Below are 71276 nucleotides of genomic sequence, written 5' to 3' on the forward strand. Positions count from 1 at the left end.
ATATTTTCCTTTTTTAGAGTCAAATGATAAGAATTTTGATTAATATTTTACGATGTCTTTTTCATCATATGAATATGCAAAAAAGTGTAGTTTATAGTACTTTTCATATAGTTTTTTCATGAATATCCAATTTTTTAGTTTAAAATATCGACTTAATATAATCTAATTTAACTTTAAAAATTAATCAAATTGACTTTCAAAAAATATAACCTGATAACTAAAAAGAGACGGAGTAACAAATCTATATATGTTGCATCAAGTCCGACAGCTTCATGCATTTAATTAAAGTGCATTGCTATAATCAAGCATTGCATTTGTCTCCCATTAATTAAACATTATACAAAGTTGTTGTTGACTTAAAGCTCACCGAAAAAGATAGCTCATCTGCTATTTTGATCCGTTCATATTTACTCCCTCCGTCCACAATTAATTGTCATGGTTTCTTTTTTTAGAGTCAAACAATAAGAACTTTGACCAACATTTTACGATGTATATTTTCATCATATTGATATGCAAAAAATTGCAACTTATATTACTTTTCGTATAGTTTTTGAATATCTAATTTTTTTAAAAAAAATATCGAATTAACGTAATCTAATTTAACTTTAAAAATTAGTCAAATTGACTTTCGAAAAGCGCAACATGACAAATAAAAGTGGACAGAGGGAGTATTTATTTGTTCATATATTTAACTCGATGTAAATATAATAAATTAAAAGATAAAAATTAAAATATGTCATTAAAATTTTGAGAACAGACTTATCTATATCATCTGTTTAAAATTTAACTCATCTATGATATTACCATTTGAAAAAGGACTCATCCATGACATTATTTATTAACTGGATTAATAATCCGAGAAATAAATAATATACTAAATTACTAAAGGTAAAATAAATATAAAATGATAAAAATAAATATGTTTAGTATAATGAACAAGTAAAAGTGAAAGAAGCGACTATTTAATTTTGTGTCCCAAATTTTTTGATTCATTAAAATTTTGAGAAGATGTTTTACCTAAAGATGTAAAACGTTAGCTTTCAATTAATTTGACTTGTCTAAAGACATGACTCTATTTTAACAACTTTAGTACTTGACAAAATTTTTTTGAATTGGTTCTATTAGTCTATACTCTATTCTGTCCTTTGAACTAGTAGTTTTGAGTACAAGTCTAGACGTGTGGTTTATGTACCATACTAAACCGACAGGTCAGTTACATACCAACACATCCGATTCGTAGAAAAATTATATTATGTATATCGAAAACAATATTATATATATAGGTTAAACTATCAGCAATTTTTTTGACTACGCTACTGAATAAAACATGTGGTTCAATCGACTCAAGATGGTTGGATATCGATTATGAATGCTAAGAATTTTTGGTAACATAACATGTTTGAAATTATTTTACTTATTAGAAATAAATATTTTTTAAGTGTAGCGTCGAAACTAAATACATCATTTATTTTAAAACGTAAAAAATAGTTTTCATATTTTGTATGAAAGTACAAACGACATCTGCAAATATTAAAAAAGTTAATTAAAGCTTATGATGATGATGACTGTCTATATGTGTATCTGTTATAAAGGGATTAGGTACTGTTGTTAAAGACAATTGTTGTCATTAATGGTTAAGAGATCCATGCTTATAGTACAAAAACGTGTCGATATTTTGTTTGTTTGATTTCCTACTTTGGGTTTTCACAGTGTGTTCTTTCCCTAACCTCTTTTTTTTTTTTTTTTTTTAACATTGGTAAGCAGTAATTACACTTTCTCACGAAAAGAGTAAAATTAGGTTTTGGGCCTAACTTACACACTTAAGCTTTATAAGGAGTTTACCTATTTTATTAATCATTAATATGAGACTTTTATAATTGTTTAATATCCCACATCACACTACGTGCTGACCTAATATTGGTTGAGATGTGTCCTGTTCTGATACCATGTAAAATTAGATCTTGTGTCTAACTCAGACCCCAAAAGTTAGGTCAAAGAAGGAGGATTGTTCAAGCCTAAGAAGTCCAACCATCTTATTAACTATCCAATTTTAATTCTGGGGGACTCACATTGGGTGAGATGGATCTTGTTGGTGATAAGAATGTGATCATTATTGTGGTTATTGTGGTGTAACTCTTATAACCACTATTGTCATGATCTACCACTAATTCCACTCATTATTCTATACTTGATTATACCTTGTAACTTATGTAACATTTGAGCTATTCATTTACCCAATTTACTACCTCATAATCTTCCTATTCATTACAAGGAAAAATTCATCACCTATAAATAGTGTGGTTTTATTTTGTATTGGGAGAAGAGAAATAATGTAAGAAAAGAAAAGAAGTTTATATTGAGATTAGTGTAGTGAAAGAAGGAGTTGAAACAAAGAAAAATATTCTAAGTCTTCAACTATATATATTCACTATATAAAAGAGAGTAATTATATGTTGCAGAAGGTATTCTGTTTGTGGAGCTTTGAATTCTTTAATTAAGCCGAAGTTGCTTGAGTTGTACGACGTTGTTGAGTTGTTGTATGTATCCTGGAGGGGACAGACCAAGAGTTATACTGTTGGGTCGGTGTAGATTATGAAGATCCTTAAAGAGAGCGAGATATCGCGCCTAAGCCTAAAAATTTGTTTATTCATTTTAGTCGTTTTATTTTCAACTGTAATATATTGTATTTGTGGTATAGTACACCAACAGATCATGCTATGATATCATGTAAAATTAGGTCTTTTGTCGAACTCTGACCAAAAGCTAGATCAAAGGAAAAAGGATTGTCTAAGCTTTATAAGGAGTCCAACAATCTTATTAACCACCAATTTGGGACTTTTATCAAACAAAAACAAATAGCACTCCATTTGATTGAGTAGGGTGATAAGGACCACTAATTATTAGGATCTTCATGGATTTACAATTTACTCAAGGAAAGGAAAAAAAAAAACATACACAATTAAGTTGGCGGGGGGCAGAGAATTTATTCAAAAAGGAGTCATTTATATTATTTGCTTAGTTTGTATTTTGATGATGTAAGAAAAAGTCGAAAGAAATCATATTTATTGCTAATTAATTGATGTAGTGAGATAGAATGAGAACCAACAAAAACATAAATATTCTTTAACTATCCCAAAGGTAACTAAGATACTGTGAATAAAAATAACATCTTTCAAAAGCAAGTTATTCTTTATTAAAACCATCTATAGTACTTATTCTTAAAATACTTTTTCATTATATTGAAATATATTGCCAATTTTGGATTATTTTTACTAAAATTATTAGTCTGCGCAAAAGTACCATATATACAATGCAAAACAAGAACTTTATAATTTTGGTCAATTTACCTTCTTCACAAATTGAAAAAAAAAATTATATATATATTTACTTGTCATTTCTTATTTCAAGATGCAATTGTAGATTCTCGACCAAAAAGAAATAAGAGAATAGAATAATCCAATATTACCTACTCCATCTTTTTAGCAGAGAATATACCCAACTCCAAAAGAATGGACAATATGAATTTCACCCAAAAATAAATAAATAAATAAAATAAAATAATATATATATATATATATATATAAAATATGGAAAATGTGAAAAGAGTCTTACCCTTTTTTGTGAATAACTTTGGCACTAGGCCAGGGCTGGATTTTATTTAGGGAAACTTGTTTCTATTATTTGAGTTATGAAGTAATGTTTTTATATGTCATATTTGTATGGAATATAATGTGTATAATGACTATGAAAATTAATATAAATTGGTATTTATCGAATTTTATATTTTATTTAATTATGAAATGATTGTACTAACTGATATCTATAAATTGTATATTCAATTTACGGAATATTCCTTAGATTTTATATATATACTGAGTGGAATCGATTTGTAAAGTGATTTCTTATATATATGTCGTATTTCTATGGAATGTTTATAATGATTGTGGAATTTAGTTTATATATACAAACATGTTTTAGTTTATGTAGTGTATGATGACTCCAGTAATTGATATGAAAATTGGTGCTCAACAAATTTTATGTATTTTATTAATTGCTTAAGTTTATGAAATGATTGTACAAATTGATATCTAAGATCTGTGGTATTTAATGTATGAAATGTGATCACCAAATTTTATAAGTATGTTATTAATTATTTGTGTATGAAATAGATATATAAATCGGTATCTATGAATTGTGATATTCAATTTAGATGATACCAGTTAATTTGTATATCAATTCCCATACACTATGTGCTTTATTTTTTTAATCAAAATTTTCTCTCATTTATCTCCGTGTTGAATCAAGATTGAATGATTACATTAACGTATATAGTTTATGTAATCACAAATCTTGATTTTAAATATTTCAATTGAAGTGAAATATTGTTTGATATGTATGGAGTAACACGACATATTCTTAGGTATCTAATATCAAAATATCCAACTCATGTAACAGAAACATGTGGTATGTCCCCAAAAGATGCATAAGGGGGAGTGTGCTATGTCTTGTTTAAGGAAAAACAAACAATATTTAAGGTTGTTATACATTTAATTAGCACCAAAAATTCTTGTACCCCTTGACTGCTAAATACTTTTTGAGTTTCAATTATATGTATGGACAGTGTAAAAAATATTTACACAATTAGATGTTTATTTGTTTAATAATTATTGATAAATTCTGATTGATAATCTAGTAAAAATATACTTACCTATACTATATATGGTGTAAAAAGATATTTATATTGCCTAGTGTGTATATAATTTTGTGAAGAGTCTCATTTCGGTGGTTTAAGAAATGGTATTTACTTTAATATGATCTGAACAATCTTTTCCTTATAATTAAGTTCGCTTTTAGATTTGAGTTAGACACAAAATTATTTCCTTACATGATATTAATGCACGGTTCATTCCATTTCCATATTAAAATTGTCCACGCACTATATGTCCAGTCCTAGCTAGGAGAAATGTGTGATCTCTATAGTACTTATATAGTTTGAACATTTTTTTAAGTCATGAGCTAACTTTTGAATTTTGTAGACATAATATTTCCAATATAAGGGGCTAATAATGTATATCCATATAAAGGTCTTTTAAAACACTCCCCAATCCCAGTAAAGGATATAAATACCTACAACCTTTCATAATATGTCTCACAGTTTCCATTAAAATGGAAATGTGGGACTTGATTAAAATCTCTTTGATCAGTGCGAAAAATCTTTATTTCTAGTAGTGTGTGAAATTATGTGAATTTGGAACTTTCTAATAAAATGTAATTACAAATATTTATTTATAAATAAAATACGAAGATATGTTATTGATTCATTATATTTCGATACCTTATTTATGAATTATGATTTATTCATTTAAAAAATTGTACTAAGAATACATAATTAAAAATTTCGTAATATTTTAATAGAATTTTCAACGAATTATGTGGTTTTCGATAAAATAATATTACTTTTGAAATCCAATTTACATTTTCAAATTAAATTTAATTTTAATTTTAATTTCAAATCAATCTGACTTCAAATCACGACCAAAAACTCATAGCTAGCCAAAAAGGGCCTAAAAAGATACCATTGTTGAGAACTTCAAATCAAATTGGGGCATATTTGCTCAAAACAAGAGTACATGCCCACTCCTCAGTGCTCTACACCTCAACTTGCTTAAAAATCTAAAGTTTGGGTTAGACTTGACAGCCACCAATCAAATTCTAGAGATAACATAAAGATATTAGTAAAAGTATTATCGATAAAGACTGTGATGAGATAAATATGATTTTTTTATTTTTAATTAGAGTTTTGAATTCTTACTTGGTATGGATAAACATTTGTTATAGAGTGTTTCCCATTTAAACGAGTCACACATGACTAGAATTGAAATTAGTCGAGGCCCTAATACAAATATTAAAAGGGTTATTCGCACGATTGCCCCATTTTGGGGTGGTTTTAAATTTTTGACTCTTAAGTTGGTGATCTTTAACTTTTGTCCTTTAAGTAATAAAAAAAAAGTGACTTAAAATACCCCTAGCATCAAAAAAAATTTAAAACAAATTCTACAAGGAAAAAAATTAATATTTATATCATAATATAACACATGTTCTGTGTTACAAGGCATACCAAATTATGCCCGCTTAATTCCTACAGAACCGAATAAGGCAAAAAATCTTTTAACTTAAGTCTTCCCATCAAACTAGATACTACACAACTTATATGGAAAAAAAAATTCTAAAACTTATGTCTCCTTTGATTTAATATGTAATTTGATACAAATTAAATACCACCCCCAAATAGGGGCAAAAACTTGATATTAAAAGGTTAGTTGGTGAGAAACCAAAAATAATAATACTAAATAGTATTGACTTGTCCTTTTTTTTTGCCCTAAACACCAAAACATATTTTACTTATATATTAATTATAGAGAGACAAGGGACACAAGCAGAAGAAATAACAAAAGCAGTTTCCAGCATTACCAAAAATGCAATATTTACAATGTTTAAAGTGATATTTATAAGGATTGTTTGGTCGTGAATAAATTATTTTAGAATTAATTATCTTAGAATAAATCATTTCATGAATAAGTTATTATTTCACTATATATATGAGATAATGTATTTCATCACTAAAACACAAATGGTAAGAGTAATAATCTAAGAATTACTACATAATACCTCCAACTAATCATACGATAAAATAACTCTGCATTTTATCCTGAAAAATAATAATACTAAATAGTATTGACTTGTCTTTTTTTTTTTTTTGCCCTAAACACCAAAACATATTTTACTTATATACTCCTCCTGTCCCTATTTACTTGCCCTTTTTTCCTTTTTGTAGTTGTTCCTAATTATTTGTCCATTTTGACAAATCAAGAAAGGACAAAAAAATTTCCTATTATACCCTCAATTAATTACTTTGAAAAAGGTAAAGCTTTTTGAAAATATTAAATTTTTAATTCATCCACTTCATAATTAATAAGGATAAAATGATAAACTCACTATGTCAATAAGTGTTTTCTTAATAGGTGTGTCAATCCAAAAATGAACAAGTAATTAGAGACGGAGGGAGTGTTAATTATAGAGAGACAAGGGACACAAGCAGAAGAAATAACAAAAGCAGTTTGCAGTATTACCAAAAATGCATTATTTACAATGTTTAAAGTGATATTTATAAGGGTAGTTTGGCCGTGAATAAATTATTTTAGAATTAATTATCTTAGAATAAATTATTTCAGAATAAGTTATTATTTCACTATGTATATGAAATGACATATTCCGTCACTAAAATATAAATTGTAGGAGAAATAATCTAAAAATTACTACATAATTCCTCCAACTAAACACACGATAAAATAACTCTGCATTTTATCTTGAAATTATTATACCTTATACATCACATATCACATCAAACGAAATAATATAAGCAATATAGATACAATGTTGTAATATTAGGAAACCCCATGACCCCACAAAGCTATTTACTATTACCCTAAGAATAAAAAGACAGAAAAAAGAAGAACCAAAACCATAACTACACTATCAATATCCTACTATACATAGGCTTTTATAAAAAAAAACACACACATGACTAGTTTTTGAGATTAAAATATTAGATTTTGAAACTATATTTTATAATATTATAATGGGAAGAGGTAAGGTAGAATTGAAGAGAATAGAAAACAAGATAAACAGGCAAGTTACTTTTGCTAAGAGAAGAAATGGATTACTCAAAAAAGCTTATGAGCTTTCTATTTTGTGTGAAGCTGAAGTTGCTCTTATCATTTTCTCTAATCGTGGCAAGCTCTATGAATTTTGCAGTACCTCTAGGTAATATTTATATGTTTTTAATGTCGATCGATATCGCTCCATTTAAGCTTCACGTTTATGTTTTATAGATTTTTGAAAAATTGTATATGTTTAACCACGAAATTTAATCTTTAAATATCTTAAATTTCATTTCCACTTGCAAAACTTTAAATTAGTTCCAAATATTACAACTTTGAGTTTCAATTGCAAAATCTATGGTCAAACGGATGTTTATGTGCATTATGATTTTGTTATCTTTTTTTAAAAAAATTGTTGTTGATTTTTATTTGTTTTTGAGTATTGATGTTTATAGATCTGAGTGAGAATAGAGTTTTTAGTACATTTATTAAGGGTGAATAATCAAATTTTCATTTGATTAGATCTAGGTTTTCTTGTACATTAAAATTGTTAAAACAAAGTTCATTTTATGATCTAACTTTTGTTATGATTTGATGTTCCACCTTCATTTTTTCTTCTTTTTATTTTAAACAAACAAATAAATAAATTTAAAATAAAATATCCTCACTTTATATGTTCTTCAAGTACAGACACATGAAACAAAAAGAAGTTTTATAATATGAATTGAATTAAAGCTGCTTGAATTCTTATCTTAGTTTTTGAAAACAACAAAAAACTTTGAAAAAGAATTTGATTTGATTATATATGGCAACAAATAACACTAACTTTATATCAAGTCGGAATTGACAATATGAATCCTCAACTTTTCATTTAAGCTCAATTCATATAGAAAATTCTGTATTGCGGATTGGAGTAGTTTTTGCAGTTGATCATTTTTGTTTGAATAATCACTCAATTAATAGTTATTATCCAAGAAAATTATATTGAAATCAAGAAATAATGTTAATTTTTCATATAACAATCCTATTAATTGAATGACCATCTAAATCGTCTTTTTCTTAAAGTTAAGGACTTGCCTTTCATCTAATTTTGACACTAATGTTCTTGAACTGACAAATTTATCATTTACTCTTCATTTTCTGCATACTCCTTTTGTTTCAATTTATGTGACTCGAGTATTCTAAGTTATAATAACTAACAATTTTAAAAAACATAATCAAGATCAAATAACATAGTAGAAATAATATTGGTTTATGTAACCTCTAGGCATTAATAATATAGTTTTTTTACACTATCAAGTTATTTATTAGATAATTATAATAAATAACGTTGAGACTTATAACTAATTATCTGTTCTAATACCATATTAAAGTAAAAAGAAGGCAACCGTGGACTAAAGTACTTATAAGGCAATATGTAATAATAGAGAAAACCAAGCATGCATTAAGCATTATGCTCTACCTATGGTCCTAGTTAAGAGTTAGATAAAGCACCTATATATATATATTTTATGGTTGTGCATTAGTTTTCCTTTGTAGTTTTATTATTTGGGTTTTATAACTTGTAAGGTGATTAGATATGACATGATATATTACTGATTCTAGATTTTAAAAAAAAACACATGGAAGTACATAGTTCTAATTATCATCAATATCATTATTATTATTATCTCTTTGTTTATTGTATTATTACTGTTGTTTCTTTTACTTGGGTTGTTTGTACTATTTTTACTTCATGGACTTTCTTGTCTATCGTATTTTCACCATAGTTTTTACTCTTGTATTGGCTAAACCTAGTTTTGAAATCACTTTTCATAAGCTGAAAGAGTCTATCGAAAACAACCTCTAGATTACCTCTCACAAGGTAGGTATAAGGTTTACGTACACCCCATCCTCCTCAAACCCCACTTATGAGATCACACTGATAAGTTACTAGTATTGTTGTACTTGTAACATGATTAAAAAAACTAGTAATAATTACAATTCTTGTCAAAGAGTAAATAAAGTATGATCCTTTAATAAGTTGAAGATTCCTCTAAATCAAATTGTCACTTTTGTGCAACTTGTCTTTTTTTCCTAGTATGTCTGATACACTGGAGAGATACCATAGATGCAGCTATGGTGACCTTGAAACTGGCCAGTCTTCAATGGATTCACAGGTTCCTTCATCTTCCTCAGAATCGCAATTTACTTCGTACTTAAATGATAAATTTAACTTATATACTCTGACAGTATCAATGTAATTTAACCTTTTTATAACAGGTTATCTGTCTTATTTTCTTCGTAAATAATTAATTAGTTGATATTGATAACTAATGCCAAGCACTCTATATTCATTCTAACTTATTAGTGTTATTATGGAATAGAATAACTACCAAGAGTATATGAAGCTGAAAGCAAGAGTTGAAGTGCTACAACAGTCTCAAAGGTGATACATTATTTGTTTGAAAGGCACTTTTACTTGTCCCATTTTGATTAACGGTCCATTTTTACTTCGTGGGGTTTCATCTAAACACCTGAACCGGTTTAGAACTAGTATTTTGAACATGCATGGACATGTTCAATCATGCGTTTGTTTGAACAGGTTCAGGATGTTTAGATAAAATCCCGTGAAATAAATTAAAGGACGGCTTGTCAATATGTTATTTGTGTCTTCAATATATTATTCTTCTACCCTAATTCTTAATAACATTGGATTTACTTATTCTTAATCTTTAAGGCATATACTTGGAGAGGACTTAAGTCAATTAAACACAAAAGATTTGGAACAGCTTGAGCGTCAGCTGGATTCATCTTTGAGGCAAATAAGATCAAGAAGGGTATGTTCTATGCACCTTATAGGTTATAATGTATTTGTCAATTTTAGGCTTTCAGATATTCATAAGTCTTGCTCCTAATGTTCGATGACAATTCAGTGGTGGAATTAGAAATTTCTGCAAAGAAAATTCAAGCAATATTATATTATAGAATGTCAGACTTGAAATTTGAACTTGAGACGTTAAACCCTCTTTGCAAGTACACTAATATCTAACCTCGTGTTAACGGGTTCAACAATTTATATATAAACAAAATACACTTGTTTTTGCCCTATTTGGTGTAATATATATAATTTTATGAAAGGTATGTTGGAAAATGATAAAACCTACCTATAAATAATATTCATGTTAAATAGTAATAAAAAGAGAGTAATAACAAACAAGATCTTTAGATGATCCTTTCTGTACCGTATGTCCTGTCTTGAAGAACGTCTTCCCCGATCCGAGACAGGTCAAAATCGTGAAAGGCCCATGGTCGAGTAACAACAATATTAAATTTTTTAATGGGATAAAATATAATATCCAAATGGAGTAATATAACAATTACTTATTATAACTTGATAGTGTCAAAAAAACTACTAAACCTTAAAATACTTTCTTTTATTTCACACAACTCATTATAATGTTACTCACGAATTATAAATAATCCGTGAATTACTCTCTCTAAGCTCTGGTATATTTGAATTGAACAAACAAAGCTCCTATTTATAGGAGTTAATGATTGCTTCAACAACTTGCAAATTACATGTGTAAACATGTTATGGCCTCTTGCAATTTGTTATGGCAACTTGTTGCCAACTATTTTCTTTATTGATCCCACAAATCTTCTCCTTAATTTTAATTTTTCTTCTTCATTTTAACTCGAGTTCAATCTTTGAAAATTTTCAATTTTTAGGATCTTTGTAAAGGTATCTGCAAGTTGATCTTAAGATTTTACATACTTGAATTCTATTTTCTTTTTGACAATGCATTCTTTGATGAAAGTACCTTATGTTTATATTGCTTTGATCATGATACATTCAATTCTTGACAAGTGTTTGAGCGAGTTTTTGTTGTTAACACAACTTGATATGGCTTCAATTTGTGGCAAAATAAACTTACTCAATAATCTTCTCAATCAAATAGCATGACACACGTATATTACTATTCTACTTCACAAGTTGAGAGAGTAACAATGAATTGTTCCATTGAACTCCAAGAAATAACTTAATCATCCAAAAAATCACAAAATAGATGTCTTCCACTAGGCTAAGAATAATTTTTTTCTAAGATAGAAAAATACTTCTTCTTGTTTCTAGATACTTCTACTATCAAGAAGTATTTCAGTTGTCTCAAGTTTTTAAATGAAACTTAGTATGTAAGAAAGACTTGATAAAAGAGATTCCTACAAAATCATTTTTTGTAATGATAATGTTATCGACATTTACAACAAGGACAATAGTTCCACCCACAAATTGCCTGCAGAAGATTGAATGATCATATTTGTGTTCTTTTTAGTCCAAACTCCTGAATTACGTACCTTACTAAAATTTTCAAACTAAGCACGAGGACTTTGTTTCAAGCCATACAAGAACTACTTCAAGTGACAAACTTTTTCATACTCCCCCTGAGCAACAACATTAGGTGGTTGTTTCTTATTAACCTCTCCGTAGAGACCGCCATGAAGGAATGCATTTTTAATGTTTAACTGATGCAAAGGAGAATTCTCATAAACAACTAGAGAAATGAACAAGCAAACAGTAGTGAGTTTGACAACCGGGAAGAAGATGTTTGAGTAAGCCATCCCTTAAGTCTAAGCATATTCATTGGCAACAAGTCTAGCCTTAAGTCTTGTCACAGGACCTTCTAAAACAACTTTGACCACGAAGACCCACTTCTTTCTTTCCACTAGGGAGAAATTTTACTACGTGTGGTTATCCTCTAACACATGTATTTCCTCAAGCATTGCTTCAAACCATTTAGAATGATCAAAGCCTCCTTAACATTTTTGGGTACAGACATAGAGTCTAGAGATGCAATCAAAGATCTAGATGCATGAGATAACTGATCATAGGAAACAATAGGAAGGTCAAGATTTTTTGAAACTGAAAATATTTTTTCGAAACTGAAGGAAGGTCAAAATTTCCAAGTGCATGTATCATTGTAACTTGTGTATTATTCAATAGGTAAATATGTGTAAATACAGTAACATTACAAGCTAACTAAGGAACGACTTGAAGAGGAAATCCTAAAGATCTGATATTTATCTATATCTTTGTACACTATCAAGAACATACATATATATCTATCTTGTAACAAGATCTTACCTTTTCCTACCTTCTCTCTTTTACAACTTATATGCTAATTATAAATAATTAAATAATAATTTTTAAAAAGGGTAAATAGTTGCCTGCATGATTTGCTAAAGAAGTTTTTAACCAACTCCTTGAACATGTTTCAGACACAAAACATGCTTGATCAACTTTCTGATCTTCAACAAAAGGTATGTATTTGTATAATCCCCTAAGTTGACAATTAAATGAATTGCTCATGTGACATTGTATGTGTTCTTTTTTGCTTTTTCTATAGGAACAATCTCTTCTTGAAATCAACAGATCCTTGAAGACAAAGGTACAAATCCAGAAAGCACTCATTTTGGTTGATCTAAATTTTGGGAAAATATCTTTTCTATGAAAGTAAGTTCTTTTAAAATGAGAAAAATGACTTTGCCAGTGAAAGTAGGAAAATAAGTTCCACAAGTGACAACATTTCACATTGATGGTATCCTTCTGATCCTTCAACACACCTCATCTTCACTCCACCTTTGTAGTCCCCATCCCATCCCCACCACCCCACACCCCTACCCACCATCACCACCTCTTATAGTATTTGCTTAGATTATGTAAAAATGTTTTAAGAATAATATTTTTTGTTTATGTACATAATATAAGAAAACAAGTAAAAACCTACTTATTTTTTCTAAAAAATATTTTCCAAGAACATTTTTCATGGAAAATATTTTTTTTTATACCGAACACACCCTTAATCTTTGTTTTATGGTATCTGACTCATTTGTTCTCCATTTTGGATTTTGAGATTCATATGTGGTTTTCTTTGATGTCATATGTTTATATGTATTTTAAATATTTTAAATTGTCAATTGTTATAACTTATCGTACTTTTTACATAGTTTTCTGGATTCGATTGACAGTTATTAATTTCTTTATGAAATGCTTATGATAGTTGGAAGAAAACTCTGTAGCCCACCAAGCACATTGGCATACTACTGGAGAGCAAAATATACAATTCAGACAACAACCTGCTCAGTCAGAGGGGTTCTTTCAGCCTTTACAATGCAATGCTAATATAGTGCCAAACAGGTAATTTATAATTTTATGTTTTTTTTTCTTTAAATAGCACATTTTTTGCAACATTTTAAATTGAACCATTGAATTGAGACGCTGAGAGGCGAATTCAGAATCTAAAGTAATAGATACATTCAAATTAATTTCTTTGTATATTAATCGAAGTGAGTCATGTCGTAAGTCTAGAGATGAATTCAGAATCTAAAGTAATAGATACGTTCAAATTAATTTCTTTTGTGTGTTTATTGAAGTGAGTCATATTGTTAGTCTAGAGGCGAATTCAGAATCTAAAGTAATAACTAATAGATACATTCAAATTAATTTCTTTGTGTATATTGAAGTGAGTCATGTTGTAAGTCTAGAGGCAAATTCATAATCTAAAGTAATAGATGCATTCAAATTAATATCTTTCTTTGTGTATTTATCAAAGTGAGTCATGTAAGTTCTACAGGCGAACTAAAGTAATAGATACATCCAAATCAATTTCTTTGTGTATTTTGAAGTGAGTCATGTTGTAAGTGAGATGAATTCAGAACCTAAAGTAATACATACATTCAAAATTATTTCTTTGTGTGTCTATTAAAGTGAGTCATGTTGGAAGTCCATAGGCGAATTCAGAATCTGAAGTAATAGATACATTCAAATCAATTTTTTTTGTATATTTATTGAAGTGAGTTATGTGGTAAGTTTAGAGGCGCTTTTAGAACCTGAAGTAATAGATACATTCCAATTAATTTCTTTGTGTATTTATTGAAGTGATGAGCCATCTTGTAAGTTGTAGAGGCGAATTCAGAATCTGAAGTTACAGGTACAATCTGGCTCCATTGGATAATATAGAACCATCAACTCAGAATGCTACTGGAATTTTACCTGGATGGATGCTTTGAATGAGAAACAAGTTCTCTTACCTTTTACAAGCAATTAAGTTGATGAAAGTTTGAGATTGGAAAGAACCAATAAATGTTATTTCTTTCATACATACAAGTTGAGTTTTTAGTGTTTCAAAAGACTAATTAGCTTGCATGTTTAGTAAACTATTGTGTATGCAAACTATAATGATATATATGTCATGTAATAAGTCAAACATACATTTTCTATTTTGGACCATTTCTCGACTTGTGCGTGACATACTAATCTTCTCTATATCGTTTCAATTTTATTTGATGTCACTGAACGGATCGGACTACATTATCTATTTTATTTCTTGTTTTAGTACTTAAATTCTTATGGAATTAATGCAAGTAGATGCACTTACTAACCTTATTGTGACCATAGTTTATAGCTTGAGCCTCTACTACATTATTGTTGATGCAACAACCAAAAAATTCAAAGGTCATGTTTAATTGACCATATATGGTTGTTTACCCTTAAATCAGTACGGTTGAATTTATATGTGGTTCTAGGATATAAAGATTGAGATAACCAAAATAAGAAGATAGTTTTGTGCTTATTTTTCTTTGATAATAATTCATCTGAGTGATTATTGTTTCAACATAAAAGAACGAACTAGATCATAGGGGGAAAAAAACGTTGTGGTGGACTGATCGATCATAACTGTTTTATTCTTAATCAGAGGTTTCAAGTTCGAGTCTTGGGGTATGGGCAAAATGTTGTTTGAAGTGCCACTCTTGAATGGACTCTGCATCACGATTCAGATTTAATTAGCGCTTCAATATGGACTCCAGACACCAAATGAGAAGAAAGAACTAGACTTTGTCAAGAAACTAAAAGAAAGAATTAGATCAACATGAGTTGTGGTGAGTGGTGAAACTACTTCATTCTTAATTAAAGGTCTCGAGTTCGATCCCTAAATATGGAGAAAATTCCGTTAGGAATATCATAGGAAAAAAAGAACTAGACTTTGTCAAGAGAGAATATGAAAATATAATAATGATGTCCATAGCCCTGGAAAAGTTAAAGGCACAAATTAAAGATGTATAAAGAGTAGATATTTGAGTGAGCTAACTAGAGTTAACATATTGTACTAAAACTTGTGTAATAACTGTTAGGGTTCATAGTATATCCAACATGTATTAAAGGAAATAGTTGTGTAGCCAATCAATACTAGACAACAAATCCTTAAACACATAACATTAGTTATATATTGTGGTTATCATTGTCACCTCCCATATCATGTCTTATCCTTTTATTATCATGTACTTGCTTTTTCAGACAACCTCTCATTTTCTTTCTTAACCTAATATTCCTCTCCATTTTCATGTCACTCTTTGTTCACTAATTTATTATTTTATGTAACTTGCTAATGACAAGGATGGACTTATCTCTAATAGATTAATAATTAGGCCATTTACGTATAATAAGTTAGCCTGTTTTAGTAACCTTGTGATAATTACTAGCTCGTCTAGGGAGAATATATATTTTAGCTAACTCATGTGTAACTCATTAACATATTTATATACACTTAAAAACCTTTTTATTAAGTGTTATTCGTTTAATTTCTAATAATTAGATTGCTTATATAATAATTAGACGTGATAAAATTAGTGTTTTTTTTTAAGCAGAGTGTCAAGTCAAACATGAATAAGTACTGAGTGGTAGTTTGTTCTTTTACATTTCACAAAAATGGGTTTTTGTTCATTTTTTGTTGTAATAGAAAAGAAGGTGGTACCAAGGGTTAATTCCTTTGTGTGAGGTAAACAACAAGTTCAGGGTTTCTATTTTTAGGTAAATTATTAAAAATTAAAGAAGAGTTGGTTTAATTTGGTGAAGAAAGCTCAAGAAATCTATGTGTTTTGTGATGCTGAAGTTCCTTTGATTACTTTCTCACACAATGCTGAAGTTTCTTTTTAATCTGTCTAATGACTTACTTTTCTGTGTAGTCATCGGTATAAAAAAAATGGCACATTTCTATGTTAAGTAGTAATTTAACTTTAAAATATTTATTTTACCCTTAATGAAATGATTTATAGTCACACAAATATTTATCACTTAGTTTAGATCACATGTTTCACAAGTCTTTCTTTCTTAAACTCCGTGTTGAGTCAAACTAACTCAAATAAAATGGGACGGAGGAAGTAGTTAGTCTTTGACAAAAGACATATTTTCATATTTAGTACTCTCCGTTTAAAAAAGAATGACCTAGTTTGACTTGACACGAAATTTAAGAAAATAAAGAAGATTTTTCAATCTTGTAATCTTGAATTAAAGTTATGTCAAAAGTACTAAAATGTTCTTTAATCTTGTGGCGTTAACATGCATGTCACGTGGAAAATTAAAATTATAGTATTGTCAAAAAAGGAAAGGTTTCATTGTATTTTAAACAGGCGAAAAAGAAAAGTAGATCATTCTTTTTTATACGGAGGGAGTAACAATTTCACTTAACTGTTTATTTTACTCTTAATGAGATACTACAGTCACATATTTTAATAGTCTTTTTTTCTTAAATTTCATTCTAAACAACATCGAATAAATTAGAACGGAGAGAGTATCTTCTGTTTTTCCCTAAGAAATTGTTTCTTGTAGGGTTTATTCTACTTGCTCATTTATACAGTATTTATTTATTTGTTTTGCTATATAGACTTGCTTGTCTTAGTAGTTCTAGCTTCTAGATATGAATGATGAGTAGTGACTTTTCCTGTTAGATTTTTTTTAAAATCTATGTATAGCTTCGTTTCATATTACTTGATTTATGTTGATTTGACACAATTAATCTTTAACAAAGCTTTTATTAAGAGTGTATTTACTAAGTTAATTTTATTAATTTGAAACTATAAATTTGATTACATTACTATTACTATCATTACTAGAAAATATGGAATTAGTTCAGAAATTTGTCGATAATTCCCAACTAATTCATTGCTAAATAGCCCCTAGTTAATTGAATTTTATTTGGGTAATTTATAGCTAATCTGTAGCTAAATAAGAGAAGCATGATATTTTTGTTTTTTAGCTATGGAAATTTATGGTCGCTATTTTCTTTCTTCTTTCTGATTTTGCATATTATTACTACTTATTACATTTCCAAGATAAATGTACAGCTACTTAGGGATAGCTATGAAACCTAGCCACAATATAACAGTTTAATTACATTCCCAACAAATCTTCCTTTTTCTTTTGGGTTAAAGGCTAAGAATTTATTATTTATACTCACTCCATTCATGCTCATGAAGTATATGTTTTACTATACCATGCATATTAATTGATATATAATTTCAAAGAAATGATTAAGAGAATTATGTTTATCTTGATATGCTAAAGTGAATATGTAAAAATCAATATATGTTTTTTTCTTCAAAATTTGAATTTCAAGTATCCAATTGAAACACTTTATTAGGAGGTGTTAAATTGAAATAAGACCTAGTTCAAGTGTCTAAAGGGAATAATATCCTAACAAGTTTATGGGGTTGCCTCTTCACTTGAACCGAGGGTAGTTTATCTACCTCCACGAAACAGTGACAAGGTCTGTGTACATTCTACCTTAACCAAACTCCACTTGTGAAGTTTCATTGAGTATGATGTTGCTGTTTAAGGGGTTGACTGTGTATCAAGCCAAAAAATAATGAACATATATCCTCTTTTTTTCTATAAGGCAGAAAGAAGATGCAAGTTTCAAAGCTATGAAATACAATAATAACAACAGAAAAAACATTGATTCAGAATACCTTCTGGGTAAATAAAGAGTGTATACTAGTCTAAAATCATCTTAGAAAACACTCTGCCAACCATTTCGCGAATAAGGTATCCATCTTGTAGATCAGTAGGAAGAAATAGAGTACTTGTAAGCTATACAATCTCCGCTACAAAGTTCAGTAGGACTGGAGTAATTACAAAATCTGTCATTTCTACTACAAAGACGCAAATCGTTGCACCCAGGTACCTTGCAAAAGCACCCTACAAAGACGCTCTGCACCGTGTGCATATGCAGGCTGGGAGAGCTGCATCAACAACTTCAACAGCAAACAAAAACTTATCTTTCTGCCTTCAATAAGAAATTGCAGCATAATTAAATTAGTACAAGGCATAATAACTTCTATAAACACTCTTAACAAAGTAGATAATTACTTCTTCATTCAATGTCTGGCATGCCCAACAGTGGATAACTGGTGTCAGCAGATCCAAGAAGGGGAATATACTCCGATCCTCTTACATGAACACTAAAACAAGCTGCAGAACAATCAGTTGCATAAGAGATACGCCTCGAGTTTTTTCCAGATTCAGTTACTAGTAACTAACTATTTCCACTTCGTCCACAACTAAATGCAGATATTGACTGCACAAGCTCAAACTAAAACAATAAATTAAACGCAAACATATTGTTTTAAAATAGGATGCTTTATGAAAGGTAAAATATCCACTAAAAGCTGCAGGAAACACCAGAATATCAAGTCTCCTTTACAGGTTCCAGATGGAACCTGAATATACCCGACTACCTAGTGCAACAAAATAATTGAATATATTACTCAATTGTAATTAGTCAAAGTGTCAAACATTGAATGAGAACTTAAATTACAGTTATTATACATGGAACACCAAGGTGAACCACACACGAGAATGATTTAAATTATTCGGTAGCCAGAGCACATACAAATTTTGGATAACGATTTCTTTCCTGTGCATCCAATTAAAAGCTTTTGAACATATTACTGATAAGAAAAAACTTATGAATATACACAATTTGAAATGAACAAACCCCTGAGACTGAAAACAAAAAGATTACTGCCTGACAGAATTGCTTAAAAACAGTTGTGTTTACACTGTCCTAAAGCAGTATTTAAGTAGTTAGGTTAGAACTAAGGTACAAAGAGAAAGAGATTGGTCGTAGACAACAGCTGAAGACTATACCATTTTCTATCTTCATCACACTCTGGAGCATTGTTTCCATTTTCTGTTTCATGTCTGAACTATCATCCATCTCCGGGGCAATAAGAGTAAGGTTCCTGTAAATTTCACGCACAAAACTGCAGATCTTCTCTGCAAAATCAAGTTCCCCTTCTGAAATTCGACCGATTGCTAACCTCATTAATTCTCCTGTCAAGTCCGCAAGCTAAAGTGGAAAAGTTAGCAATATGGCAATATTTCTTAGCATTCCTTAACTTGAAAAATACAAACAGATGAGACGCTTACCCCTAAGATATAGTCTAAGATGTTAATCTGCAAGGGTTCAACAGAAGGATCACTTAATGGGAGCAAGGTCGCATTCATCTCATCAAGAGTTAATAGAGTCCCTGTCTTGCAGAAATTACAAAGTGTTGCAGCTTCAACATATTCTTGAACCTACAAGTTGGAAGAGCACAGAAGCCAAGTCAAATTAGGATATTTCTAAGTCTTTAGAAGCAAAATAAGACCAACTGACTCACCCCAGGAGAATATGCTCGTCTTAGCTTCCAGAAATCAGTCCCTTGCAGTTCCTTAACTAGCCGGGACAAATATTGATCAGTCACAGCTGCCAGATCTTTTACTGCTTTATCCAGAACTTCCTCTTTGTTCTGCTTGCTCATTCTGTTAGTGAAGAAGGGAAGAACAAAAAACTAAGATAATCTTTCACCTTACATAAAATTCAACAAAGTGGAGCAGATGAAGATAAATAGCTATCCAACATTTGACATGTTTTGACTGCATAGATTAAATAAGCACAAATAGAAACTGTGCTGGTACTGGCATACTACATACACATTGAGACACGAGCATCAGTTTCAAACATGTTGTTCATGTGGATAACTCCCTTGAAGATGATAAGATTTCAAGCCATACATTAGCAAGAATGTGCGAGAAAAATGATTACAGCAGCAATGCATAGATCCAGGACCCAGGTATACTGAAGACCACATACAACCATCTGCACAGCGCATATATGATACAACAAGAAGCATAAAAGAGAAAAATAGTGCACCACCAGCTCCACAAGAAAATTCATGGGCAGCGACAGATTTGATACCTGTGCACTTGAAAAATGACCTTCTTGCTGTTCATAGTAATATCACGACTGGCTTTCACCACCCTTTCTCGCTTATCGTTCTGCATCATACACAAACAGTATTCATATATCACAATTCCATGTGAATTTTGATTCTTCTATACTCAAAAGTGACTTTTCTCCATCATCAATTTGTTTAAAGCTATAAGCAGCTAACATAAGAACTTATTCAGAAACTAGCAAGAATAATTTGTGCAAGTGTTCTATGCCATCAATCCTCACTCAAGAACTTTCTCTTTTCAAACTAGAACTTGAATTTGAAACAGAGATTTATCTCTTCAAGCATGAACATACTCAGACATGTTTTTTTTGAAACTGGTAACAATTAACATGTATATATATAAATATGTATTAGATATGCACCATAACAGTGCTATCTACAATTACAAAAACCCAACCATGCTTAGGACTACAGCTTCACAAGGAACCTATCATATCAACTAGTGACTCAATCTCCTCTACATAGCAAAAATGAAACAAAAGAATACATATCATCTTGACTTTCTGCACATACTCAGACATGTCTTCTCTAGTTTTGACAAGAGAGTCATCTGGATATGTATAACTGCAAAATCAGCGGTAGGTACATAGAAAATACATTCATCTTTTCACAAATAAACTTCCTTCTCTCTAAAATTATCAAAAGTAAATAATCTTCCTTTTTTCTGGTTTTTGATAGGTGAACAGAGCCATCCATTCAATAAAGCACAAATTTTTGCATCGCTATATGGTGTTTAGATTGGGAAAATATTTGACTCTCAAAATAAGTGGCACAAGCTGAAAACATGATAGTAAGTTCAAATGTTCGCCATCCAAACCATATGATCTTAATTTGACTACAGAATTTCCAGTTCACTTCTCTCCTGCTTAGCTGAATACCAATACCATTTGGTTGTAGTAAACAACAGAAGTTCTACAAACATACTTTTACATTTTCCTGCATTAAGTTTGCAAGAACGTTGTGGCTGGTGAGACTAGACCTGGAAACTTGACCACATGAAAGCCACATTTTACATATCAAGTTGTAAAACTATGGGATTTGGGGAAAACTATAGGTAACCAGTCGTATTCTTAACATCAAAAACATGTTAAGAGGGTTCTTTTACAGTTTCAAAAGGTAAAAAGGACTCCTATTAAAAAAAGCATGCATTTAAACATTGCCAAACAAATCTATCAAGAACAGATACCACCCTCTGGTCATGTTCTAGGTCTAGTCTCAATAGCCACAACGTTCTTGCAAACTTAACCAGTTTATACCCAAAATACACAAGAACTGGTACCACCGTCTGGTCATGTTCTAGGTCGATGAATTCTTCAAATTCTAGCCTACTTCAGTAACATTTTCCATATTATGTCCACCCTCAGGTGTATCAAAAATAATCACAGCTAAGAGTGTACTCGGCATGAAGGAAAACATTTTCCAATAAAAAACGACTTCCCTGATGAAAGCAGCAGGGAAATAAGTTCCGACATTCTACATCCATTGTTTCCTCCCCACCCTCCAACGCACCTCATCTTCACCCCTCCCCATAGCCCTTATCCCCACCATCACACAACACCTCCCCCGGTAAACATTCTCCTTCATACCGAACACAAACCCTAAATTGCTAGCTTTTTTACTCCTGAAAAACACCAGTTTTCAATCACCCAAATTTTAAGGAAAACGCAAATAAACAGCTTTTAATCACGACACAGACATATACAAGTAAATAACATACAAATCGATCAAGAAACCAAAAAGGAAGAAACTTAACCAGGTTATTGAGGTAATCAGCATATTTAGAGAAGCCATCTTTCATTGATGATTCAGTGTCAGTTTCAGTACTCATTGTTCTCGCCTTCTTCATTGCGCTTTGCCAAGTTGTTCCCACCACTATTCAACAAAAAATGAACCAAAAATTCAAACTTTATTATTCCTTGAGAAGAGAGAATTAGGGTTTATTGTTGGAAGTGAGAACTTACAGTGACGAATGCGCTGGGGTTTTGGTGCCATAACTATGAAAGATAACTTGGAGGCGTACAACAACATGTGTCCTTCAGCGTAAAAAAAGAGAAAATGTTTGCCATCTTTTAATTAAGTTTCTTTTTTACGAGTATTGAAAATACTTTTTAAACTCGTAGAATTATTAACTTTGTTTTCAAATTATCGGTAGTTTTACTTTGACTAACTTTAGGTTGATGACATAGCAAGGAATTTCAATTTTTTGTAGAAGCATGAAAAATTTAGGGGTGTATTTTCATTTATGTTGCAAGATTAAGTGTGTATTTAAGTTTAATCAATCAAATAAAAGGATATTTTTAAAGTTGTTAACAATTCAGAATGAAATTAATAATTCATGTTGAAGTTAGAGGTGAGAGAAATATTGAAAACACCCCTGAACTTGACGCAAATTATTAGTTTTATCCTCAAACTATTGACAGTCTTAAAAATACATCTTTAATTATCTAACGAAACTTAAATACACCTCCGATATATCTTAAATATGTCACATGATATAACAAGTGGTTTCAAAATCTTGTAAGTGCATGAAACTCTTAATAAAAAGTTGAGAAGAGTGTTGAAACACTTCTAAACTTGATGATAATTTATGAGTGTATCACTCATATTGCAATAACGGGGATGTATTTAAGATTATTAATAATTTGTACCGAAATTAGGGATGTTTTCAATATCCTTCTCTTCTCTTCTACCTTTTTGATAATATTTTCATAAAAAAAATTTTATTCAAATAAAACATATCAAAATCAAATACTAAATGCGGAAATCTTAGTCTTAAATTTTGACACGCAAAAAAGCGCCTAACTACTGCCAGTGTGGCGCCAGCAGGACCGTCGATCTTTTTAAATCCAAACTATATATAAATGCTCTGCGAACAAATTTCCCACAGAAAATACCCACAGAATCTGCAGTCTCAGAAAAGCCGGCGAAAATGGTGAAGCTAGTGGTGGCGACGACGGTGGATCCGGCATCAATTTGCCCGGCGAAGGAGCTGTTAGCTATGCCAGGTTGGCAACCCGGGACCACCTTGGATCAGTGTATCAGAAGTTTCAGTAATGGCGATGTCAGGCTATTGGAGCATGACAAAGGCATTGTTGAAGAAGATGATTTGGATCAACGTTGGGAGAATGCTACTGGTCAGACGGTCGATGAGGTTATCTTCCTTAGTAAACACACTGCTGTGTCTAACCGCCCCGCTCTCACCATCCACCCCATTGGTATGTAGCATAATAGAGGTTGATTCAGAATTTAAATTCTATGAGCTCAATTTTAAGGTTATTAGCATTTGAACTTGTTATATTTTAAAATTTATGGGTTCAGACATATTAATTGTTTGCAATTTTGCTATAAAGCTGCATCTGCCTCTGTGTAATTGTAAATCTCTTGTCTCATTTTATATGAGGGTGTTGGATTGTATATACTGTGTTGAAAATTAATTGTGCTGATGTATTATATTACTACTATAATGTGTGACCTAGCTTTCAATAAAGTTGGTGGGAACAACATAGTTCAAATTACAGTAGAGGCAAAAAAAGGCTAGGTGATTCCATTTGTCTAAGTTTGGTGAATAGAGTTGTCCTCTATATGTGCTGATAGGATGCAGAAGCTACATAACTGGATTAGTCTAAGTGCGACATACCAAGCAAAACACCAAAACACCACCTTTTTAAGAAATGAAGGAAAATACTCCCTCCGTTTCAATTTGTTTGTGTGGTTTCGACTTGGCATGGGGTTTAAAAAAGTAAAGAAGACTTTTGAATCTTGTCGTCTTAAACTAAAGATATGTACAAGGTATCAAAATGTCCTTTAATCTTGTGGTCTAAAGAGTTGCCACAAAGGGTAAGAGACATTCTTTTTTTTAAACGGGCTAAAAAGGAAAGTAAGAGAAATAAATTGAAACGGAAGGAGTATAGTTAATGGTGTCAATCATTTTGAACATCACCAAAATGAAGAGAGTGGTATATAAGTTTTGTAGGGATGGAGTATTATATTACTGAAAAGCAATATTCTAGAACTAGTATATTTAAATGTATTTGAATTCTTAGAAGTTGTAAAAACTGATTAGGATAATATCATTATTTGAATGGTTATCAAACATGACGAAGCTTCCTAACATGGAAAGAATGTTTATAAATTGGTAGAGAGTATGGTAAAATTTGATGTATGGAACTTAGATATTTGCAGCACCTTAATGAGGTCCTAATTATGTTCAATGTTTGTTAGGGGTGCCACATTTGAAAGAGGGGGATGTTCCACCACAAGGAGGGAAGCCAGGGTGGGCGGCTCCACCAAATCCAAGGATGGGGCCATGGATGATTCTTTTGAATAAAATTGCTGAATCTCATAATCTCATTCCCGAATTTGAAGTATGGCTGTTTTCTATACCAGTTCTATGATCAAACTTTTATGGCTGTTATAAAAATTATTCTTCTGCTAGATAATCCTGGCAATTTTCACCAAATAACTTCTTTCTTTTGTTTTCCATTTTGCCTCTACTTGAAATGTAATATGGGGTGAATACTAATACTATCGTTTCCTTGCTGGTATAGATCACCTTTGAAGCTACTCATCATGGACCCGTGACAACTAAGCCAACAATGTTTATCGAGATAGGTAAGCTTCATGAAGTACTATTTTTTTGTTTGCTTTTAGTTCCTCCTTAAAATTGGAGTTCACACCATAAAAAAAAATAGTTCAATGTGCTCTATTTCATGTCTTATGCATTCATGTTATATAGCACTTATTAAGTGGAATTAAAGCTCCATAATTTCCAAGGGGTCCACAAAATTCTGCATTTGTCAGATAAACAGGCCATAAATGGAACAGAAGGGAGATCTAGAAGTTTACTATACCAATTGCAGCAGAGTTACATATGATTCAAGTAAAATCTAAAATTGGGTAGAAGAAAATGGTACCAGCACTGATTAGTGATTACTTATTAGCTTATTTTTCTTTCCCCTTCTATAATTTTAATATGAAAGAAGATCATAGTGTTCAAATAGAGAGGAAGAAACACAAGATTAAGAACAGGCAGTTTTCACAGAGAGAAATGTAAGGATGAGGGAACAAGGTAAATCTTCCTAAATGCTAAGCAAGCAGAGGTGTCCAATTGGGTTGTAAGTCAGTTATAAAGCAGATAACTAAGCCATTGCCTTGGTTCACATTGAACTCTTTGCTGTAGTGTAGACACTCTTTTTTCTCTTTCTGGGGTATTCCTTGGCTTTTCTAACATAATAATAACCAAATTATGCAAGACTCAATTTGATAGTTGAAGGAGATAGGTTCACAAGACTTCTACAGTTCTACTTAGGCAAGCACCAGATTGCTTCATTTTTTTTGTGTGTCCATTTTATTGCTTCTAGGATAGTATCCCTTTTATATACTTAGCCTGATATAGACTAACTCTGTTTTTAGATTTCTCTCTGTTCATCTCTACCCTTTTCTCTTTGTTTTTTTCCTTTTTATAGTGGTTTGGAGTGGAATGCCATTAATTTTGTGCACAATTAGAATTCTGAGTCTATATAGTTATTGTGTCCCCTTTTTCTCTATTAGTTATCTCTTTTCTCTTCTTCAACAATAGCACAAGTTTTACTCCATCACTTACTTCATCAGCTATGTGGTTTGTGAAACTAATTACTTGCTTGATCTAGGTAGCACTGAGGAGTACTGGAGGAGGCCAGATGCTGCTCAAGTTGTTGCTCTGGTGAGTTTTGCTTTGTTATTGGCTGCTTTACTGGTCAAGGATGTTGCTATCTTGGAAGTCTTATATTTGCAACTTTAGTTGGTCTGCGAAGGACTTTCTTTGGTTTATTTAGTTCTCTTATGGTATCCGTCTGGTCTATCCAAAAACATCAACGCTTACGTATTTTGATTTTCTCTAACACATATATGTTGTATCACAGTTAGTCTGGGAAGGACTTGGACTTGGAGGAGGTCCTCCTGTTGGAAACTGGAGCAGGTATCATTTACATCTGCAAGTTTTTCCCCTATATCCCTCAAACATCCTAGGCTCTTCTTTTGACTGAGCATTCTCTTCTCTCTGACGAAGTAAATTGTTAGAATTGACTGTGTGTATCGACAACGTCCTAATCCTTACCCCACCTCCCAAGAAAAGAAAAGAAACTGAGTACAGCAAAGGTGAAGTTTTGGGGACACATTTATATTGCAAACCCACATTCTTCCTTATGTTACTTTTACTATTGCTAGCATTGATTTCAGAGGCAGAGCTCCCTTATTTTATTTTTTCAGTTCTCATATTTGGATTCATAATTTTTTATTGTTCTTTCCTTGCAACTTATTAGTCTTCTGTTCCCATCAACATGCGACCCACAGGTTTGCCTTCTGGGTCAAGCTCGTCGCACCGGGATTGCCTAGTGCGGGTTACCTCTCCTGTGTGATTTGCGAGTTATTGCATAGGAGCGGGGATTTTATTCTGTGCGCACCCAATAGGTAGCGGCTGCGGGTTTCCCTTGTCATAAAAAAAAATATATCTATTACCGACCTGCTCATTTCATTCCAGTTACTTGCAAAATATGTCATAATCAAATATCGACCTGGGCCAATGCGCACCGGCGTCCTACTTAAGTTTTTTTTCTAGAATTTAGAGCCTCATCTTCAGAGTATCCGTTTACTCTTTTCTTCTGAAGCTGCTCTCATGTAAAATGAAGCAAGAAGGAATTTTGGTTTCTTCAAGACCTTTTTTTTCATTCTCCCATAGCCTTCACAAGCTTAATGCAGTCGTGCTCTTCTTTATAACTTTAGAAGTTCTCAGCAAGAAGCCACATGTTGTTAATGAGGCTGCAACAGAGCAGAATATGATCTCCTATTTGGAGCATGAGAAAGCCTTCTTTTTAAAGTATAAAATGGTCCAACGTGACCAGCATGATAATCAAGAGGCTAACCAACTTTTGCACTTCCTGGTTCTCGTTTTGATCCAGGAGTGAATTTGGTAAACCCAGACTCTGTTAATCTCTGTTCTGCCAGTCCTATGGTTTTGTTGTCCACAATTTTTGCACCTTATAAATTAACTCTTTCAGATTAGCTAGACAGACTATAGTTTGAATGAATGGTTATCTTATCTAGCTGTTAATTTTATTTGTTTGTAAACGATGTCTTCTGTATTATTCTTAATTGACAAGTCATTTCGTTGCCGTCCAGTACGTCTGCAAATAACAAAGTCCTTCTAGGGATTGGTGGAGGACATTATGTGCCACGCCATACAGATGTGATAAAGTAAGTAATTTGGTTACTAAATTGTTTATTACCTCTATATCTTTGATTAAAAGGATTTGTTTTCTGTATCTTCTTACTTTGCTTTTAAAGTTATCTATTGAGCAGATTATAAAATGGTTGATTTGTTTCAGCTGCTCTTTTAGAACCTAATGACTCTTTAGCTTTGTTTACACCAACTGCATGAAGTAATCCAATGTTGCTACATTATGAAACAGAAGCTATATTCCAGCATAAGTTTGGTTTAATTTGTTTTCGTTCACCACAGGAAGGACGGTTGTTGGGTGGGCCAACTCCTCTCTGGTTACTCCTTACCGATGGAAGATCCTGGTCCATCAAAAGGTAAAGTAAATGCACAAGATATTGCTGGAACTTGGAAACACTCAATTAGAGCAGCATATGATGCTACTAAAGCAGGTTTTCCTGGTGGAGAAATTCTGGCACATCTTGATCAGAAGTAAGTTCATTTGCAACAAAAAAAAAGGTTTTTTTTTTTATATTTGGTTCTACACTATGAAAGAAATAAAAGAAAGATACCAATTCCCAACCAGCACTAGTATCACTTGAACTTTCACTGAATCTACCTCTTCCACTATGGAGCGTAAGGACCACTTTTTAGAGCCAGGGTGAACCGACTAGATAGGAATTTTAAGACTGAAAATATGTTGCATCAAAGGGTGACCATCTCAGTAAGCTTAAATTTTCCAAGTGATCCATCTTCATTCTTTTATTGAACGACCATCTATTTGAGCATATTGTTACAGAGTAATAATCATGATAGAAAATGAAAATATGATCTTAAAATGGAAGAAGCTGCAGTTTTCCAGAATCGGAGTGCACATTTACATACGCTATTTATTTTCAATGTTAGGTAGACTTCATTCTTCTCAATGAGTTGAATATTTAAATCTATTTTTTCTTTGTTGTAATCTTGAAGTTAAACAAAAGACTGAGCTTTTCTAATGACTTGTTATCTGGAAAGAACAATAAAATCTTTGTCTAGAGTCCTTTTTCAGGATCATAATGACTCCCCTCCATCCAATAATGGTGCATCGGGGACATGCTGCCCAATGCCCAAGCACTTTTTCTAGCTTCTCCATAACTCTGTTGCAATTGATCTCCTCTCACCAACACTTCAAACAATTCCATTGATGACACAGTTGCCAGGAACTTGCTTTTATCACTTAGCTAGTCACTTAAATCTTAAACCCTCCTTAATTATTATATATCCACACTATTAGCCCTACGTTAGGGGTTCTGTAAAATATTTCTGGCAGAAACTTTTCAGCTGTCAAGAGAAAAGAAACTACGACAAGATTACCACTCCTGACCAGTCATTAGTCTCCCCATCATGTTTACTACTGAAGTACAACAATTTTCTTCCGACTGTTGAGTACAAAACAATCAAAACGAGTAGCTAGGATATAATGAGCGTTGCAGGCTTCAGAGATGAATAGAGATACATTGTTTCCTTCCAACCTCTGATAAAGCCGTAAGTTCTAATTAGCATGTCATTAGAAGCTAGTATAAGATCAAGAACACCTAACGGTTAGTGTGGAGTAAACACTTCTCACAAAACATCATTACATTGTTTATCTCAGTAACATTTTAATTGTTAACGTCCTCTTTTTCCTTTTTCGTTTACTTAGAATAACACGATTTTGTTATACTTGAATATCGTTGCAGGAGTTTCAAGAGCTGGCAGAAGAACGCGATCATTGAATTCCTAGGTGCACAGAACATTAAAATTGGCAAGCCAGGTGACTTCCGCTGATTCTGAACATTTTAAGCAAGTTACTTATTACTGGTGAAGTTGTTAAAGGTCAACAACTTCCATACGTTTTTTGTGATTAGATGTAATTGTAGAGTAGGTTGAAGCAATATCGATTTCAAAAGATATTACATAAAAAGAAATTTTAATTTTATATATTTAGTGTAATTTTTCAAAGAAAGTTCAGATGTATCCCTTGTCCCGATCTATCTAGTACTTTCATGCATTGTGTTTTACATTGACAACGACAATAATCTTGAAGTCATAAATTAGATGATGTAATCTACATTTTTACGTACTGATAACAGTGTTTCTCCATTTTATCCTTACTTAATATACTTCATTTTTTTCTTCATTTAAGCTCATCTCATGTTATCGTCTAGATTAGTTGAATCAGTGAAAGCTAGAGACAGAGAAAGTTAAAAATATATATTTTTTCCAATATTAATCTACACGCATTTATGTGAATTTAAACAAATTTTCTATCTTTTGTTTTTCCCTAAAATAAGCATAAGCAACACAATAAGAGGTCCAACTTCAAGTTTACAATTATAATCACAATTCGCTTAATATTTTCAAAATACAAGTTGAAAATCAGATAGATATGAAACCTTGAATCCTCATTATGAAAAACATTAGATTATGTTATACTAAATGAGTTACACCTTGTTTGGACGGTTGTTACCCGTTGTACTATATTGTATTGATAGTTTAAATACACTGTTTGGGTTGATTGTTATTTAAATTATATTGTGTCGTATTGTTTAAATTCATTGTTAGGTAACGATGAAAAGAGACATTTTATGTAAGGATCGATTTGGTGTGATTGCGTTGTTACCTTAATATTTTTTTATCATTTTTTCTTTACTTATTATTTAATAATTCTATTTTATTTTTTACCTTACCTTTTCAAATTATAGATATATGACGTTATGTAACGACGGAGATTGATACAATCTATCCAGACACTAATTTTATCAGAACAACACAATACGATACAACACAATACAATATAATACAATAGATTATGAAATAATATGTAACACCCATTCACACAAAGTGTTAAAATTTTCACCTAATTTAAACAAGGTTTCCCTATAATCGACTCGCCCCGCTCCATTTGTCATCCCTCAAACACTTGGTTATAAATTCACGAGCATTGACAAGTAGGTGTAACTAAAAAAAATTCGAATATTTAGATAAAAAATATAATTGAGTGGTTAAATAATTGTAGTTGAAAAAGAAGAAAAGAAGTGGGGGCATCATGAAAAATTTGCAGTACAACAGAAATAGAAATGGTCCCAAAAAACCATCAATAAATTACCTACATGTACAGATTGACTATGTAATAATACAAGAAAAAGGATACCCCATAAATAAAAAACAACAATATATTTATGGCAAATTATCAACGTAAGAGAAAAAAGAATTAGACAGACGCAATAAAATCTCTCTGACCAAAAGCGTTGTACAAATAACGGAATTCATCGACAACTTTTTAAATTTGTTACAAATTTTATTTGAATACTCAAAATATAATGAATGATAACTAAACGTCTAAATACATTATAAAAATTTTATATGTGTTTCTCAAGTATTCATTATGCAGATGAGTAAAGTATCTCATTTAATTATATACACATTAGCTTCAAATAAATCATAAAATTCTAAGTTTATTTCTATTGAGAGTGATATGTAAAATCAGAAGAAGGAAGATGTGATTAACTTTTTCTTAACTTATCTATGTATGAAAATACATTCAAATTAAAGGCAAAGCCAGATTTAAACTTTAAGAGCTCGTTTGGTAGGGCTTGATTAATGAGAAAATTACAGAAATAACTTATTTTCAATCAAACAAATTCATACGAGTTCTAAATTTTAAAATAACCTTACCAAGATTCCAAAATTAGTTTTTTTTTTACATATTTATTATATTGTAATATAAATATAATATTTGAACTAAAATTATAAAACTCCATAAATTTAATACTAGCTTGACTTGTAGCTCCACCCTCACCCAAAAAGTATACACTTTAATAAGTGAGTCCCCATTTCAGCTTTTCTGACTCTCTCTTCTCCCCTCCATACAAAAATTAAAGTCAGCTCTTCCAATTCCATTCTTCTTTTTTCTTATTTCATTTTCACCCAAAAAAATACTAATAAAAATTCTCTAACATTTTCTAAACCACACCCAAATTTATTTATACTTACTATAAATATATGATAAAGACTATTTTCTGGATCTAAGTCAGAATTTGATTTATGCAAACGACACGCCGGAACAGGGCGGAGGGCGGTGGTGATCTGTTTACAACAGGGCGGACGGCGGCGGTACTCTGTTTTCCGGTAAGCGACTTTTTTTTTTTAATTTATATGTTATGTATAACCAATAGTTAAATATTGTTGACCTACCTCTGTAAAAAAAAATTATTTTTTAATTTTTCTGTCTGTTCAACTCTCCATTTATAAGTCACTACTATTATTCGTTCACGGTTTTAAATGCATGTTCCCATAATTTTTAACTATAGTTAATAAAATAACAATAGCTTAATTATTAATGCTAAACTATATAACGACATTTGATCTGTTGACAATTAACTAATACCAATAAATTTTCAAAAGTATATATTAATTCTTTGATTTCTTTAAACAAAAATCAAAATATTATCAATTTTTAAAATTATAAAACCAAATTCAAATGATGAACACCCTACACTAAACTATCTAGAAATTTAGACCTTCCCTCTATAATCAAAAATATATGTACAAGCAGAGGACACGTGTATATACATGTAGAGAGTGTGTAGGAAATAAGTGAGTATTAATTGCATTTAGAGAGAGAGAGAAAGTAACACATTGGCTCGTCCGAAGTTTGGATTGAAGCTCCGATTAAATTTGAATTGCACAGTACAAATCTATTTTGAGGAGACGCTCTCAATAAAAAATTTTCATATCTTTCGAGGCTCGAATGTGAGAAACCTGATTAAGAATGAAACAGTTATTCAAAATTAAAAATTATATTTCTTTCACATTCAATTCATTTTATTTCTTTATTTCCTATCTTTTAAAAATTAAAACGGCTGACTTTCTCTTGCCATTTCTCCCCTATATTTTTGTGTTGATTTCACATTTTAGGATTTTATATCTTCATTCACCTTTTCCTTCTCCACTTATCTTTCCACAAAACCTCGTGTCAGATCATCTAAAAATAATGCATTTTCTATAAGGTATGATAATATTTTTGAAAAGTCCAAGTAATATAAACTATGATTGGTTTTTATCTTGCTATTTTCTTTGATTTTTATTTCTTGATATTGTGAACATGGTTAATCATATGATTAAAGAAATTAAAATACTAACTAGATTATTTATTGGTAATGAGATTGTGAATTTTCTTGGGATCTGATAAGAACCTGCCAGAATGTAAGGCCTTTTTCATTGTTTTCTAGTAGTAATTTTTTATTAATTTTTTTGAGGAGGTGAATTAAAATATTATTATTGCTACTAATTAGGATTAGATCTAGTTAGAAGTGATTAATACTAATTTATTTAATAGAGCTAAAGGACAAAACATAAATGGTGGGGAATGGTCATTTGACTTAGAAGATGGGATTTGTATTTTAGCCGTTAAAAGAAAAAGCTTTGTACAAAAATTTCAAAGTGAAATGTGCTTTTTCATCATCTATTGACAAAGTTAGGATCTAATGCCTATGTTGCTCGGACTCTCAAAAAAAGTCGATGAGATGGTGAAGGATCTAACACAAGGACGACAACTGTTTTGGAGAGTCCAAGCAGCATGGTTTAGGCTATTAAGCATTAAAAAAGAAGTTTTTTGTACAGGAAGTGAGGCAAGTTGCTTTTTCTTTTTTTTGTTATTTTCTGGCATATTTGATTGAGATAAACAATCTCTCTAAGGTCTGCATACACACAGCCTCTCCAGACCCCACTTATGAGATTACGTTAGGTATGTTGTTGTATTTGATTGAGATCATCATGCACTTTTGTTGGGTTTTTTTAAAAAAAGATTATTTTTAGTTTGTGTGAATCCTTTGTAACTGAAAATCAGTTGATTTGTTCTTGAACTCATGTTAGATGATCTGAACTATTTTCAACAGTTCCTCATGTTTATCGCGCGCAAAATGCATTAGATCTACCCGTTGATATGGATAGTCAGTCGTATTTGAAACTGGTTCACTGCTATTCTAGTTCCTTTTTTGGGCTTCCTATTGTATTTGGTCAGAGACTTGTATGCTAGTGTAAGTTGTTATTGTTGGTGGTGGTGGTGGTGCTATAGAGTGGTATGGTTGGTTGTAGAGGATTCATATATCCGTCCGTACTAATTAGTCTGGGATTGAGGCAGTGTTAGATTGATTTATAGTGCATTTTTGGCCGCTGCCTTCTTGTTATAATGACTAGAAGGCTTGCCCTGTTATGCTATGTTGTTTTCTGCTGCTTCATTTATTTAGCTCGAATATGTTGCTAAAGTTACAATCATTCACGGCCAATTCCTCCTAAATATATTTGTAAATTCTGTTGTCGCAGGTTTCTGAGCTGTATCTACCTCACTGCTTGTGTGTATTCCTCAAGATTTGATCCACTGATGTACTATTTGAAAGCTTGTGAGTACTAATCTCTTATTTCTGCAATTTGCCGCTGCTGCTAAGATACATTTTTCGTAGGTTTAAACCTCGTCAGTGGATTAATCTGATGCATGTTTTTTTATTATCGTTTCATCCATTGACTTTGTTCAAATCCTTTGTCTAGTTATGGAATCTAAACACGACTCGATATATATATACTATCTCTCAACTTGGTTCTTGCATTGAGAAGTTAAACTCGTCTGTGATAATTGATCATCTGTTTGTATCAGCTCTGCATGATTCTGAAACATTTGAATGCAATGACAGTGACTTAACATGCTAAATAGAAGGCAATGATGATGGAAAATCCGGATGAAATGTTAACTCACTCAAATGGTTGCAAGGACTCTAAGTCTTTAGTCTTGCCAACGAAAGATCTACTTGATTCAAATGGTCGTGATGGCACTAAAGACTCTTTGGCGTGTGAAAAGGAGAGGAGCGAATTTTGGAATGTTCAGGAACTTGATGACTCTGTATTTTTCGAAGATATTTCAAGAAATAACAAACATGAAATTAGAGCTTCACTTCTGAAAGATGATCCGAACGAAGCCCTGTCTAATTTAACTTCTTGCAAGAGAAATGGAAATCCTTTTGCATGTGATACAGCAGATAGAGATCACCCCTGGAGTATTCCCAAATTTGAGGACCCTATGATTGTGAATTTCTTCGACGATAAAGAAAAGGAAACCGTGGTCTCTAGTGCACAATTTACCTCTCTTTCAGAGTTGTTTGGTACAAACACTCATTTATACACCGATAAGGGTGTCCTGGAATTCAAATTGCCTGAATCGACAATTTGCTACAAAGAGAATTACTATAACATTATGAAAGACATATGCATGGATGAGGGTGTACCTCTCATGGATAAAATTGTGACTGAAAGCAGGAAATATCATCAACCTGACTCGTCTATTTCTCTAGCTGTTGACGAACATCAGCCTAGAAACACAAGGGAAGGTGTTGACAGTGAAATGGTCTCATCCGGTGAGTCCAAAGATTTATCAGTCGAAAATGCCGTCAAAATTTCTGTTGATCATCATACAACTAAAGAAGATGAGGATACTAAATCACTTGGTCCAAATGGTATAAACCCCTTCTTGGAAGATAATATGAGCAAAGATGCTGACAAGGATTCTTCTCTGGATGTGATGAAGATTACTACAACGGCAAAAGCTACGAACATATCAGAAAAAGAATTCGACATTCAGAATTTTAAGGAATCGAACTCTGATGCTGAACAATCAGCACTGCAGGCTAATCAGGTTTGATTATGTTATATTTATGAATTCACCTAAGATACCATATGGTTAATAATTCTATGTGCATGTTTTCAGATACATTCCCGTGGTAAAACTTGATTGCGAATGCAATTTCTCTTGAATTGCAGATACCTACTTTTGTAACAGCTTTCAACAGCCAAAACACAGTCTCGGCAGCTGATGGAACAAACAACAATGAACCAGGTAGCAACTTCTCTAACAATAGCAAGTCGGAATCTGGAGCTATTACTTGCGACTTCAACTTGACTGAGCTGGCTTTAAGTAGCAGCGTGGCGAAAAGTGACAAACACTTGCCTGAACAATCCCATAAATTAGAGGCCGTCTCCGGTCAAAAGGATGGGAGTTCTGACAGCTTTTCAGCTGCTACTCAAGTTCATTTTGCCAATAGTGTAGACTCCTGCAATAGCAGTATTCACGCCGACCCCCCAAATGTTGCTAATCTCGAGGAGAAGAACTCTGGTAGTATCCCCCTCGGTGTGCATGGTCATTTTGCAAATGGAGAGGCAAGTTTTGGACCTGCATCTGGTTTGATTTCTTACTCAGGGCATATAACACATTCGGGTAACATATCTCTTCGGTCAGATAGCAGCACAACCAGTGCCAGATCCTTCGCCTTCCCAGTGTAATTGTTTGCGACATCTTATACTACACTCCTTTTTCCCATCGACTTCCAGTAGCTGTCGGTTTTTACTAACATTTTCCTTGTGTTTATCGTATCTTAACAGCTTACAATCTGAATGGAACAGTAGTCCAGTAAGAATGGCGAAGGCAGAACGGAGACATTATAAGGGTTGGAGACAAAGCCTTCTCTGTTGTAAATTCTAAGTCCTTTTTTTTCTTTTTGTAGAGTTTTCAGTTACATCATTTCATCATCCTTTGTTAGTTACATGTTGATATTCTTAGGAATGAATAACATGTTATTGGTGATAGGTTTAGAAGGAGGGCTCTTTGAGTTTGTTATGATCTTAAAAAGTGGAGGCAGTGAAATGTAGACTCAATTAACCCCTTGTTTTCCTTATATTATGTTCTATCCTTCAATATAATCATTCAACAATAAAAATCCTTTATCGTTGTTTCGAGACTCTCTTGAAATAGTATGAACTTTCTTGAAACATCTCACAATTAGAGTAATAACTTACAAATTCGTATGGAGGAACTATAACCGTTAAGACTTTCACCTACCACAACTCTTAAGTATATCGATTTTTCAATACGTTTGTCTAATTTTGATTTGATATGAAATTTGAAAAAATAAAAAGAACTTTTGAATTTCGTAACTTCAAATTAAAGATTTGTAGAATGTACCAAAATGTTCTTTATTATTGTGGTTTCAAATATATCATGTGAATTTTTTTTGACAAAAATAGAACGAGATTTAAAAAAAAAACAAACAAATTAAAACGGAGCAAGTTACTTTATGCTGTGTATCTAGTCTATTCCTCCCTCTTTATGTTCCTTTAATTGTAATAAATTCTGAGGTCTCATACAGAATGTCACTTTCATCATCAACTCTGTTAGGTAATTCATCATTTTCTCTCTTAATGTCCTTTTTGACTTTTTTCTCCATCATCATCATTATCATATTTCATATGAACTTTATTACTTGCAGTTTAACAGGTGATTTACAAGAATGTCCTTGGAGGTGAGTAGCCTGCTTGCCATATAGGCAGGAAATACGAGTTTTGACTTTTGACCTTGAAAATTTGCTCATGAGACGAGCGTAGGGTCAAAATGTAAGCGTAATTCCCTGCAAATTAACAGAAAATGTGCAAAATGACTCCTCCTGCAAGTTCTCTAATACAACAATGTTCCTTATGAAGGGCATTGTGTCTATTTTGCATATAGCTTTTACCCTATAAAATAAAGGTGAAGTCGAAAAAAAGAGATGCAGCATACTGTTCTAGATATCAATTATTAACCTCTTGGTAAATCTGAATATCGCCAAACACAAGGAAGATGAAATCACCCCTAAGAAGAAAAAAAAACATCAAAATGAAAAGGGAAGAGAAGAAAAAAGGATGCATTTCTATGAACATGATTTGGGGACGAAAAAACAAATGGGATATACATATAAACTTCTATTGAAGCATAAGGCAACACAAAACTAAGTTGATTTAGCTGGGAATGACCATGCTATTGTAATATCTATATCTTCAGCCTCTTTTGAGCTTGGTTCAAATCTTCATCATTGCTTGCCTCTCTGAAATGATCCGTATGTTGATGACCAGAGAGAGTAGGATTCTCATCATCCTAGAGTTAAATGCAAATGAATAGTTAAGTGTACAGTGGAGAGTAGGTGAAGCGCTAAAGGATTAATCTAGGATGCTCATGCGCCTCAAGGAAGACGATAGGTGAGTAGGTGCAGTTCATTGTCTCGAACATATTTGCTTCTCGTTTGAAACAAGTTGGAAAAGATTCATACCTTCGCAATAGATGGTCCTGAGGTCATTGCTTGGTTTGCACGCTTCCCAAAATCAATCTGCACTGAGATAGTAGCCTTTGAAAGATCTAGACCGGTACTCTGCAGCGCTTGCGACAACGAAGTTAGAAACCTGATTAGACCAAATCAATGATCAGTAGAAATATAATGTTGACATCAAGGCAAGCCAATCCAGAGATATCACAAGTCCTGTAACAACCCTGGATGAAACATTGATAATAGATAACTGACTACATCTGTTCTACATGCATATGAAAGTAGAAATGCAAAAAGAAGGAAGGGTGAGAGGTAGCCGGTATTCTACACGAGATGCGCACAAGCTAAGCACGAAAGCCACCTTTATATAAAATAGATATGTATGTATAAATTCACACACTTGGTTCTTAATTAAGATATCATTCTCCACTACAGCTTTACTGGGTTCATTTCTCAATTACAAAGATGAGAATGAACCGTACTTTTGGCAATATGCTGAACTCAATATGCCATAATTTGAAATGCGATTGAACATATGAAACACAAGAAGAAAACAACTTGTTGAATTGGTTCAAGTAAACATGCAGCATGAAATGCATCTTCTCAAAACTAAATAGGAACATTATGATGTACCGGTAAGGTCCCCAAACTCAAGTATTTGCCTCCCAGGACAGGACAGGGTAACTTGCTTATGTTAAGTCTAGATTTTGACAATGACAAAGTAATCAACTACTGACTATATTATTTATGTGGCAAGAACTCACAAGAAGGAAGAAAATGAGGCACAAATACTCCATTTAAGACAAACAACCCAAAAGGAACCAAGCATACAAGCAAGGTGGCTATCACCATAAGGCCTGCATATCAGGAAGATTTGATGAGCTACAAAAAAGGGAGAACCTCCAGAGTACTGATAGAGAAGTCCATCAAAGGAAAGCCTCAATTACACAAGACTTGTCAAAGTCCAAAAGAAGATTCATTGATAAAAGGAAAGACTCAATCACACAAGATCAGTCAAGACCATAAGAAGACATCCAGAACGTTGGTACATGGAAAGACTCAATCACACAAGATCAATCGAAGTGGAAGACATTGTATCCCAAATAATCTGGAAAAGAAGACCTACATCTAAGGAGAATTTCTTAAGATTCCAATCAAATAAAAGGATCTTGAGCGAAATATCTTGGGCTGCCAAAACTGAAATCTCTCTCTCACAGCCTATTGTGATAAATGTACCTATACACAATCTCATCCAGTGCAGCAAAGGATCCGGGATGTCAAGACAAACAAGGAAAAGAGTCTTGAATACTCAATCAAAATCGTCACCCGCAAAGTTTGGTCAATTTTTAGGGAAATCAACTATGAAGACTCAACAACTAAGATGATTCAAATTGGAGGAAAAATAGGGTCAGCAATGAGGGAGTACATATCTTACATTCCTCTTAAGACCTTCCTTATTCTTCTCAAAGCTCTGCATTTCACAAACAATTGTAGATTTACAATGATAAAAGAAAAGAGAGAAACACATAGAGAGATCTGGTTATGTCAAAGATAGTTCGACAAAACCAAAAGAAGTTGTTTGATGGTGAGCTAGAACATGAAAACCAGCTGTTAATCGTTGGTGGTGCAGGAATTCAAAACCACACATTGTGTAAACAAAATAGCAAGTGGTAAAGAGAAGCTCCTTGCAACCAAGGGGACTGGACAAGGATACCACATTGGTTCCGAACCAGTATAGAAACATAGCCGTGTCATTAACTTTCCTGCTCTTTATATTTCTGCTTCTCACATTAATCTGTGTTATTTTCCCTCAACTATCTTTACCAAGTAGTCGAATAATTTTAAGGCTGCCACAATTTTCACACACACAGTACTTTCAGCCTAGTCGTTTGTTCACTAGCCAAACAATGTAGAATTTACAAGTTCGTAAAAGTTGCAGATGAGTGATGAGAGTTGGACAAGCTTAACATAATAAAAAGACATCCACAAGAAACTGAGGATATTGCAGAGGATGCTACAACTGAATATCCATATTAACAGCATGTCCCACATAAAAGAAACAAGAAACAGAGATTACTAACAATAGAAGAGAATCAAAAGTGAGCAAATAAGACATGGAGAGACCACATTTTGATTAACTCTATACGTTCCCAACTGTAAAAGTTAGATAATTACTCACCCCTGCGAGTAGGAACTTGAAAGGCTGATTCTGCCTCCATCTATTTCCTCATCCTCGTCATGATTCAGAGCATCAATTGTGTTAGGACATTGATCAGACACTGGTCTGAGTTGAGGCTCTGAGAAAGCACTATTGTTTGGCACTGGCATCGGCATACCGGCCTGAAGAGGAATGGGTGTTGTGATTGACTTGTTAGCTAGTTCATTTTGTTGATCAATTGCTTTAAATGATACATCCCTGCTAGTATGAGATTCAATTGGATTCTGCTGATTTGGTTGCATTGTAGAAGTAACAGTTGCGAGATTTTCATCAAACCTTCCCAGGTATGTTGATTCTGGGCCACTACCATTCTTCAAGGCATGTGGCTGTGCTGGTAAACTTTGCATGCGCCAATGACTGTTTCTCTGGACCATATAAAAAGAACTTTTAACTACAAACAAAAACAGCTTCCTCATGAACATATTCAGTCATACCACTGTTACTGCTTGGAACAAGATGAGACACAAGTTAGGAGTTAATACCATAGCCTAAGTTGCACCTATGGACTTTTCATTGCCCAAATCACATTTATCAGAAAAATCATTGCCAAACTGTACCTGTGGACTTGAACTCTTCAGAGAAGGGAAGAAAATGGAACAAGAGGGGACCTATTATAATCTTACAGGAGTAAAGACACAATACAAATAAATAATGAAGCTAAAACTAATCTTATTGAAGGCACAGTAAGCAATAAGAATGAGAAGTGACAGAAACTGGACTATGGAAAGAGATATGGCTGGGAAGGAACACATTTCATGGAGTTAAATCCTTTGTAATGCATTGCTGTAAATACTGAAGTACAGCTGCCAGAAGCAGGACTGGCAATAGATGGAATATACGGTTTAGAAGATATTCTCAAGACTAAAAGACGCTGGGAAGGAACACAATTCATGGAGTTAAATCCCTTGATTTGTATCGCATTGCTGTAAATACTGAAGTACAGCTGCCAGAAACAAGACTGGCAGATGGAATATACGGCTTAGAAGATATTCTCAAGACTAAAAGACAAAGGGTCACTCAAATTTTTGGAAACACAAAAAACATCAAGGAGTTAACCCAGAAACCAGACAAACTATGGTGGAAAGCAAGGAAGGATGGCAGGTTCACAGTGGGATGTTGTTATAAATTACTGACAACGACAGATGGCCATGGAAGATGAAGTACCACAAAAAGTTATCTGTACCACCAAAAGTTCCATGTTTCAGATCGATTGCTACAAAAGAAGCCTTTTGGACTCTAGATGATTAGCAGAGGGGCTTCCACTTGTGCAACAGATGCTACATTGAGAACCCTGAAGGAAACCACACTATTTTGGGGAGGACAGATTACGGAGAAACAGAGAGGACACTATGAAGGAGAGTCCCAGTATGCATATTATGGACATTGTAGTTAAAAGGAACTACAGGTGCTTTGAAGGAAAGAAACCTGCAGATTTTTTTAAAAAAATATAGGTGCATTTTTTTTGTAGAATTAATGATGTATATGATTTTGACAGCACTGGAAATGCTAGACTTTATACACATGTAACTGCAGCAGCAACGCGTTGGTATAGTTTTTGAGTATCCAATTGGAGCTTTTTACTTGGTTAATTTACTTATCTTATTAGAAAAAAAAACAATAATCAAGTTCATATGAACAACAAAGTCAAAATTGATCTTACTTGAGTGTAAATCCAGAAAATCAGGAGCAAGCACAGCCATGCATACATTCACGGAAGTAGCAATGAACAGATACACAACAAAAAGAATGGGCCACAAAATGAAAGCACAGACATAGCCTAATCATGAATCTATCTGTATACAAGTATAATGTGAAATACGTGCACATCAATGTTCATCTGAGGGTGGTGTTTTTGTTTTTGTGCATCACGCATGTGTGTGAGTGTGTGTGTAAGAGAGAGAGATGGACAGAGAATATTAGGAAGAAATCGATATGGACACTGGAGACTAAGAGGTCACAGCTTTCAGTGTTTCTTACCATCTGCTTTTCTCTCCCCATTTTGGCCACACTCAAGAATGATTTGCAGTGTCGGTGCGAAAAATGCAGCACTCTAATGAAAAAGAGTAAGGTAAGATGTATCCTTTATTTATGCAGCAATATCGGTAGCTTATGCATTATTCAGTAAGTTTATGATGTTTAGTATATTGGATTAGCTAGCAATATAAGCAAGACTTTCCACATTAATCTCCACTTTGTAAGTTGATTATCATATAATAACCTGAAGCATGAGTGTTCTATGTAAGAAGAATAAGTCTTTCCTTTTTTTTTATGACAAGGGAAACCCGCAGCCGCTACCCTTTGGGTGCGCACAGGGTAAAACCCCGACTCCTATGCAATAGCTCGCAAACCACATAGGAGAGGTAACCCGCACTAGGCAAGCCCGGTGCGACAAGCTCGACCCAGAAGGCAAACCCCAAATTCAAGAAGAATAAGTCTTTCTTACAGCTGAGAGCTTGAAAATGTAACCCAAAGTTCACAACTAAAAACCTTTGATAAGAAAATTGATATGTCACGAAACTAGCTAGAGGAATTTACCCATGGCATAAGCTTTGTAGGCTCTGAGCTCCAAGGCTGATATGATCCTTCATACTTCTGTACCTTCTCCTGTAAATACTGTACGTACTGAATTACCTGCATACAAATATCAACTATCACCAAGAGATCAAAACTTAAAAGAAAAAAGAACAAATCAAGCAAAGGGTAAACTGGTTTTCAACTAATAGAATGTACCTCCAACAAGAATGACGCAGTGTCTCGCTTTTGATCGGTATGGGGTATCAGATCTCTCAATATCTGAAATCTAGATTACCCAAATAAGCTTTAGAACAATACTGAATTTCTCAAGCATTTTAGATAGATTTGAGCAAATAATCTTCAAATACCTAAGATCAATATAGTCATTCTACGCTTCATTTCCAAACCAAATTAAGTAAGAAGAGGAAACCCCATATGAAAGAAGTGTTCAACTTAAAGACTTCAACGGAAACTATTCCATTTTCATGAGTAGCTTGACCGGTTATTTAAGAAATTTACTTCTCCGGGAATAGAGTTAGTAACTTGACATCAACAACTAACTTAGTCGCACTGTTTAGCGATTCCTGGAGGAATAGGAAAATTAGTATCCTGTTAAGTATTTTCTATGTAATAATGGAGCTCATCAGTTATCAGAATTTTCTGTAACTTCTTTAGATGCTTTTTGTAGATATTAGTTTTGATTTTTACAGAGTTTAAAGTTCTACGAGAACTTCCTAGGCTTTCCTTCTCTGCAAATATGAGTATCACTATGCGGCTCGAAAACCATCTCATTTCATTGCTTAAACCTTAGAACCTTCCCACAAATACCATAAATAAAACTGGAGTCTAAAGCACCTATTCTCTTCTTTGATCTATTTCTTTATTTTATTTATTTTTATATTCTTCTTTGATAGTTTGATCTATGCTTTGAATCCTAAAGCTTTTCTCAGCTCCTTTCAGCCATTGTACACAACTTATTTAAGACCCAAAATACTATTTCAGCTGGAAACTTGTAGGATAGGGTGACAAGGTGTGACTAGAGATTTTTTTGTATCCTCCTATTTTGCAAAAAATCGAAACCTAGGTAAATGCTTTCTACACACTTGTTTCAAAAAATAATTTTCACTTAAATTCGTCCTTTCATGTTATAACTAGTTATCTCAGTTTTCTACTAGCGGTTTTAATAATAACCTCAGCTCCATTTATTGACCTGAGGAAGATACGACTGATCTTCTCTCTCTCTTTCACACACACTAAAATCACGCATTAGCCAGAAGCTTCACTCAAATTTCATGTCATTTCTGTAGATGGAGTTTAACATGTTATCTGATGCAGCCTATACAATATGCAGCCACACCCAAAAACTCAAAGATCTCATCAAAATTCCATCCAGATGCTTCCCCAGTTCCACTATACTTAGATTAACATATTGACTAAACCTCAAAAGTATCGTAATAACCTACTGTTACATGCTAAGTTGCTCAGTCTCTCCAAAAATGATGTCCCACCCGTGTCAAATCATCCAAAAGTGCACTACTTTTGGAGGATCCAACATGCACACAACTGCATTTTTGAAGAGTTCGAGCAACAACGGTTATATTTCATGACTTTTGTTCTAAACAACTGTAGTTTAATAGATTATTTGACACTCTTAAGATCTCAACATGTTTATCCTTCAAGGAATTAAAAAATAAAAGTAAGCCAATAAGAAGTCAATAATTACAAAAGACTACAAATGTACTTGGTATGATGGAAGTCATTCTCATGGAAAATTATTCTTATAGAAAATATTATGTTTTTTGTTGTGTGGTTGGTGAGTGAAAAATATTCTCTGGAAAGTATATACTAAACATCAACAATAACTTTAGCAAATTAGTGATTGTTCTAATGAAATTTTTTAATAGAAAAGATCAATAATAATGTTTTAGTGTTAGTTGAAGCAAGTAACATGAAGTTGAAAGTTGAAGAAACATTTTCCCCTTCCTATGGTAAATGGAAAACATTTTCTGGTAACCAAACACCACAAAATGACATCCTAATGGAAAACATTTTTCTGCAAAACTGACTTCAGTCATACCAAGCACACTCACAAGTAAGATACTTGGAAATTATTTACAAGATTCATACTTCTAAATACATTGAAATGAGATTTTCATTTCCTTTTCTTGAAAGTGCCATATAGGAATCACTGAGACTTTGCAACACAAACAATTAGTTTAAAACAATAGATGACGTGGAAAAGGAGGACATTTGGAAATCATAACAAACAAACAAACAAAAGCAAGAGATACTGCAGAAGGACTAATCCACACAATAAATATATGAATCCACAAAATCAGGAGGATTGCCGATATACTGTCAGCTGAAACACAAAAGAGAGTAGCGCTTTCCAGAACTGAATTACTTTAGCAAGTTAGGAGTGTGGGACAGCATTTGAAGAATAAGCATGTAGGTTCATTTGGAGATTCATACTTTAGAACTTCATATAAAACATTGACTACTAGCCTTTAGAAACAAGTATATTTTGAACTAAGTGAATATTCTGACATATAAAACTGAATCAACCCATGAAGATAATGAAAGCATTGCAGTGATAGATACAACGGATAATATGTGCAATCATTCCTCTAAATCAATTTCCCGTTTATTCCTTTTGGTTTCCAGCTTTCACCATAACAAAACATTTTTAATCACTCCTTACTCGATCAAGGCATAGTTAGCTATCATAAGTTGGTGCAACTTTGTTGTTGGGAATCCACCAACAAAAGCCAAATCACATTTATCATCAGACGTTTAACAGAACAATGGCTGGTCACACTGCCTATTTTCTCAAATTTATTAAAGAACCACAAACTTACACTTGATTGTTATTATCTCGAGTACATTAAATACTAGACTGCTAATCAATCTCTGAACTTAGAGCCTGATGTAATTTTCTTCTCAAGCCTCCCAAATATTTATTTTACTATAATTTCTTCTCAAACTCAATCAGCAACTACCTTGGCTGAAAGTAATTGACTTCATCAATCAATCTACACCTCAATCCCACAATCCCAGACTAATTGGTTCGGTAATTAAACCCTCTATAATCATTCTGCTGCGTTCAGGCTCATTTCATTCCAAAACAAAATTCTTCAGCTATGACGGAAAAAACTTAAGCTATTTAGCGCTGAAACCGGCTTCTGCTTATTTCTTCAGACAGTCAATGTCAAGCTAGTTGCAAGTTCTGTTAAATAATCACTCCACATTTACAGTCTTTGTCCATGTATCACACCATTATATACCAGAACTCCACTCAATCAACGTCAAAGACCTAAAGTCCTCACAAACTCATAGGACAAGCTAAAACCTCTATTAACCATAAGTTCAAACAGAATTTACGGATTAACCAACCTCTCATTGATCTTGCTCCTTCGACGCTGCTCAGTCACTGAATGTTTAGACCTTAGTGCATTAGCCTTCTCATTACTCTTTCCATCTGTTTCTTCCACAATAATACATCCACAAAACAAGATTCAGTATTTTTCATTTTTACACCTCAAAATCCAGCTCAACTTATATCTTCAACAATAAAAATCCAATCTTTCAACTACAAAAATCAGGAAAAAAAAACAAATAAAACTTAACAGACCTTTGGTATTACTACTAGAAGGTGTGGCATCTTTCTTAATAATACTAATCTCATCTTCCTCCTCTTCTTCCTCTTCTTGATGACCCTTCACAGCTTTCATTGTGTTCTCTGCAAAAAAAATAATGAAACTCAGAAATCTTTGCAAATACAACACAGCTATAACAAGAAACATAGATTTATTACAGTAAAAAAAAAAATCACCCCTTAATCCTAAACTAGTTAAAATCAACTATATGATTCATTTTTGCATCCATTAGACTCAAAATAGACCATTTTTCATATCAATACAGAGATCTAAACAAAATAATGAAAAAAAATTAAAATCCCATATGAAGAAGAGAAGAAAGATTACATCTTTTTTTTCTGGGAATTTGAGTTCTTTGGAGAAATTGGGATTTGGGTTACTGCAGCGAGTTCTTGATTGTGGTGGTGAAAGTCGAAAATTGGCTTTTTGGGAATTTGAGTGTTTTTTTAAAAGTAAAAGTAAAAATAAATTATTAATTGTGAAATTATTGTAAGTTGGATTTATTAAATTGTTCTCATGACTCATGTGATTTATTTTTTAATTATATATATTAAAACTATTTCATCGATTTTATTTTAGAGTAAAATAATATGTTCTTAAATTATCGTTTTAACATGTATTTTTTATTATATTAATATAAAAAATAATAATTTTGAATAATTTAAATTTTTATATAATATAATTTTGAATATCTAATTTTTTTATCAAATTAATGCTATACAATTTAGCTTTGAAAATTAATTAAATTGAGTAAAAAGTATAATGTTGACAGCTTAATGGAGTAATTCAGATGCATTTGATGATTCTCAACCTAAAAGGATTAGGGGCGTGCAAAAATCGAATCGAAAAAAGTGTTATTGGTTTATTGCTATTGGGTTATTGGGTTAACGGTTTCTTAATGGTTTTATAAAAAAATAATATTGGGTTATCAATTCAGTATTGGTTTTCAATATTGGCTACTTGGGTAAATCGATAACTCATTAAGAGTTAAGACTATAGTAATCTACTACTTTTACGTATGCATACATATTAGTAAATATTAATCTCAATATCTTAATAGTTATGTCTTTGTCGTTTAGCCATCAATTCATACTTCACTGTGACTTTGAGTTCACAACTTTACATTATACAAATTGTCAAAACCTAAAGTAAGAATCATATTCCTCTTTATTTCCCTTTGTGTTATACACATGTATAGTTATTTTCATATTTGTTATTATTATTTCTATTTTATGAGCTTTTGTAAAGTTACATTATTGTCTTGTCTTGTCGTGTCAAATTTATAAGAGAAATCATATATTTGTTTTATAAGCATTTTCTTTTGGGTAAAAAACTTAAGTATACAAATTAAGTACCTTAATAACCACTATATAGCAATAGTTTATTTTTTCTACAAAATAACAATAGTTTTTTTTCAAAAATAGGAATTAATATTTATTTTTTTAAAGTACTGTATAATAATCAGCCACAATTTTCTTTCCATTCCCTGATTTTCTCCAATTCTTTTACATTCCACGATTTACTCAGATTGGTTATATATTATCTCTGATAAAAAAAGGTTTTAAAACCAAACTAAAACTCTCTTTCTCCCCATTGCTCGATTGTTCAATTATGGATACGAATAGTTTTTCAATTCTAATTCAACACGACAAACAATGCGACATGTATATTTTTTGTGATCGTCACTTGTAATCTTGTTATATGTTTTTGTGTTAAAAATAAAATTAGGTGTTTAGTTATTTAATTTTACTTCGAAATCTTGTTATATTAGGAATGAATATGATGGTGCATTTAAGATCGTTCCTTTAAAAAATCACTTTTATGGGTTGAGTTGTATAATTGATAGTGTATATTACATTGTTGTTAAATACCAAATTTGTGATTATTTTTTTGGTATTTGATGTGGTTATATGTGGGTTTTTTTTTGCTACATATTAGGTCTAATTGATAGTTTAGTTGGTGTAGGTCATTTGGTGTTGGTATTGTATATTATGTTTGTAATACTAACCCGAATTCGTTGAATTTTTTGGTGTAATTGTTATATTTTAGTTCGTATATAGACCATAACTTTCGTGATAAATTTTGGATACATTTATTGGTGTGCTTGATTGTGCGTTTTGATTGTATATAGACAAAAATTGTTGATTTTTTTAATATGTAGGGTTTCTTGGTACATATTAGGTCTAATGGATAGTTTAGTTGGCGTAGGTCATTTGGTGTAGTTGGTATTGTATATTATGTTTGTAATACGAATCAGAATTCGTTGAATTTTTTTTATGTAATTGTTAGATTTTAGTTCGTATATAAATCACAACTTTTGTGATAATTTTTGGGTACATCTATTGGTATGGTTGATAGTGTGTTTTGGGTTGTTTATAGACAACAAATTACTGATCTCTTTTTGGTAAATGATTTGGTGAAAATGATGGTCTATTTTAATTCGTATTTAAACTTTAAATTCCATTAATAATTTTTGATATAATATTAGGTGTAATTGATAGTTTACTTGGTGTGGATGATTTGGTGTAATTGATAGTGTATATTATGTTTTTAATAAACATCATAAATCGTGAATTTTAGGTTGTATATAAACACCAACTTTCGTGATATTTTTTTGGTACATATATGGATGTAGTTGATAGTGTCTTTTGGGATGTTTATAGACAATAATTTGAATAATTATTAAGCTGGCTAAAATACTTATTGTTTTGTGTTGGTATACTTCATACCCAAACAATAAAAAAATCAGAAAACTAATTTCGTTCGTAAAACCATTTTGTATACCAACATGATTACAATTTTTATATAGATAAAAACATTCTATATACCAATCTATCTAATTTGATTACAGTGAAAATACCATTCTTATTATGTATGTATTGCTTAATTTCTTATATATTTTAATTTGTATCATGTTATAGATGTAATACTTATTTAATAATTTAGCTAATTATTTTTTAATTTAACAGGCAAGTACGTGAATTACAATATTGAAGAAGTGATATATGACGCGAACACCAAATAATAATCGTAAGAGGGGACTCCACGAAAGAAAATGCAAGAGAAGGAAAGTCACTTTTAGTAAATGTGGTACACCGGGCATAACAAGACGACTTGTCCCAAATTTGTGCATCAGGCTTAATAGCAGTGTTTTTTTTACCTAAAACATTATGCAGTTGAAACTTTTAGGTTTATGTTGGTACGATGAATCGTATTATTGGTGTATTGAATGATATCACATTCTTGTTTGCATGTTTTTAATATTAACTTGTCTTTTTATGCACAAATTTATATACGTAAATGGTTATGAAATAATTATAAATTTTAATGAATGAAAACTGTGATTTTTATAATATTATGTAAGACTTAACATCAAAGTTGTATGAAATCTATATAATATGCAAGTTTTTAATTTCTTTATTAAACTTTCTAGATTCAAATGGTTATTTAAGTCATACCATAACAAATTAATATATTTTGTCAAAAAAAATAATGTAGATAACTTACAAAATTTCAGATTTTTTTTAAAAAATTTGGTCATAATAAAGGAAAATGATATTTGTATGAAAACAATATTAAAGAGGTGAGAGAAGGCTACAATAAATAATTGATTTGATTGAATAAAATATTAAGAGAGAGAAAAAGCAATATATGAGCAAAAAAATAATAATATAAAAGAGTATAATTATGATTGGAAAGCCAAAAAGTAAACAATAATTATCAATCCCATAAATTTAGCACATAATCCCCCCAAAAAAGGAAATAAACCGGATAGTAATATATTTTTACAAAAAATTGAAAATTCAATATATAGGCAAAAAAAATAATATAAAAGAGTTTAATTATGGTTGGAAACTAAAAAGTAAACGGTAATTATTAATCCCATAAATTTAGCACATAATCCCCCCAAAAAAAGAAATAAATCGAAAAATAAAATATATAAATTAAAAAAACAAAAATTAAATATTTTTTCATGTTTGTAATTAAAAACCTAACTTTGTAAATAAAAAGAAGTATATACATATATTGTTAATTAAGTTCTTAAATAGTATATTCTTGTAATTTTTCCTTTTCTTTTTGGTTAAATCGAAAATCGAATCGTTAAGGACCAAAACCGATAAACCGAAAATTGATAAAAAATTATCTTATTGATTCGTTATTGATTTAGCGTATTTAAAGAACGATAAACCGAATTGATAATACATAAAACCAAACCGAATCGACTGATGCACACCCCTAAAAAGGATAGGCAACTAAGTGTGAAGAGGCTTTTTTTTTTCGTCTTTTTGTTCTTTTGCCTTTTTTTTGTTAATTTATCATTTCTACTAATTAATAATAATACGGAGAAGGCACAAGTACCCCTATACTATGATCGAAATCTCAGAGACATACCTTAATTAAACTAAGGTCCTATTACCCCCGAACTCATTTTATATATAATATTGTACACCTTTTGGCTTATGTGGCACACCCCATGACTCCACGCAGTTGAGGCACGTGAGATATATTTGAATGCCACGTAAGCCAAAAAGATGTACAAAATTACCAAAAAAATGAGTTCTGGGGGTAATAGGACCTTAGTTCAGTTAAAATGTGTCCCTGAGATTTCGGTCATAGTCTAGGGAGGTATTTCTACCTTTTCCCATAATAACAATTCCAAAAGAAAAAATATATTAGAACCACCCTAAATTATTCACAAAATTCTTAACTATAGTTTTTGCATTTAAAATCCTTTGAAAAGTCTAGTGGCATGGAGAACGATTTTACCTCCTCCTCCTTTTTTATGTGTGACGTGTTAGAACCAAAAGATAGTAATCATGTGGCTTGTTTCTTAATTTTTTTTCTTTGGATCACTACCTTGAATTTCATTGTTATGCTACTACATTTTAAGGTATGACATCTTAAAGAAACAATGTAGATATATGATCGAGAATTGATGGAAATCTTAGTGAAATTGATAAGGAAATCATTGCAATTGGTGTAAAAAGATTATGAAAATAGTCTTGCACGCTTATTGTGTCAATATATCAATACATGCTATTGAACACCGATCAGAACAACATATTTTTTAAAAACTAATAACATTTATGTGTGACAGAGACTTTTCTCAATCTTCCTACTATATGTTTATCTTAATGCATTGCTATCAAATTATAGAAATAAGTTGGGGACATTTTACCAAGTCTACCGGATAGAAGAAGATAAAGGGTCAACTATCGTTGTTTTGTACAAGACGGTGCCCTCATGGTGAGTAGTAATGAATCAGTTTGTTGTAGCTAAGACTATTCTTCCTTCCTTCCTTCTCTAGGTTAGCTAGGTGATACGCCCCCGAATCATCCACCAAAAATGTCGCTAAATAGGGATATCATTTAAAGCCTAACTTTTTTTTTTTCTGTCTTGGTTTAGCCTTCTTTTGTAAAGTTTAAAACGATAGAAACTTGCATAGCTAGCTCCTTCCAAAATTGAATCGTTATATGCTCAAACTTAAAGATTTCCATCAAATACACCTTCGAACTGACAACACTCACAACCCTTTCTTTATGGAAGGAAGTAATACAATATTTTAGCTAGAGGTGGGGAAAATAGTATTAGTCGAGGTCTGAGAATGTCATTTTTTGACCCTTTTGTTAATATGTGTTTAAATAGTTGAACGGGTAATTAAGGACGTCATTTTTTATTCACTTTATTGTTCATTTTACATTTTATTATTTTTTGATTATTTGAAACTATTATTTTGTTTTAATAGTCAACATTTTTATTAAAAGATAATTCTCTTGATGTATAAAGGTCATTGTTGATATTGAGAAAACAATTTTGGATACATTGTTGACACTCAATTTTGACCCTCCCCGGTATAAATTAATTTTTGAGCTTCTTAGATTCCGAATGATTTAGAATATTCAGTTTTTAAATCTTCTTTATACTATTAAATAAATCTTATTTAAATCTGTACATTCAATCACATAGAATTTATGAGGAAGTTAATTATACAAAAGAAGAAAAAATATCAAACATCGTAAGGAGGGTTTTGTGGGGGGTAAATGATGAAACTAAGGTTTATATGAAATAATGTACAAATTTTATGTGGAGTTTAGCTTTTCTATTTTTCCGACCAAACCTTTGTTTGATTAATGTGATGTTCTATGTTTTATTGCATTTTTTTTTTTATTAATCATTGTAAGTAATATCCACTTGACACTTTTTCTCATAATTTATAATACATGTGTAAATTAGAGTGAATTTACATATTAATTTATATAAGCTATAGTGTGAAAGAAGAAACATAGAATATTAGTAATATGTAAATTAAACACCCAGAGAATAGATTAACCTTCATAATAATAAAAACACATACTATTATTTTGCTTAAATGTAAACATATGATTTAAACCATATCTCATGTACTAGTTTGTCTCAACGTTATAATCATGCATTACTAACTTTGCATTATACTTTCTGTATTACTCATTGTTGACACCCCAATTTTGACCCTCCCCGACAATCATTAATTATCTAGTTTCTTAAATTTCAAACGACTTGGGATAATTAGTTTTATAACATTCAAAATATTTTTCAAGTTATTTTAGTCGCTTTTATAATTTTTAGATAATATATTTGTTTTACATAATTATGTATATAATTAGTATATCTTATGATCATTCGAAAATCGTCTCAAAATATGTAGTTTTACTTAAATATTTGGTTAACTAGTTTAGTTATATAACACTTTATATTTTTGAAATAGTTAGTCCATAATTAAGTTAATTATTTTATTTTGTTAAGATTAAGAAGCTCATTAATTAATTATATTAATTTGTCCTATTTAATTAGTAGTCAAATTTACTAATTTAATCGACTCGACTATGTTCTTAATTTTGATTGGCTACAATTGAAATTCGTTTGACCATTTTTGTAATTTCAAATACATTTTGCCTACTCCCATAAACCTTTTTCTTCCAATTTTTGGACCTAACTTGGCCCACTTTCAAACCCATTTTAATTCCCCAACGTTCCAATTCAAATGCCCAAACACCCCCATTCCATTATTTCCAGCAGCCCATACCAATTCTCTATTATGACCAATCCAGCCCACCAAATTCAGATCCTGACCCGGCCCACTTCCCTTTTCCTTCACAAAAGAAACCCAGCTTCAATCGCACAACAGCAGTAGCGCGTGCCAGACAATCCCGTACGCTATTTCTTCTCCTTCACGCGTCAAAATAGACGGAAAGTTTCATCGTCTTCATCCATAGTGCAGCATGAGCAGACCTACCATTGCGTCCTGCAACTGCTACCCACCTCGATCTTTTCATCCGAATTTTGGGGGATTTAGGTTGAAAACTCGTACAAACAATGATTTTGAAAAAAAATCGAATTTGGAATTTGTGGGGAATTCCGAATTAGCCCCTGTTCCTATCCGTTCTTCATCCAAAATGTGAACCCTAATTTCCCCCCTATAAATACCTCATCCTCTTCACTGTGAAAGGGGGGACTTTTTTTTGGGATTTAGAGAAAATTGTTGGAAAAATATTGGTAGAGTGTGTTGCCATTTGAGAAAAAAAAATACAGTGAGTTATTAACTATAAATATTTACACACAAATATTCGAGAGTAGTTCTCAGAGGTAGGGAGGGCGAGAGTTTCAAGCTCTGCTTGGGTCTTTGTCCGTTTTCTCCGCTCACATAAGTTCATCGAGTCATTGTGGTTGTGGAAGTCTGTTCTCCTGCTCGTTTTCGCTCAGTTGGCTGCACTATAAAAGGTAAATTTAAGTTCAGTTCATGCTCATTTTATTCCTGCTGTGTAGATGATTTGGCTCTCGACTATGCGATGTGTTCACTTGTTAAGGTTCAAGAAGTTGTTCTCTACATGTGATTGCTGGTCGTAAGCCAACGGTGTACTCGTTTTGTTGTCACAAATGTTCTCCTCGTCTCTTGTTGTTTCACTGTTTACGTTGTTTTTGTTAATTAAGAGTCCGGGCTCATTCACGTGATTCTGTTATGTGGTTGAGCCAAAGTTTTATAGATTCACATCTTGTATTGGTATTTCTCTGTTGCTCTAATATTGGTATGGAATCATTATTTGTGTAGGCTTGAGTTCTCAAATTACTTTGGTCTAGCTAGTCACATATGGGGTAGTTGTGTTCTTATCATAATGGCTTGTTGTTATTTGTTATTCTTTTGGTTGTCTCTGCAGCAGGTTATTACCTAGCATATCCTGTTTTGCTCATATTTGTTTCTCCATTTTGATTAAAATTTTAGTTGAAAAAATGCTTATTCTCGCTGTTCAAGTGCAAATTCCTTAGCATGCCTTCTTTATCCTTGTTTTTGTGTTGGTTTTTCATGGGATCTGCGATAGTCTCTTAGAATATAGCATACCCTGCTTTGACATTAAATATTAAGATCATTTTGTTAGACTCGTATTTAGCTTATGTTGGTTGATGCAACGTCTCGAATACTAATTCGATAAGGAAAAATGCGGTTCATTCGTGTGATAAGTCTGTCCAAGTGAAGGATTTCATTATCTTAATCAGTCTAAGCAGTTGAATGCTAAATTACATTTTATTGGTTTTAGCTATTCTTTTTCCCAAATTTCGAGTTAATATGATATAGTTTTACTTGGATTATTCTCTAATGATGCTCGATAGCTAGTCGATCGTTCACCAAGATTTGTTTGTTTTGTTTACTTAATTTAGTCTTATGTTATTTGTTTCACTAAGTCACGCCACTGCTTCTCTTCATGTTATTGGAAAAAATATTTAACTGTACTAACTTTGTTTGATATTAGTAGTTTAAGATTTTATTTATTTATTTATTTTTATCTTTTTGTTCATTTTTTATTTATTGAACTTGGCCCTTGACCTTTTTTCCCTTTATTGTCCATGGCCCTACATAAAAAAAAAAAAATAATAACAATAATAATAAAAAATAAAATTATATATATATCAAGTCTTCATGAGTTTTCCATTTATATTAATGTTTATGTGTTGTACTATTTATGACTGATTGATATATGCTATTCCATTTATTTAATCATTTTTATCTTATCTTTATTTCATTTCCGAAAGTGCTAATTCTGTAATTTGTTTATCGTTTGCATGTGAAATCTGTCCGAGTTCACTACGAACTCCTATCTCCTTCTTGCATTTTGGGAGAGCCGTAAAGGCTCAAATTCCTTTTATCCGAGTCAGCTGGCAATAAAATCGAATGACATGTCCCTCAAAAATTGACGAACAGGAATCAGAGTCGATATGGACCTATATACACTAGGTGTATACAAAAAATAAGAAAGGGGATTAAAAGGCCCACTCTTTGTTTTAAAAAGTTGTATTTTGTTATTTTGGGCCTAAGCCTTTGTCATTTTATGTATTACTATTTTGTTAGAATTTAGGACAGGTGGAAGATGGGCGTAAGACCTAAAGAAACGAAATTCAATATAGTTCAGGACAGGTGCAGGTGACTCAAATGGGCCGGAGGCCCAAAATAAAAAATAGACCCAAATACTGGCCCAGGCGGACAGGAAAACCAGATTTGGGCCCAAATTCTCTTTCCCTATCTATTTAACTGCTATTATGTGCCTATTTGTTAAAATTAATATTAAGGTCTCAAAAAATTCAAATCCCCAGAAGACATTTATTTTGAACTAATCACTTCACTAAATTATTCGTTTCTTACTTGACTTAAAAAATGAATAAATAAATAAATAAGTTTACAAAATACTTCACTTGGATAATATTTTTCTCTTAAAATGGCCCTAACTATAAAATAGTTCAAATTTTGCAAATTACAGTTAAGTTAAATCATTTTAGCCAAATAATTAATTGTCGGATAATCGCGTATTAGCGGGCATTTCGGGTGCTTTCAAATCCTTCCCGAAATGCTAATATGAACCTCGAACCCCTTTGAACATTTTTCATTAGATTTCTGTTTTAATCTTTTGAAAAAGTAGTTTTCTTAATTTTTCCTTAAAAATTAAGTGGCGACTCTTATACCAGTCAAATTACATTTTCTAAATAAAACATACATTAGGGAAGCAATATGCAAATGGCTATTCTCCGTTAAAGGAGAAATCAAAATTCAATTGAAAATTTGCGGAAGATTTTATAACTGTAATTATCTCTAATTATTTATCGCATGAGCTTCAATTAATTGCATAAAATGGACCTAAATTGTTGAGTTCATCGATATATGGAGGCTGGAGCTCAATTTATATTAACAATGGACATGTAGCTAATAATATTCAACTACAATTTCTAGTAATTTGACGTATTTACATATAATTATATAAAGCATATACATTACTTATACAGTATATATACATTTGTATATATATGGGTGTAATAGTGTGTATATAAAATTAATAGTACTCCATAAATAATGTATTAATTATACATATTTTAACAGTGAAGAGGATTATAGTAACTCGGGGACCAAGTGCACTGGTGGGAGTGTTTCACCCTTAACCAAAGGTCTCGGGTTCGAGCCCTGGGTATAGAGAAAATCTTGTTGGGAGCGCCACCCCCGAATGGACCTTGCAGAGCGCAATCCGAATTTAATCGAAGCTCAAATGTGGGCTCCGGACAAGGGTGTGGGAAACCAAAAAATATAGTAATATATATAATTTACATTTCACCAATACATTTATGATGAGAGAGAGAAAAGAGAGTCTACCTTTTTAAAAAAAAAAATAGAATTTGTATGTTTTCCTTTTAAATTTTAATAGGACTATATTTTGAAGGATAGTTTGGTAAACATTTCAAAGTCTTCTTTTATTTTTTAAACTCTATACCCGATCAAATATTGCCATATAAAATGGGACAGAGAAGTATATACTTAAATCTTTGGTCAGATTAATAAACTAGATGATCGGAATGTACATTTACGTAAGTTCCCCAAAAGATACACATGTATACTTCCCCCAAGCTTAATTTACAATAAGTATAACCCAATGAATTTTTATATTTATATCTAAAATAGCCAAATTGTTTAAAATAAGTGTTGTATCTTTCAATAAATAAATATATAGACTACTTAACTTTTTGTAAAAAAAAATTAAAATTCATACATTTGCATTTCTCAACATAGTGCACACATATTTTTCACGTATTTTAAATATACTTTGTTTTGTTTTTTGCAAGCACCATCCAACATCTCATATACAAAAATCTTATATATATATACAAACTATTGCCTATTGCTGCACGTATTTGTCTACTTATTCAATATTATACAAACTTTATAAGTGTCTATTACCTACTTATGCACATTCATAATTGCAAAATATAAATATTAACTAAAAATAAATTAAATGATACATTTATATATTATACGTAAAAAAAACTTCTATCTCTACGAAAATACGATATGAGTCATATATAGTGTCTAGATACATAGGTCTGATTTGAAGAGGATAATCCAATAATGGATGAGTGGCAGACAGGCACACAGATAAAACTTGTATTTAATCCGTAGCTAGGTTATTATATATATATTACAGTGGCGGACCCACCTTATTGCTAGGGGTTCATCCGAACTCCCTTCGGTGGAAAATTATATTATTTATACATGGTTAAAATAAATTTTTAGGTATATATAGTAGATATCGAACCCTCTTCGATTATTTTATGTTTATTTCTTCAAATTTTAAATTCCCTTATTAAAAATCCTAACTCTGCCACTGCATACGTATAAATATGTACAAAATCCAACCACTATATTACGTAGTACATAAGACAGAATAAGCTAAATGGCCCCAAAAGCACAAAAACAGGAAGAATCCATGTGCTTCCTCGCCCACTGAAATACCTACCTTATTTGGCGAGCGGAATCAGAATTTTAATTTTTATAAATTTTAAAGATTTATTGAGTTATAATATATCATTAAAATTATTGAATTTTATCAAATTTATCAAAGAAAGTAATGCCATTATTAATATTTATAACTCATGTTGTTACTGGTCATGTTCTGTTATTCACATTATATTCTACTAATTATCGCATTATACCTCAAATAACTATCTACCGTCTTGAGTTCTTGACATTTACTTGTAAAAAATAATAATCATACACTTTTATAAAAGATGTTTTCATCTTTATGTTGGAATATTATATTATATTTGTATGTATATTTCAAGGTTAATGTAATGAAAGTGAGAGTTGAGACTGAAGAAAAAAATTCAAGTCTGTCAATTTATTTACAGTATAAAAACGAATAATTTTATATTGAAGAATTAAAGTATTTTTTTGATGAAAATTTGAAGTTTTTAACTAATCTGAAATTATTTGAATTGTACGATTATTTTTAGGCCATTATATTTTAAAGAGGACGCGTCAAAAATTATACTCCCTTACAAAGTTATATAAAGTAATAATAAAAAAATATAATTTAAATTTTATCCTTAAATTATGATATCCTCATTATATTGTTCCTTAAAATCCGCTATTTTCCTATTTCCTGCTCTAGCCTCTATGTATGCACAGAACTTGTCTTTATCCAATTATTTTCTTCACTCACTTTTTTTTTTTCATTTTTGTGTGTGCACATTGAAATGCCAATAATATTACTATTATCGTTAAATGTAGTGTGGTGAATTAAATTATTTATTAAAAAAAGTCTTGAATACAAGTTTTAAATAAATTTTTTTTGATAGGATTACTTTTTTCCAAGTGAAATTTTATACAATGTAAATTTTAATTAATCAAACTTTAATATATACCAATGATAAACTAAAAAAATATATGCTAATAATATTAAGCTACCCTCAGATTTAATAACCGACTTATTTTATGGAATGATAGCAAGAGATTAAAAAAAATGACTCATTGCATTGCTAGATTCAAAATATTAACTAACTAGAATTGTGTTGGATGAATTTTTTTGGGATAAGAGTCTGAAAAATATCTCAACTTTGATCGAATTTGTTGTTGCTATACTAAACTTTCATGAGGACCTATTACCTCCCTAGACTATTTAATATCGTATTTTTTACTCCTAAACTATCTAATAGTGTATTTTAAAGGTAAATATGTGTCTACATGGACACATTACTATTTATAATTTTGCATTATTTTTTATGCCCACGTGGGGAAATATATATGTTTAAAATACAATATTAAATAGTCTAGGGAGGTAATAGGTTTAGTATCGCATCAACAATAAATTCGATCAAAATTAATTGGGATATTTTTCAGACCCTTATCCCAAATTTTTTAAAATAATTTTAATCAGATGCAATTTCAATTATTTTATTTTCCTTAAAAAAAGGTACCCACTATTCCCCAAAACTAGAGGCATAACGGCACAAGGAGTTGTTTGTACTATGGGGCAAATGTGGGGTACAAAAAATTAAAATACTCCAAAAAGAGATGCCCCTCCACAAATTGTGTAGCTACGATAACACTGAATCTGACCATATAATAAATTAATAATACATAAATTTTAAATAATATAAAGTTATAAATAATTTTATCGTGTTTATATCACTATATGGCAATGACAGTGGAAAAAGAACTGAGTAAAAAATAAGAAAAAATTCGCAACAAGTTGGAGAAAGATAATTTTTAAAATATATCTGAAGAGTAGTGGTAAATTTTTTTCACAATATTAGGTATTTTAATTAATTTTCAGTAGTTGTGACATTTATTTCACCCACAAGAATAAATAAATGAAAAGAAAAGCTTTAAATTAATATACCGTCCATCTCAAATTATCTATCGTAATTCATAAAATATTTTAATGAAAAAAAATGATATTTTGAGATATGAATGTGGATAATTTTTAATGAAATATGTAAAATAAAAATACGATAAATAATTTGAGATAGAAAAATAAAAATAACGTACTATAGTTTTTAAATTGACTTATTAATAGCTATTTAATAGGTCTAACGAAAAGGAAATTAATTACCTTTATTGTTAATTTGACTAAATCCAAAGAATCGAGTTTAATATATAGTATATTATATACTTCTTGCAGTTTATATTAAAGTTGATGTACTACCCACATGTGACAAAGATTTGCCAGTATCTTTTATTATTTAAATTTAAATGTTGCACTTTGTTTTTATAATAATTAACAATAATAATAATAGTAACAAAATCTTATAATATCCCCCAAATACTGTTTCTGTAAATAGTTTGAGATTCTTTAAGTTAGACAAATAGATAAGACTTTCAGAATTAGTTTGTAATACTTTATATTTTTACTGCCAAGTGCCAATTTGCTGCTCATTTTGCTCCCTTTTGGTTGAGGCGCAAATTAGATATCTCGTTATTTATTTTAATAAAACTTTTTACCATTTAGCAGTAATTTTTTTTAACTTTATCTCCTACATAATAATAACTCAATCACAATATATAATTCAACAAATTCTAAACAAGAATTGAATTCAACTCTTTACGTAAAGAACACATCTCTTCAACTATATCCTTATACACAATATAACATAAAATTATTAGTGTTTATAAGTGAGGAATTTTTTCTTACAATGAATAAAAAAATTGTGCATTTTCTTTTAACAATATTAAGATAATATCAAATTATTGGTAAGATAAGTCATAAATAAAAACTTGTTTATGATATTACACATATTAACTTTCTAGAAAAAGAATTTAGACACATTTTCTTTACATTGATATTCAGTGAAAGAATCTAGACAATATCTTAGTCAATGAAGAAATTTCTTTCACACTAATATTCAAAATTAAATTTAATTAATTACTTGACAACAAAGTTGCCTCTTCTAAGATACTATTCTAATTTTCTACTGACACTCATAAATAAAAAATTATTTATCTTACTAAATACATTAACTTTCTAGAAAAAAGAATTTAGACACATTTTTTTTTCAGTTGATATTCAATAAAAGAATCTGGACAGTATCTTAGTCAATCTTCATACAATTCTCTTTTGAAATAATATTAACATAATAATATCAACTTAATTTAATTAATCTAATCAAATTCAATTTTTAACTCTAAGTAAAAGGTAAAAATATCTCTGTGGTCCCCATAAGGGTCATTTCCGGAAATTCACACATTCCCGCTGACCATGCCACGTCACTTTCTAATCAGATACCTCCACGTCACCATCTCCTATTCATCCTACCGTCCATTTATAATCTAACGGCTGTAAATCCATTATTCCAGATGCTTCCAAATTTTTAAACCATAGTTATTAACTAACCAAACCATGATTCCCGCAAAACGTGTCTCCACTGGTGGAGAACAAACCATAGTTAAGTTAAAGGGTAAAAATGGAATTAACAAAAATATAGAAATGAATATATAGATACATTATACATACGCATGCAGATATAGCCATAAAGAAGAAGAAGCTGAAAGCTACAAACAGCAATAAGGAATAGAAGGGTTTTTTGGTGATTTTGGAGTGAATCGTAGCCGTTGAATCTTCTTTATATCTGAATCATACGGTTGAAAAGTTATCTGAATCTTCCATCGCCGGCGAGCTAGAAGAAAGGCATTATCCTCAGATCTGTTTTTCCGGTAAGGTTTTGTTTTGTTGCTTCATTTCATTATGTTGATTTTATTCCTGATTCATTGGTCCTTCGATGTTCGTTCTGGTTCATCTGAGTTTTATTCGCATTTTATCAGATTTTTTTTTCACTTATTGAATGAAAATGAGAATTAATAATACAGTAGAGTGTAATATATGATTATATTTTTGAGAAATTAATTAGATTGGTTGTATTTGAAGGTTTTGTTACATGATTTGAGTTTACCTGTTTAAGATTTGTAATTTTTTTTGGTGTTATTGAATGAATGTGAGAGTGCTTCAGTTGAATGCTAAGAAATGTTTCTTAATTGTTTGAATAACACTTTATTTAAGCAATAGCAGAGTGTTAAAAGAGTGTCATTTGAGTAAATTAATTAGATTCTATGAATTTTGTGTATTTAATGTGTTTGAAATGAGGTTTAGTTTTAAGTGTTTGTAGCTGTGATGGTGGAGGTTAGCAGGTAGCTGGTGGAAAAATATGAGGTTTATGCAAGGTGGTTTGAATACCACAGTCATCCCTGAAAGGAAGAAAAGATCGAGTCTTTGTACAAAAATCTATCTTTTCGTAAATCTTTAGAAATGAGAGATTGAGTACTAGTAATCTTAGGGAAGAGTGTAACTAATGACTCAAAAATCACGCTGTTTTAGCAATAAAGCAGTGTGTTTTGATAGGAGATAGTGTCATCTGTGTAATTAACTAAGTTCTCTATGTACGTGTTTTTAGCGAGTTTCAGTTTCAAGTGGTTTATAGCTTAGCATTGATGTTAGCACATAATAGATGCTTTTCAAGATTTGAAAGCCTTGCGTTAGTTATGTTTCCTATGTCCTAAGTGCTGAGGAATTAGAAAATCAGTGACAGGGTCAGGAGCCTAGTGCTACCATACTGGTGTCATCTGCAAATCAGTGAATCTGTTCGTATTGGGTTTAACTTTTATACTGGTCCAACTGGGTAGAGTTGTAGTAAGCTTGAGTTGTTAGCTTAGAAAAATATGGATAACCAGCCAAGTACAACTGGTCAAATACACCACCATAACTGCGTTTCAATCTCAAACTTGGGGAGGCGGGGGGAGCTGATGTAAATAAATTCCTTACTGTCACAGTGAATGTCACTTACATCTTTTTTATATTTTCTATTTGGTTGTTTTGGTCATCCATGACATGAATAACCTTGTAGTGCTCTTATAACATTTCTTGACTAATGTCATGAATTAATCCATGTTGTATTCTGATTTTGTTTTATATCTCTTTACAGATCTTTTGCACTGTCTTATCCACATCATAAGATGGCTCTTCTAATGTAACACTTGAGATTCTTGATCTCTTATTGTCCCATTGTTGATGTGATAGTGATATTTGCTATTGCCTGTGGCATCATCTGGGTTGGTTTTGGTTCCTGTTTGTACATTGATGATTGTTTCCAGATTGAATCATTTCCTGACGTGCTAACAATCCGCTTCCGAGTTTGGTGCTCAACTGAGAGTGCGTGGAAAGCTCTCTTCTGCTGCCATCTCTTTTGTTGATTGTGACGCCCAACTGTGTTTCTCAACCTTTTATGTCTCGTAACCTGGATAATTGTCCTGTTCAGACCCAGATGGCTGTGGCAATCTTCAAGAGCCCACTTGGCGGGGAGTACCATGGGAAAGGTAGGATGGAAGGGAGATCGACTGGGAGGAGACGTGTTTTTGTTCAAACCGAGACTGGTTGTGTACTGGGGATGGAGTTAGAACGCAGCGACAATGCACATACTGTGAAAAGAAGGTTGCAGCTTGCACTTAACTTTCCAGTTGAGGAAAGTTCTTTGACATTTGGTGATAGGGTGTTGAATAATGACCTTAGTGCTGTTCGCAATGATTCACCTCTACTGCTGAGAAGGAACTTTATGCATCGAAGTTCATCAACTCCATGCCTTTTACCCACAGGGAAGGATCATATCCAACCAAGAGATCAAAGTGGTCCCATTGAAATACTGGGAAATGTAGGTCGCTTTGCTGAGACAAAGCAACTTATCCAGGAAATTGTGAAGGCAATAAAGACTGGAGTAGATCCACTTCCTGTTCATGGTGGACTTGGAGGGGGGTATGTTTTCAGAAATAGCAGAGGTGAGAGTGTTGCTATTGTTAAGCCCACAGATGAAGAACCATTTGCTCCAAACAATCCTAAAGGATTTGTGGGCAAAGCTCTTGGGCAGCCAGGGTTAAAACGATCAGTCAGAGTTGGGGAAACAGGGTATAGGGAGGTCGCTGCATATCTTCTTGACAATGATCATTTTGCCAATGTGCCAGCTACTGCATTGGTGAAAATCACTCACTCAGTCTTTAATGTCAATGATGATGTAAATGGAGACAAGCCTCACAGCAAGAAGCAACTTGTGAGCAAGATTGCATCTTTTCAACAGTTTGTTCCGCATGATTTTGATGCTAGTGACCATGGAACCTCAAATTTTGCTGTTGCTGCAGTGCATCGCATTGGAATATTAGACATTAGGATTTTTAACACAGATAGACATGCAGGGAATCTTTTAGTTAGGAAGCTTGACGGTATTGGAAGGTTTGGTCAAGTAGAGCTCATCCCCATTGATCATGGGCTCTGTCTTCCAGAGAGCTTGGAAGATCCATATTTTGAGTGGATCCATTGGCCCCAGGCATCTATTCCGTTCACAGATGATGAACTTGAGTACATAAAGAAACTTGATCCTATTCAAGACTCTGATATGCTACGAAGTGAACTCCCTATGATTCGTGAAGCTTGCCTCCGTGTCTTGGTCCTTTCCACCATTTTTCTCAAGGAAGCTGCCGCTTATGGTCTCTGTCTTGCGGAAATTGGTGAGATGATGACCAGGGAATTCCGCAGTGGCGAGGAGAAACCAAGTGAGCTCGAAGTTGTTTGTTTGGAGGCAAGAAGCCTGATTGCTGAGAGGGAGATTCTTTCTCCTAAGACTGAAGTGGATAACGAGTTTCAGTTTGACATAGATTGCGAAGATGCTGGATGTGAGTCTAGTCCCAAACTAATCTCTCAGGATTTCACGAATAGAAACCCATTTCATCTTCCAATTGGAGGAAATGGCTGCTTCCCACTCTCTAAACTAGATGAAAGTATTGAGGAAGTGGAAAGGGATGAAGAAGACGAGAAGAGCTTTAATTATGTTCCTGCCCCAGCAAAGAACATTGCTGTGTCAAAACTTTCAATGTCTCTCAAGAACACCAGCTTAGGTGAGAAGAAACTGAAATATCCTAATATCTCAGGAACAAAACCAGAAAACGGCTATCTGGCTAGTTCTTCCTCTGGACATCGCAGTGCAAATGAGCAGCTTCCTGCAAGTGTCACCTTTGTGAAGGTATCAGATATGAATGACATCGAGTGGGGTTTGTTTCTAGAGAAGTTTGAAGAGCTTCTTTACCCAGCTTTTGCCAAACGCAAGTCTATCACCCTAGGTCAGAGGCAGATGCAAAGGCTTGGAACTTCTTGCCAGTTTTGAGAATCGAGGTATTACTATATTAAGTATGACTTATGCCTAAATAAGGCTGAACGAAGTTGTGATAGAGTGCGGGAGTAGGAACGTTAGAATATGCTGTAAATATTTTTGGAGACAGCCGAGTTGAAGGGCTGAGTAGAATTGGTTGTAGATTTTCTGTTTTCTTGTTGACATCTTCAATCTTTCCCCCCTTTTTAACTCTTTGTTAGATAAATAATTTGTAGAATGTAATTCGAGAAACCAAAAGTTATGTACATATTGGATGCCTTATTGTGATTTCTATGCCTCAACTTGCTTTAGGCATGGATTTTCTTTTTGATTTACCTGTGGTTTCCATCAAACAATATATTGAGTTGTGTCTTACCCTTCGGGGTAGCCCAGTGGTTTGGGCTTGGGACTTTCATGTTGGAGGTCTCAAGTTCGAAACCCCTTGCTAGCGAAAGCAAGGGGTTTGCCTTTTGGGTCAAGCTCGTCGCACCGGGCTTGCCTAGTGCAAGTTACCTCTTTTATGTGGTTTGTGAGCTATTTATTGCATAGGAGCGAGGGTTTTATCCTGTGTGCACCTAAAGAGTAGCGGCTGTGGGTTTTCTTGTAATAAAAAAAATAAAATATATTGAGTTGTCTTTTGGCATATTGTCATGTAAGTCCAGGTTGTATATTTGTATTCTCTTTCAGGTGGAAAAGGAAGACAACACTTGTGACACGCTAAGCAACACCATTATAGTAAAGGCAACAAAAAAGTGCAGGTTGGGTCCCTATAAGAAACTAGTTGCCTCTTTAATGATTGATAAAGTTTAATACTTAACATCATTGAAGAAAAATTAAGTGGAATCCATATAATAAAGTAGTACTTACTAATTAAATTAATTTGATATTGAGATGTAAACTCAAATCAACAAAAGTGAAATATAAGGGATCGGAGTGCAGTCAAATCCCTTCATTTGACCAGACTTTTTTTTTTATTGATATAATAGAATATTATACGGAAAGTTGGTTTCAAAAATAAACTTGATTGTTTTAGTGAAATATTATTGTAGTCGATATTACCTTTTGTTTAGGTTATCGTATATTTGTTTTTTTCTCCATTATTTTCAGTATTATATTTCCTTTCTATGTTATTTTTTATATGCGTTACTTGGGCTGTAGATCCTTAAATTAAAAATTGTCTCTCCACCTTTACCTTGGCTGCTGTATACACACTATATCTTAGCTCCCCAGATTTCACTTATGGAACTACATTGAGTATATCATTATTATTGTTCGTAGAAGTTTAATTGATAGAACTTTTGTTTAAAAAACACTATAAAGATGATAATATCGTACAAGATACTACCAAATCCTTTTAACTCATGATAAGTGTATAGTTTGTTCAAGTGTTGTCGATTTGGTGCGTACAGCTAATCTAAGTTGAAAAGACAGATTTTGATGTTAAACAGATAAAAAGAGATAAAGCAGATAAGATAAGATTTGGTGCAAGTCTGCATCAAAAACACAACCTTTCTATATAGGCAGTCACCCCACATTTGTTTTATCCCTTGCAACTTAAGCTAGAGAGAGTGATTAAGTAGATGTTCAAGTTTAACTCAAGTCAATGATTAGTGTATTTCAATATATCATGTTATATTTTATGACATACACTTATATCATCACCAGAAAACCACTTCATCCATCTATATTTAAGTATTTTTTTTATAAAAAAATATAGTACTAATATATATAATCTAAAGAGGAGGAGATGAATTCGTAAACTCGCAGAATCTCGCTAGATACGCCCCGACTCCGACTCCGAATAGGAGCTAGATAGAGGATAAATGAATATATACCTTGGGTTGAGTTGTAGCATAGGAGGCTCAATGCCCCTATCTTTTTAGGTAAAGGGATTTGCTATAAAATTCAAAATGTAGCTACGAATAGTAATTTTTGCTATAAAGTATAAATTCGATGTACCACATAATTTTTCAAAAAAAATGTCTTGATATATTAAAAATACACTTACAAAAAGAAGAACAAAGCGAAAATTGTAATTTTTTTGTGGGAATTACAATTTAATTATATGTTTTAAACATGCCTCCAAGGTCTTTCAGCAAGATTAAGACATTCTTTATGTCTAAAACAATAAATCAAATGATCAATAGTCATTCCAGCAGCTTGCATGAATGAATTAATAACAACTGGACCAACATGCCTTAATCCTCTCTTCACTAAATCTTTGCTAATTGCTTCTGCTTTTGGACTTCTTAATGGTACATTTCTTGCATTTCTAAATCTGTTAATTATTGCTTTATAATTCATATGGTTCCACATGTAGCAACTCAAAGATCCAAATTCCTCCCCAATCTGCATTTTAATAATAAACTAATCAATTTGACTTTTATGCACCGACAATGTAAATATATAATTGTCCATAATAACTTGAAAATAAATCGGACGATTATCTACCATGTCAAATTAAATTTAATATAGAATATAAGTTTACCAACTTGATTTGGTAAAGATGGTACTTAATTTACCTTTGTATATGGTCATTGACTTGTTCACTATAACACTAAAGTCAGAAATATTTTTTGATACATTTAAAGTAATTGAAATTAGTATAATATAAAGTAACAAAAGTACTTTTGTCATATTAAAATATCTTACCTTTATCCACTATATATAACAATAAAATCACAAAACTACACTTATATAATTTTGTAACTTTAAAAGACGAAAATAGTTTTGTGATATTATGTTGTTATAGCGGATAAAGTTTATATTGGCTTTTCTTCATATGTTATGTATTACTGATCTTTATTTTATATTATTTCGTTGCTGTTATCGTTTCTATTTATATATTTCCTTTTTTCATACTTTTTGGTAATGTTTTATTTTAAGCCGATAATCTATCGGAAAATAATCCCTCTATATCTATGAGATATGAATAAAATCTATGTACATTCTTTCCTCTTCAGGCCTCGCTTGTGGAATTACATTAAATATATGTATTTATTGTGATGGAGGTAGAGTAGATAAAATTCATGAATGCATAATAAATTAATAATGATATAGTAAAGACTTACCTTGACTATGCATTTGGCATTGCCAACTATTGATCTAACTCTATTTTCAGCCAACATGAGGGACACATTGGAGACCAATTCATTAATCTCCTTCTCTCCCATATCAGCCACTTGCTTTGCATTGAATCCAACAAAGGCTTCTCTGCATAATATAATTATCACATGATATCATAAGGATTATTTAACAATATATAATTTGTACGTGGACATTGTATATATCTATATGAATAAATAAGTGTAGTTTGGTGCACTAAAGTTTCTGTTGTATATGGGGTCCAGAGAAGGATCGAATTATAAGGATTTATTGTACATAATCTTCTCTTGCATTTATGTAAGAGGTTGTTTCCACGGTTTGGACTCGTGACCTCTTGGTCACGTGGGAACAACTGTACTAGTTAATCCACGGTTCCTCTTCTCTGAAATGCACCATTAAAAATTGGAATCTTGACTTTAATGTGATAGGATACATTTCTATGGCCCACTAGATCATTGGTCTATTGTACATAATTTTATCCTCCATTTCTGCAAAAGGTTATTTTCATGATTTGATCATGTTATCTCCTGATTACATGGAAGCAATACCAGTTACGCCAAGACTCCTTCTCTCTGAAATGCACAATCTAGAATTTGAACTCCCATCTTTAATGTGACAAGATATATTTCAATTGGTGCTTTGTTCATTGTATATATAGTAATAATAATAACAAACAAATAAATAAATAAATAAATAAAAGCAAGCTACTAACAAACTAGAAGTATGTACCTTATTTGTTCTCTTATCTTTAAAATTTCAGTCCAGTTGAAATCCATCAACAAGCCAGCCAAAGAAAGTAGCTCAAACAATTGACTGCAGTGTGTGCACACTTGGCCAATTAGGTCTCGTTTGATCATGAAAATTGTGAAGAAGAAAATCGTTTTTTTTTAAGTGAAAAATGATATTTGAAAACTGTTTATATTCTTTCATGAATTATATATTAGATTACTTACTGGTCATCATAAACTGGAACACCCCAGCATTCATCATGGAATTGCACATAAACCTTATCTGTTTATATAAATACATAGCAAACACAATGAGTCTTTAGTTTCCAAAATTTACTTTGGTACTTAAGAGGATCAATAATCCAATTAAGTTGTACTTTCATGCCCAATTTTTTTTTGTCATTCAAGAATATAATGTACTATCAAGGCATATAAGACACACTACTAAGTTATGAAAAAAGAATATATGTAATATGTATATATACTAACATTTTCTTTTTAATGTTAACTAGTTATAATAGATTAAATCGAGATGTATTGAAAACATTTCTGAACTTGACGTGAATTATTAGTTTCGTCCCCGAACTATTGACAGCCTTAAAAAACCACTCTACTTGACTAACTAAACTTAGATACACGCTGATCTGCCACATAACATAGCAAGTGGTCTCAAACTCTGGTAGGAACATGAAACTCTTAATTAATAAAAAGCCAAGAGAAGTGTAATTGAAAACACCCTAAACTTGACGAGAATTTAGGGGTGTGTTTCACGCATGTTGCAAGATCAGGGGTGTATTTAAATTCAGTTAGTCAAGGTTATTTTTGTATACTGGTGATAAATATTCTTCGACCTTAATGATATATCTTGTGTTCGAGCTCTAGGAATATAATCACTTTTGATAGGAAGTGATTTAATTACCTTCTAAAGCAGAATTTCTCTACACAAATCTGGATTAGTCATATTGCAAAGCTTGTATCATAAATTATGTGAAAAAAATAATATGATTCAATCCCAAACAAGTAGATTCAAACAAAGAATATATATATATAGTTTCAAATCAAAGGGAAAAAAACACTATCAAAAAATAAGGAATTAACAATCGATAAAATTTCATAACTAAACAACAAAAATTTCATGCTAATAATCTCCTTAATTAGCTACATATTAGCGATGGATTATAAGAAAATTCAGTTAGCTAGAAGCCTTTTAGTGACAAATTAACTAGGAATTTCCGATAAATTTCATATTTTCTTGTAGTGAAATGAGAAAAAGAGTAATGCTAGATGAAATTTACCTGTGCTATTAGTTATCCAGCTACACCTCATAAGCTCTTTCTCATTAGGACATGGAATAACTTGTGGAACAACAATATTGTTGTCTAGAATTTCTCTTTTTTTATGATCCAATGGAGAAGAAAAATCATTTATAAATGTGTGTGAACAAGTTTTGTGAAGCTCTATTGGGTAAACTTTCTTCAAATGTTTGGATAAATAAAACAAGTTATTCCCATAATTATTGCTAATTATTGGCTCTTTCTCTCTATTGTATTTCTCTAATGCATATCTTCTTGCATTTGGCTTAGACATCTTTCAAGAAGAAATAAAGGAAATAAGCTAGTCTTTCAATTAAATTTTGTACATGTAATGTGGTTGATATATACTAATATATTTTGACTTTTATGTGATGGGGAAAAGTTTGATTAATTCTATGTGAATTTCATTATGGAGTACCTTCTTATATACTTCTATCTCAAGCTACTCCTTTTGAGAAAATGTTTTAAGAAAGGAAAATTGCAATTTCGATCCTCAATTATTGATGAATTCTTATTTTTGGTTCTTCTGATTTTATTATTTTTCATGTAGTTTTCGAATATTTAAGATTTTAATTTTAAAATAGTAAATTAATCTATTTCAATTTAGCTTTGAATATTAGTCAAATCGACAAATGATAAGTATTTTAGGATGGAGGGATCAGAGTAAGTATTTTTGGTCCATT

The 71276-nt window shown here is 31.9% G+C and overlaps 7 protein-coding genes across 15 annotated transcripts; 4 read left to right on the forward strand and 3 right to left on the reverse strand.

Annotated features, from left to right (window-relative positions):
• The first annotated feature begins 7501 nt into the window (after positions 1–7501).
• Positions 7502–14966, forward strand: LOC125855143 (MADS-box protein 04g005320). Of its 2 annotated transcripts, none has more exons than XM_049534826.1 (8): positions 7502–7824; positions 9742–9820; positions 10028–10089; positions 10381–10480; positions 12918–12959; positions 13046–13087; positions 13700–13836; positions 14630–14966. In XM_049534826.1, the coding sequence occupies exons 1-8, from the start codon at positions 7640–7642 to the stop codon at positions 14706–14708; spliced, it is 726 nt and encodes a 241-aa protein (XP_049390783.1). In that variant the 5' UTR covers positions 7502–7639; the 3' UTR covers positions 14709–14966. The 2 variants fall into 2 exon arrangements, with proteins under 2 accessions (XP_049390783.1, XP_049390782.1); XM_049534825.1 differs by having other exon boundaries at positions 7619–7824; positions 14624–14859.
• A 3459-nt stretch (positions 14967–18425) lies between these two features.
• Positions 18426–22842, reverse strand: LOC125856867 (uncharacterized). Of its 2 annotated transcripts, none has more exons than XM_049536514.1 (8): positions 22718–22842; positions 22510–22628; positions 20717–20796; positions 20139–20280; positions 19906–20055; positions 19624–19825; positions 18844–18945; positions 18426–18760 (listed from the first exon to the last, which is right to left on the reverse strand). In XM_049536514.1, exons 1-7 carry the CDS (start codon positions 22782–22784, stop codon positions 18848–18850), a joined length of 858 nt encoding a protein of 285 aa, XP_049392471.1. In that variant the 5' UTR covers positions 22785–22842; the 3' UTR covers positions 18426–18760; positions 18844–18847. The 2 variants fall into 2 exon arrangements, with proteins under 2 accessions (XP_049392471.1, XP_049392472.1); XM_049536515.1 differs by having other exon boundaries at positions 18426–18728; positions 22718–22792.
• A 773-nt stretch (positions 22843–23615) lies between these two features.
• Positions 23616–30059, forward strand: LOC125856803 (D-aminoacyl-tRNA deacylase). The gene is made up of 8 exons (XM_049536439.1): positions 23616–23971; positions 24978–25120; positions 25304–25367; positions 26405–26457; positions 26657–26712; positions 27912–27986; positions 28252–28440; positions 29670–30059. The coding sequence occupies exons 1-8, from the start codon at positions 23686–23688 to the stop codon at positions 29755–29757; spliced, it is 954 nt and encodes a 317-aa protein (XP_049392396.1). The 5' UTR covers positions 23616–23685; the 3' UTR covers positions 29758–30059.
• Positions 30060–31813: 1754 nt separating this feature from the next.
• Positions 31814–36726, forward strand: LOC125856802 (uncharacterized). 6 transcript variants are annotated; one of them, XM_049536434.1, is made up of 5 exons: positions 31814–32100; positions 34297–34373; positions 34625–35656; positions 35782–36296; positions 36400–36726. In XM_049536434.1, exons 3-5 carry the CDS (start codon positions 34688–34690, stop codon positions 36497–36499), a joined length of 1584 nt encoding a protein of 527 aa, XP_049392391.1. In that variant the 5' UTR covers positions 31814–32100; positions 34297–34373; positions 34625–34687; the 3' UTR covers positions 36500–36726. The 6 variants fall into 6 exon arrangements, with proteins under 6 accessions (XP_049392391.1, XP_049392390.1, XP_049392393.1 ...); XM_049536433.1 differs by having other exon boundaries at positions 34662–35656; XM_049536438.1 differs by lacking the exon at positions 31814–32100 and adding an exon at positions 33671–33718.
• Positions 36727–37581: 855 nt separating this feature from the next.
• Positions 37582–46920, reverse strand: LOC125856434 (transcription factor BIM2-like). Of its 2 annotated transcripts, none has more exons than XM_049535985.1 (8): positions 46806–46920; positions 46454–46559; positions 46216–46300; positions 43039–43108; positions 42844–42939; positions 40270–40673; positions 38097–38226; positions 37582–37924 (listed from the first exon to the last, which is right to left on the reverse strand). In XM_049535985.1, exons 2-8 carry the CDS (start codon positions 46551–46553, stop codon positions 37820–37822), a joined length of 990 nt encoding a protein of 329 aa, XP_049391942.1. In that variant the 5' UTR covers positions 46554–46559; positions 46806–46920; the 3' UTR covers positions 37582–37819. The 2 variants fall into 2 exon arrangements, with proteins under 2 accessions (XP_049391942.1, XP_049391941.1); XM_049535984.1 differs by having other exon boundaries at positions 46216–46306.
• A 14873-nt stretch (positions 46921–61793) lies between these two features.
• LOC125856418 (phosphatidylinositol 4-kinase gamma 7-like) lies at positions 61794–65735 on the forward strand. The gene is made up of 2 exons (XM_049535955.1): positions 61794–61977; positions 63240–65735. Exon 2 carries the CDS (start codon positions 63540–63542, stop codon positions 65460–65462), a length of 1923 nt encoding a protein of 640 aa, XP_049391912.1. The 5' UTR covers positions 61794–61977; positions 63240–63539; the 3' UTR covers positions 65463–65735.
• Positions 65736–67413: 1678 nt separating this feature from the next.
• LOC125856440 (uncharacterized) lies at positions 67414–70986 on the reverse strand. Its single transcript, XM_049535991.1, has 5 exons — positions 70576–70986; positions 69506–69563; positions 69282–69365; positions 68519–68660; positions 67414–67796 (listed from the first exon to the last, which is right to left on the reverse strand). Exons 1-5 carry the CDS (start codon positions 70865–70867, stop codon positions 67518–67520), a joined length of 855 nt encoding a protein of 284 aa, XP_049391948.1. The 5' UTR covers positions 70868–70986; the 3' UTR covers positions 67414–67517.
• Positions 70987–71276: the final 290 nt, after the last annotated feature.

The sequence above is a fragment of the Solanum stenotomum genome, chromosome 2 (assembly GCF_019186545.1).
Source record: "Solanum stenotomum isolate F172 chromosome 2, ASM1918654v1, whole genome shotgun sequence".
Lineage (NCBI taxonomy): Eukaryota > Viridiplantae > Streptophyta > Magnoliopsida > Solanales > Solanaceae > Solanum > Solanum stenotomum.

Bases quoted from the DNA above. Each gene is read 5' to 3' on its own strand.
- LOC125855143 (XM_049534825.1), top strand. From the start codon at position 7,640: ATGGGAAGAGGTAAGGTAGAATTGAAGAGAATAGAAAACAAGATAAAC. The intron at 7,825-9,741 runs GTAATATTTATA...TTTTTTTCCTAG, and splicing joins GAATTTTGCAGTACCTCTAG to TATGTCTGATACACTGGAGA. The intron at 9,821-10,027 runs GTTCCTTCATCT...ATTATGGAATAG, and splicing joins AGTCTTCAATGGATTCACAG to AATAACTACCAAGAGTATAT.
- LOC125856867 (XM_049536514.1), bottom strand. From the start codon at position 22,784: ATGTTGTTGTACGCCTCCAAGTTATCTTTCATAGTTATGGCACCAAAA. The intron at 22,629-22,717 runs GTAAGTTCTCAC...TTTGTTGAATAG, and splicing joins ACCCCAGCGCATTCGTCACT to TGGTGGGAACAACTTGGCAA. The intron at 18,946-19,623 runs GTATAGTCTTCA...ATTGTTCTGCAG, and splicing joins TGTGATGAAGATAGAAAATG to CTTGTTTTAGTGTTCATGTA.
- LOC125856803 (XM_049536439.1), top strand. From the start codon at position 23,686: ATGGTGAAGCTAGTGGTGGCGACGACGGTGGATCCGGCATCAATTTGC. The intron at 25,121-25,303 runs GTATGGCTGTTT...TTGCTGGTATAG, and splicing joins ATCTCATTCCCGAATTTGAA to ATCACCTTTGAAGCTACTCA. The intron at 26,458-26,656 runs GTGAGTTTTGCT...GTTGTATCACAG, and splicing joins CTGCTCAAGTTGTTGCTCTG to TTAGTCTGGGAAGGACTTGG.
- LOC125856802 (XM_049536434.1), top strand. From the start codon at position 34,688: ATGATGATGGAAAATCCGGATGAAATGTTAACTCACTCAAATGGTTGC. The intron at 35,657-35,781 runs GTTTGATTATGT...CTTGAATTGCAG, and splicing joins CAGCACTGCAGGCTAATCAG to ATACCTACTTTTGTAACAGC. The intron at 36,297-36,399 runs GTAATTGTTTGC...GTATCTTAACAG, and splicing joins AGATCCTTCGCCTTCCCAGT to CTTACAATCTGAATGGAACA.
- LOC125856434 (XM_049535984.1), bottom strand. From the start codon at position 46,553: ATGAAAGCTGTGAAGGGTCATCAAGAAGAGGAAGAAGAGGAGGAAGAT. The intron at 42,940-43,038 runs GTACATTCTATT...ATTTGTATGCAG, and splicing joins CTGCGTCATTCTTGTTGGAG to GTAATTCAGTACGTACAGTA. The intron at 37,925-38,096 runs GTATGAATCTTT...ATTTAACTCTAG, and splicing joins CAGGACCATCTATTGCGAAG to GATGATGAGAATCCTACTCT.
- LOC125856418 (XM_049535955.1), top strand. From the start codon at position 63,540: ATGTCTCGTAACCTGGATAATTGTCCTGTTCAGACCCAGATGGCTGTG.
- LOC125856440 (XM_049535991.1), bottom strand. From the start codon at position 70,867: ATGTCTAAGCCAAATGCAAGAAGATATGCATTAGAGAAATACAATAGA. The intron at 68,661-69,281 runs GTACATACTTCT...TATATTATGCAG, and splicing joins AAGATAAGAGAACAAATAAG to AGAAGCCTTTGTTGGATTCA. The intron at 67,797-68,518 runs GTAAGTCTTTAC...ATTAAAATGCAG, and splicing joins ATGCCAAATGCATAGTCAAG to ATTGGGGAGGAATTTGGATC.